General features: G+C 49.6%; 2 protein-coding genes across 5 annotated transcripts in view; both read right to left on the bottom strand.

The window, feature by feature from the left end:
* The window catches only part of SEC11C (SEC11 homolog C, signal peptidase complex subunit), a 12,431-nt gene extending 12,052 nt beyond the window's left edge, over nucleotides 1-379 (bottom strand). For 2 of the 4 annotated variants that reach the window (XM_040985066.1, XM_040985068.1), the window contains exon 1: nucleotides 228-379. In XM_040985066.1, coding sequence (XP_040841000.1) covers nucleotides 228-314 — 87 coding nt within the window. In that variant the 5' untranslated portion in view covers nucleotides 315-379. The remainder of the gene's footprint in view (nucleotides 1-227) is intronic. The other 2 variants (XM_040985069.1, XM_040985070.1) reach the window with 1 other exon arrangement.
* Nucleotides 380-24,211: 23,832 nt separating this feature from the next.
* LOC121159516 (O-acyltransferase like protein-like) lies at nucleotides 24,212-67,642 on the bottom strand. The gene is made up of 15 exons (XM_040984673.1): nucleotides 67,489-67,642; nucleotides 61,023-61,162; nucleotides 59,411-59,489; nucleotides 52,925-53,066; nucleotides 51,186-51,412; nucleotides 46,101-46,280; nucleotides 45,564-45,666; nucleotides 40,427-40,522; nucleotides 36,094-36,259; nucleotides 34,430-34,509; nucleotides 32,653-32,766; nucleotides 29,802-29,934; nucleotides 26,730-26,916; nucleotides 24,620-24,762; nucleotides 24,212-24,313 (listed from the first exon to the last, which is right to left on the bottom strand). The coding sequence occupies exons 1-15, from the start codon at nucleotides 67,640-67,642 to the stop codon at nucleotides 24,212-24,214; spliced, it is 2,046 nt and encodes a 681-aa protein (XP_040840607.1).
* Between the last annotated feature and the right edge of the window lie 3,001 nt (nucleotides 67,643-70,643).

Genomic DNA, 70,643 nt, shown 5'->3' with positions numbered 1-70,643 from the left:
GCTGTCACGCTCGGCTCAGCTCTCCTCCTCCTTGGGCTCTGGTGGATGCAAGCGAGCACAAGCACATGCCCCCACGTGCGTCAGGCAGGACCCGAACCCAGGGCCTGCTGGAGCCCAGCGCGGGGGCCACAGTCACCGGGAACTGCCCTCGCCGGAACCCTACCCGGGAACCACGGCGACTTGCCGGTCCCGCACCCGGGCGCGCCCCCCACTCAGGACCCCGGTACCTGGCGCTTGTTCATCTTCCGCAGGTCCCCGAAGATGTCCAAGCCGGACGTCGGCAGGTGAGCCGCCACGCCGCCCGCGCGGACCATGGCGGGGTCTCTCGGGGCCGAGGCGGCCCGCCGGCTCCAGGAGGCTCTGACAGCTGCGGAGCACCGGCACGGTCCCGCCCACCAGTCCCGCGGCCTTGCGGCCCACGTGATCGGCGGCGCGCTCGGGCGTCTGGGAATCGTAGTCCTGCGAGGGCAGGCCAGCGGCGGGTCTGGGAGGAACTGGGAAGAAGAAAACTACCGCTTCCAGCATGCTGCTGGCTGAGAGACTCGGCCAGTGAAGACCCGGGGCTCCCAGGGAGGGCAGTCATCGGGCTGCGGAGTCCTTTCCGACTCTGGGGAAGGATTTTGGGGCGGCGGGTGAGACTGCGTGTCTCAAAGCTAACTTGGGAAAGTGACTGTTCTTGGGAAACTGAGGCCCTTAGGAGACTGGTCAGGCGTCAGGAGGACAACTAAAGCTCCCTTAGGAATCGCCCAACCGTGTATTTTGGCCATTGGATGACTGCTGCAAGGGGGGCGGGGCTTCTCTGCAAGGGGCGGGGTCTAAAGATGGGCGTGCGTGTGGGCGGGGCTTTGAAGAGGCGAGCGCTATGGGGGAAAAAATGGTAGACTTAAAGGAAGTCTTTTGCACCGTAGTCTTGACCGTAGTTATGTTGCAACTGTTTAATAAGTAGGTGAATAGGTAGCCATTCAGTTTTACACATAAGGAAGCAGAGGCTCCAGAAGGGTTAAGAGGTGGAGTTTGGATTTAAAGCATTAAACGTTGAGTCGTGGATGACCACAGTTCTGACCCTAGAGTAACTGTGTCTTTCGCTCACTTCTTCATGTGACACATATTTAATCCATTTAGCCACACATCTTTATGACGCAGGACTATGTACTTGGCTCCTTCCCGCCCATTTGAAGAACATCAGTAGGACTGTATGGCTCTTTGCCTGCCTGAAGCTTCCAGGCAGACCTCCACCTTCGCTAAAGGGTGGTGGTGCGGAACAAGCAAGAAATACAAATAAGAACACTGGGGAGTTTGGAGGAGGGGAGCAAGTTGCAACTTACAAGGTGCCAGGAACTGATATTACAAGAGTGAGAAGGAAGCAGCTTTCAGATTCTACGCCCGAAGGGTCTGGGGGAATTGGGGCCATGCAATTGTGTGAAACGCTTACATTAGCACTGGTTGTAGTCCTGTCTTCTTGCATCTTAGCTCTCCTTCCCACTTCTCTTCCTGTTGGAGAATCCAGCCAAGGAGCAGTTGAGTGGATGATATATCCAGCTGGAGTATAGTGGACATACTGATGGGCGTCATGGCCATTTCTTGCCTTCTTGGTGTAGGAATGGCTACCAGCAATATTGCTCGCTTTATTGTACTAGAGATATTGTACTAGAGGTAGTAGCTGATGGTCCTGTCGCACCTGACCCGAGTGTCTGTGGACACAGGAAAGGAGAAGCAACCTTCAGCCCGTGCGGATCCAGGAGCCAGGCTGTGGGAGGTTCTAAATGTCAGATGCATAACATATGGTACTTCTCCCTACACAAATCAGTGCAGGGACCCTTTAAGCTAGCACCAATGCTGGCTGGCTCTAAGTGGTGGCATTGCGGGTGTTGAGCTGTGTTCAGATTCGGAATGTGTTTTGAAGATTCTCCAGGATATTTGGAAGGCAAGCACATAGAGCAGGAGAGAGGAAAAGAGGAGGGTGCCCCCAGGGTTTTTATCTGGAGGAACTGGAAGGACTGGCTATAACCTGGTTAGCCAACCCTTTACCACGTGGCTTCTGCGTGCTTTTCTGCTAGTGCTACACGACCAAAGGCCTCATCCTTCTGACAGGAAGACTTTTACTTCTGTGTCACTCCAAATAGCCAGGCATACAGGGCAGCTGGCTTCCCCAGAAAACTCTTGCAAATGCTTGGCATCACAAATGCAGCCTGCTGCAAACAACATCTTAGGTCTGACATGGTGTTGAGAAAGGTAAAACTGCCTGCTGCGACACCAGTACCCACTATGCGTGCTCTTTCGAGACCTGGCTGTGCCACTGCTGATCCAGCGCCCCATCACATGCCTAGAAAGTGTAAGATGATCCAGATGCTTGGGCCCTGCCCCCACCTGGAGACCAGCACCTGATCTAGCCCCAGCCACTGCACCCACTGTAGTGAATAACCAGAATGGAAGCCCTGTCTCTCACTCTCCCTTAAAAATAAATAAAGGAAGTCTTTAAAAATAACAGAATCTTTTCTCCTACTTGATCCATGAGATCTTGCCCAAATGAGCTAAAGCTGCAGCCCCTGGAAAGAAGGTATCCTTTGATTCCATATTTTTCACACACACACACACACACACACACACACACCTGCTCACTTCTCCACGGGGAATAAGACAAGCCTAGCAAAATACACACGCCCCTCTGGCTTGGCTTTTTGACTTTCCCCTGAAATAACAAAACTTACAGCTTAACCTATGCTCTGTGACTTTGTGGGATGTATTCAAGTCTCTTGCATGACAGCCTTAAAAAGAGAGAGAGAGAGAGAGAGAGAGAGAGAGCAGCCCCAGCCTTCTCTCTAATCTTTCCTCTTGGAGCATTTGTATGGAATGCCTCATGGAGCCCCAAATACCTGCTGCTGTCACAGCTCCCTGCCTTTTAATCTGGAGGATTCCCTGTTTATAACAGCCTCCCTCCCCTTGTCCCAGTTATCTGGCTAGAAGACTCCTCCACTTCCTGGAAGAAATGGGCCATACTCTACTTCTGTGGGGAAAAGCCGTTTCCACAGAATGCTGAGCTGCCTCAGTCTTTCAGCGCTTTCTGTTCACGCATCACCCCTTTCTCACACCTTCTCCCAGATGCTCCCTCACCCCCATATAGTTTGCGACCCTCCAGGATGGACACTGAGTCTCCTTAATCCTGCATCTCGAATGCAATGCCTGGCACGTAGTAGGTGCACAGTTTTTAAAATGAGTCCAATACATACATAGTCTTATCAATTTGTTTCCCTTTAGCCCCTGCCATTCTTTTTTTATCCAACTTTGTGATGCTAGAACTATCCCTTTTTCATTGTTTTCAGCTGAGATATATCATGAGCTTTGATGAGCTGTCTCGGGAGAATGGTACTGGGGAGACACTGCAGGAGAAAGCAGTTCTGTTTCCTAATTCCAGTGGCATACTGGACATCCAGTGAGTTTTACAAGTACCGCACAGGGTGGCTCCCTTGCAAATGTAAGTAGCACTCTAGGAGGTGGCTCCCCAGAGAACCTCACCTGTGCCAGTAGGCAATCCCAGTTCAGCTCGCCTCAAAGAAGTCTACAGGCAGGTGTATATATGCCTTGATTCCCTCCCCAAGCTTTCCCAGTGGAACACAAACCCATCTCTAAGAGGGACAGTGCACTGTGAAAAAGGAAAGAGCCAGATCGCTGTTTGCAAATTGACTTTGAGTGCTGGAGATGTGAAGTGTGACTGTGAGCACATGCCAACGTGGGTGCATATGGCACGGATGATAGACCAAGTCTTAGCCAGTATGTGGCTCAGGGTGGGAACAGTTGACCTGTGCGTTCCTAGTAGTTGCTTTCTCACATTGCAGATGATGTGAATTCAGAATAGCTGTAAAGAATCCCTGTATTTTCTCTCTGACCAGGGGGAAAACCCTTATAGTAGAAGGGCTAAATGGAAGCTCATAGAATATCCTCTGCCCACTCAGACTGGTAAGCCAGAGCAATACCCCAACCTCAGGAAAGCACATGGCCCGAGTTTCCCATCATGTAGTGATATGTGCATTGTCCACGTAGTTATTAGGATGTCTGCATACATCAGAGACTTATAACCAAGTGGAAATGGTACAGAATAAACCATGTGCAGACACATGCAGAATGAATTAATAACTTAAAAAGCAACTGGCTCCATCTTCTTCAAAACCTTGCATTGCTTCCTCTCCTTCAAGTCATATCTGCAGTCCCTTCTGGGAATTTCCTTATACAGAGCCAATTAGGAAAGAAAACTATCAAACCTAGTTTATGATTGTGCTGTATGCGGTACCAGTGCCACCCTAAAGTGGACAGCTGTGTGACACACATGACAGTCCTACACAGAGGCAACCCTAAAGGAAATTTTTCTCATGAGGTGGACCTTCAAGTGATGTGCTAGGTTGAGAGATGGCAAGAAGTATGTGTGCTGTGATCTGGAAACGTGAGAATGACTGGCCCATCAGCGTTCAGGAGGGATAGCATTGGAAGGTGGGTGACAAGAATGTGGATGGACCTCCCAGAATGGGTGCTAACTGGGAAGGTATTTGTATCCCAAGAGAGTACCTACCATGTACACTTCTACACAAGAGGTTCCCAGTTACCAGCTGGGAAAAATTATATTTTCTATGGGTATTAACTACTCTTCCCAGTGCTTGCTCAGTATTCCTTTAACTAAAGTGGACATGATGGCAAACAGAGGTTACGTGTGAGCCAACAGCACAGACTTTCCTGCCCCAAGGCTGACCTGAATAAACCTGTAGCTCACTGCCTACTAGGCAAATGGTAGAGACCAATTACGAGTTCTGTAGTCCAATTTCTCCGTTGGAACAGTCAGCCATGTGATCACAGTGACTACCCCCAAGTCTTCCATCATGACGAAGGCAGAGAGGTGTTCATGCTCACTCATCAAACACGGATTCTACAGGTGAATGAGTGTGGTTTTCTTGCCTGCAATGCTTCTTCCAGCTTCACTAACATGGATTCACAGCCTGCCTATCCACACAAGACTGCCCTTGCTTCTATTCAAGGAACTAATGTCATGGCAAAGAACAAGCAAAACTTGGAAACAAACTGCCTTATGCTAAATACTGTATCCAAAGCAACTTTACTTTGGATAAACTAGATGGCTTCCTAAACACCATGGCACCGATTTGCAGGCAACACTCAAAAATGCTTTGAACTTTGTTATAGAATGCAGTGTGCACCTTGAATTAATGACCATTGTATGGTGCCATCTCAATTTTGAGCTCTGCTAGTTTGGAAGCCTTATGCTCCTGCCAAGGGACACAGCAATGGATCCGTCAGGTTGAGAGATGAAATTACTTCCTGGCCCCTTTGGTCTCCTCAGACCACTGAACCAGAAAGCAGAAAATGTGGCAAGAATAATTAATCCTGATTATGAAGGGAAAACATGGTTGTTATTACAAAATGAGGCCAGGGAGAACTATGGGGTCCAGTGGACTCTGTGGGATGCCGTTTAGTTCTTTCATGATCCACAGGAAAGGTTAATGGAAACTACAGCAACCCAAGGGAAATAAAAACGAAAAGGAAGGCAGGGCTGCTAAGAGTTCAGACCCTTCAAAGATGAAATGTGTAGTTACTCCACCAGATCAACAATCTTGATCACTCAATGTTCATACTAACAGGAGGGGCACCACGAAAGGATACTGGAAGAAGGAATTCATGGTAGCTCTCCTGATGACCGATTAAAGAGATGAAAGTTACGGCAGAATTGCACATCTTCTTTTATCCTATTATATGTGCATCTTGATTCTTTTTTTCTTGCTTCTATTAGTTTTCTACACACAAGTTATGGGAAGTTAACTTTGCCATCTAGTCGCAGACACCAGAATATTCAATACGATTATGACAGGATCTGAGAAAGTGAAACCTCTTCATTTCTAGAACGGTGAGTTTTGTTCTTGATTGTTGAGAATATAGAGCTGTGTTATTATTCAGAAGTTTAAGTGCACATAGCAGGAACATGTGGAAGCTCTGTAGCTCAACTCGTGACCAGAGAGGGTTATCAATTTAGGATGGCTCTCCAAATTGACCCTCCTTTGCCCTGCTCTGTGACACTGAGCGGGACCGTGTAAACACCTCTGCTTTGCCAAGAGGGGGCACTAGAGGGACACTGCACTAGAAAAGGGGCTGCTCTGACTGAAGCATGCTTTTTCAGCTTATTCTTAGATGCTAGGCACAAACATGACTCCCACAGGTTTTAGGGACACTGCAGAGTTTGGCTGCCCATTGAATCTCACCAATGCCCCTGGTGGCTTTGGCGGGTCCCACCGGACCTAGCGGGCAATTTCCTGAGCCACAGCAGGGAAGTCTGAATATAAACCTCATTCTTGGCCCTTCGGAGGCAGAAGCCGTCCTGCCTGTGCCTGCTACTCCTGCATCCTGGAGCATTCTCATTGTCCCTTGGCAGTTAATCCATGGTGACCAGTTTACATTTTCCCTGTTTAAATTACTGGTGTCATCTCTGTCCCTTGGTTGGGCCCTGATGGGTAAAACTAATCAGTAAAGGAGTGATTCCAACCGGCAAATGCATAAAACATCTTTCTATTTCAGTCACACAAATAACACACGAGTACTCCTGCTGCAAACCCCACTGACACGTGAATGGAATCTGCCTTCACCCCACTCGGCTCTCAGTGCCGTCCCAGGCACCTCCCGGTGCTGGCAAGTGCTCAGCGTGCCCTTCTAGCCTTATGCTTTTTCCACATTCAAACTGAAGTCATCTCTGTGTTTCAGCCATGGGTGATTTTTCAGCCTGAATCCCACCTACTGCCTGATTGTCCCTTTTAGGATACGTAGCTAATACTTCCCAGGGATTTAAAATCCTTTCTAGGTCAAATCTCTACCCACGGCTCACATCCCCTCTGGAAGAGGGGAGCTGATCTTTCAGCCTCTGCTGAAGTATTTTTGGATAGCTCTTAAGTTCTCAAAAGAAGACAGAGCGGGAGACAACCAATTATTAAAAATTGTGCTCAACACTCTTAAAAAAAAAAAAAAACATTTCTCCAATTGCATCGCCTTAACAACAGGCCCCTAAAAATAGGACAAGAAGGCCCACTGGATGGAAGCAAGGACGAGGAAGCTGTCCCGCTCAGCTGTACATCCTTCCAGACTCACCACTGTGTGCAGGCAACACCCTCAGCAGTGTGGCTCCAGGCAGATGTGGCCCCCAGCAGATGTGGCTCCGGCAGATGTGGCCCCGGCCCCTCTCAGACTAGTTCCCCAGGCTGCTCAGCTCCCAGTTCTGTCTGCTTGACCTATTCTTACACAGGGAGCTGTCAAGTCAAGTGAGTTCTCAAAGGATTATCAAGCACCTGACGGGTCTCTACCATCTCCTCCCTTTGCTGAGCTTCCTCCTCTTGCTGTGTCTCTGTTCTCTGTTCCTGGGTCTTAATTTGCCCATGTCCAGTCACACTGTAGTAGCAAAGTCAGGTTCTTCACTGTTGTTGGCCTCTTGTCTCACAGACCCTTGAAAGAGTAGGGTTGAATCACTATTGGGTCCACTGCCAGCATCTGGGAAGATCTAATTCAACTAGTAATAGAAATCCCATAACTTCCAGGGTTAAGATCCCCCTGGGGATGCCGACATCCAGTATGAGAGTGCCCAAAGTCCCTGCTCCCCTGCTTCTGATCCAGCTTCCCACGAATGTGCGCACTGGTACTCATGACTTCAGTACTCGCATTCCTACTCCCACATGGAGAGATCTCCCTCCTCTTCATTCTCTCTCCTACATCCCTTTTCAAATAATGTGAACCTAAGTTAATAAAATTGAATCAAGCTTCCCTCTCTCTACCCCGATCCACATCATAATAGTTTTCTTTGTTATAGATATTAAACTAATAAATAGAAATAAACCTATAAATTTATAGAGATATACCTATACATTTTATTTGTAAGAAGTTTATTTATTTTCATTTTATTGAAAAGGTTAGGGGGAGGCAGAAGAAAGGGCAGGGGCAGAGGGAGAAAGATCTTGCATTGGCTACCTCACCAACAAAGTGCTGGGGCTGAGCCCGTCTGAAGCCAGGAGCCCGGAACTCAATCCAAGTGTGCAGAGTGGACGGTAGGAATGCACGCATTCGAGCCATCCTCTGTTGCCTCCCGGTGTCTCAGCAGCAGGAAGCTGGAGTCAGAAGAGCCAGGATTCAAACCCAAAAACTCAGGTGTGAGATGCATGGCATGTTTTCTGACCACAGCACCAAATGCCTGCCTCTTCCCCTGCTTTTGGAAGCCCTAGACACCCTCACTTCCTGGGTGAGGTCACCAGAAACAGAGCTTTAAGATCCCTCCCTTAAAACAGTTAGTTCACTCCTTATTTATGAATTACTTGCTCCAGTGGGCACTAGGAGTGTGGAAGTTTTTAGATGAGCTTGAGGCTGTGTATGTGCTGACATGATCACTGTATTATGTAGCAGGTGAACTTGGTAGACAAACATTAAGGGCATGCACTGTGGTTTAGCAAGCTCTTAACACATCACAGTGACCCTCGTGAGTAGCTGAAATAGTTGCTACACAAAGTTTGCCAGCTAACATTGTTTGCATATTGATTTTATGTTAGTTAAATGTGCTATAATATTTGTTATGAATGTATTCTTCCATAGAAGCTATTTTACACAAAACTGGAAATATTTCTCAGTGAGATGATAAGCTTGTCTAAAATCAGAGGGAAGCAATGACCGAGTCAGAACTTGAACCCAGCTCTGCCAAATCCGAGTGTGCTGTCCTCGGCCACTTCCTCAGTTCTTTACTGCCCTTTGATCCTTGGGGACTCACAAGCAGCCTCAGCCATGGGTGGGAGTTTCAACTTGCAGCTTGTAAGTTCAAGCCTCTGCTTACACATGGAGGGGTAGGAGCCATGGTAGTTCCAGGTCACAGACACTCCAGAACGTTGGTGATCCCGCCTGATTGTACTGACACAGGGGGTAGGGCTCATTCTTAAAGGGAGGGCAAGTAGGCAGATATGTGGTGATTGCCTTGACTTTGATCAATGCCAACATAGGCACATTGCACCCCAACTCTGCCCTACACAAGCTTCTTAACAGAGGGTACATTTCCATCTGATAACAGAAGTGCCAGGGTCACATCCAGCATCCAGGGTCAGCCTGCTGGACTGGGGTCCCCGCTGAATCACTCAAAAACTGTGTGATCTTGGGGTGCTCACCGAGGCCCTCTGCACCCCATTGCTTCCCCCAGGAGTGGCTACTTGAAAAAAATCGTTTAAGACCTGTTTCTGAGCGTTGTAGTGAGAAGTAAATGAGCTAATTCCGTCTGGCATGTGGTTAACGCTTAACAGCTCAATCACTCAAGCCGGTTGCTTCAGTCTGGCCCTCTCACTGTCTAGCCCTATGCTTCACTATGTTGAAACACAGGTTTTTGTGGAGCTCCAACAGGCCAGCAGGTGGTTTGTTGCATGAAGGGAAAATTAGTTCCTGATGGTGAGTTAGCACAAAAGCCTATGGATTAGAGGAAAGAAATGCAGAGAAGAGTTCAGAAACTGATGAGGAGCACAGACTAGGGACGGAAGAAGGCCATGTTCCAGAAAAGGAAACCGAGTCACGTCTTGGATGAATCCAAAATGTAGGTCACCTCACGCTTCCAGGAGGTCTTTCATTCTGGTGAGCACCACTGAGCAGCCTCCTTCATGCCTGAGTTCCTGGCAGTATTTTCTGGAAGGTCCTTTGGCTTCTTCCTGCCTTGGCTGCAGCCAGCTGAGAGAGGAACACACACGGGGGCCTTCCTGGCATGTTCTCCCTTGTGGAATGACAGCCAGATAACCTTTCAATAATCTGAAACTGCAATAAAAAGACTCTCGCTCTGCAAAGCACGCACTGTTTGGGAAGGCCTGAGTGTTCAGTAGACCTTAAAGATTTCTCCCCGAGCCCTGCAATTTCTCTGTGTGCTCTGGAGGCATTGAGGAAGAGAATATTAGCAGAATTAAAGGTCAATGCCATGGTTGGTTTTAGCCACATAAAGTTGACATAACAGAGTAGCAAACTCCAGGCAGATGTTAAGTTGCGGATACATCCGCCCAGCAGGTGTAAGTAGCATTTCTCACAAACCCAGGTGGGGCTGGGGCCAGGCCCTTCACTCTGTGCCAATTTGTCCATTGCTGTTCTCTGTTTTCTCGCTCCCGTTTTCTTCTTCTGCCTTTGTCACTGTGGACTTTCTGTTTGAGCACTGCTCTGCGGGTTCCCAGAGTCCAGCGGGTGTGGGAATTCCCCAGAGGGTCTGTGGGAGTGCTGAGCACTGGGTCGCCTCCCAGAGTGCTGTGGGGAAGTGACATCACTGACAAAGTCCTGGTGAGGGGCTGCTGGGCACCACCTAGAGAGACGGACTCGCTTAGACCACCTGCCTTACACCTTCCTCTGCCCAGGTTGCCTCAGCCAGCACCACCAGTGACCCTGGGATTGACACCCTGGGATTCCAAGGAGACCTTCATCATGGATGTCGAGGGATTGCATACAAGACCCCAAAATGCACCACTGACGCTTCTAGAAAGTCTGGCAGAAGTCAGCCTGAGAGCTGGGCAATGGCAGAGGGCAGAGGGCGAGTGACTTGCAGTGTCTTATGCCACAGCTATCCCAGAGGTGCCCTTGGCCACCTTCGGCCCCTGCGGACATGGGCTCTGCCGTGCTAAATGGCAGGACATCGCTGTGCTGTCCCTGACTTGGCTTTGACCGCAGGCCCTGGAGCCGAGCAGTCCTCCCAGTCATCCTTTAGTGGAGTAAGTTATGCCAGCAACTTCCTCCAGCACACGGAGCCAGCACTGCCCTTCCCTGGATGGAGGCCTGAGGTCTGGGGTGAGGAGGGCAGAGGCGGTTCAAACCCCAGGTACTTTGAGATCAGTTTGACAGGCTGGCCTCATCTCAGAAATAAGAAACTAAAGGTTGATTTGATTTCATGTTCCTCGGAAGGAAATCAGTGGAAACCACAGAGATGTTATTATTTTTCACTGGAAATAATGGATTAAAAATAATTATTATAATTACAAAATGATTACATCAAAGCCTTTTGCGAGCGTTCTAAATTCCCCCAGTAGGTTTGCCATTTTCGAAGAAACCATGGGGCTTGTGTGGTGGCATGTAGATGAATCCTGTGCCTGTGGCGCCAGCATCCCATAGGGGCGCCGGTTCGTGTCCAGGCTGCTCCACATCTGATCCAGCTCCCTGCTAATGACCTGGGAAGGCAGCCAAGAATGGCCTTGGGCCTTTGCACGCATGGGGTGACCCAGAAGAGGCTTCTGGCTCCCCATTGCGACCATTTAGAGAGTGAAGCAGCGGATAGAAGATCCCTTTCTCTGCAACCCTGACTTCCACTAAAAATAAATCTTTAAAAAGACAAAGAAAGCATGAATCCTTTCTGAGAGTTCACAGTGTGTGCAACTATTGCATTTTCAGAAAGCAGTGGGCCCTATACTAGTTTCTTGGGTGCTGCCCTCTTGTGGTCACATGGATGTATGCAGATTAAGCTCTGCTGTCCATCAGGCAGCTGACCTGGCTTCTCCTGCAAAGGAGGGAAGTGGGTAGATGTTTGTCACAGCACAGCTAGCCTCGCGTGGCCCTGAACCTGCTGCTGCCTCATCAGCGTTCTGTTGGCCGAGAAGAGAAGTCATTGAGGCCAGTAATGGATTTTTTTCCCAGACTTTAAATAGGAAATTTGGAAAGAAAAGTTAATAGTAAATGTGTGTGCACATAACTACACGGATATATCTATAGCTCTATCTGTTGCCCCACCTACTTTGCAGGTGACTGAACTCGGGCAGGCAGCAGGTTTTCAGGGCCTCTGTTGCCTCACTGTCAAGTGGACAGTGTCACTGGATAATCCAATTTCCAAATTCCGGTTGTAGTTGAAGAAAGCAGAATGGAAGCCAGCCCCTGCTGTGCCCTTGCTTGTGTCACATGTCCCGTTCTGGTTGCTGTGTACCCTCTCACTGCCAGCCTGCTCCCGGGGTCTCTTTGCGCATTTCCTGGTGAAGTACTCCGTCTACCGCCCCTTTGGTTTGCCTCCCTGTTGCATTCTTTATGCAGCCCTCGTGGCTTTTAGTACGAGGTTCCCCTTGACCCTGTAACGATAAGTTCCAATACCCCCCAGTGAAGCCTGAAACTGACTGGTCCTGACCCCTGTGTAGATGACTAGGTAACGGGTAAAGCGTAACGGGTCAGTTGGGCACAGTAAGAGCTTACCAACAATGAGGATGCAGTAGGACGCTCGTAGCAATGTACGCTGATGCCATTTAGCGACCGTGGTCTCTCACTCCCTCTCTTTCATCAGAGTGGCTCCACTCGACACAAAGGCTTCATGTCTAGGTGGGATGATGGGGGAGTGCACAGTTTTGTCATGCTTCTCAGAGCATCTTGCAGTTTAATTCATTGTTTATTTCTGGAATTTTCCATTCGTTTGGCCCATGGTTGGTGGAACTTGATTGGGGCAGACCTACTGCATTAAAGGGTGAGATCGCACGGTGAAAGCTGCGTTTTCACGTCTGGGTCCCAGTCGAGGGCATTCCAGTTCTTGTCTGTGTTTTCCTCCCCTTTTTCTCATGCTCTTGTGAAACTTGCTCGCTTGTCTCACTGTGCGCTTTGTCGTTGTGGGAGATGAGTCCTGACCCTAGAGCTGCTGGCTTCTGTTGTCATCGCACGGTTCTCCTTTCGAGCAGGACACAAGGCAGAAGCATTCGGTGTGTTCGCTTGCACATCAGCCTGAAGCAGTGATGTTCAGTTTAGTACAGGTGCGACCTGGGAGCCTTCCAGGGGATGCGCAGGGCAGCAGTTCTTTCTTTTTTTTATGAATCAAACTTGAACCTTGGACACAGAGGGAGAAGACGGAGACCCTCCGTGCACTGTCGCTCACTCTCCCAAAGCCCCTAGCAGCTGGAGCTGGGTCAGAGTGAAGTCAGGAGCCAGGAAGTCCAGCGGGTCTTCTCCGTGGTTGGCAGGAACCCACATGTTTGAGCCATCGTTTCCTACCTCCCAGAGTGCACGTTAGCAGGGAGCTGGAATCAGAGGCGGAGCCAGGACTCACAACCAGGCATTTCTGTGTGGGACTTGGGAGCCCCCAGGGGGCAGCTTAAATGCTGCACCCAAAAATTTTGCTCCAAAACTATTTTCGTAACAAAGCTAAGATATTAGATCTGTAACTAAGCTGAAACATTTGCCTTTACCACTCTAATTCCATCATAAGTATACATTGGAATTTTCCAGAAACTACAGTAGGTGTGCTAGACATTGCAGCCAAAGGCAACCAAAAGTAGCTGTAAGACCGGACATGTCCCTCGTGAAGCTGCCCACTAGACTTCCAGAGCGATAGCGTCGTGACGTTCATCTCACTTCTGCCTTTTGTAGTGAAAAGAATCAGTCAGCAGACATATACTCATGTTAGTGAGTTACAATTCATTGAATTAATATTTCTAAGTGTTTTTAGCTTTAATTATTTTTTAAGATTTATTTTTACTGCAAGGGCAGATCAGATTTACAGAGAGAAGGAGAGACAGAAAGATCCTCCATCTACTGGGTTTACTCCCCAAGTGGCAGTCACAGCCGGAGCTGAGCCAATCCAAAGCCAGGAGCCAGGAACCTCCTCTGGGATGCGAACTGGCGCCTGTATGGGATCCTGACACTTGCAAGGTGAGGATTGAGCTATCGAGCCAGGCCCTAAACTTTACTTTCTAATGCCTTATTATTACTGGGCCAAGTCCCTATAAACACAGGCTCTGTGAGGGTCCAGATAATGTTGTTGATGTCAGGGATCCCAGAACCACACTGTTGGAGTGTCATGGACATGGAGAATTGTGGCGCTGAAAGTCAGTTTGCACACATGTTTTGGGCTGTGATTCCTTTGAAGAGACTTTGGGCAGTTCCCAGGCTTAGGTCAGCCCTGCTTTGCAGGAGGATGTGCTCAGGTGGCCCTCAAGCTCCCGCTGAGCCCTTGGCACTGCCCTTGGCAGAACCCCTCCGAATGTTCACCACTGTGTGTTTGCGAAGCAGGCTTGTTTATCTAGGTCGGCTGCAGAGCTGTGTGCTCCAGCTCTCTAGGTCAGCTGGGCCGTGCTATCCTAGGACCCAGGGATCGGCATGGACATTTCTCCCATAGCCTAGCGGCTCGCCTGGAGAGTCTAGAAAGCAAAATGTTGTTCTTTAGACCCATTTGCAGCTGAGGGAAGTGTCGCAGACTGGATTGTGTTCCAGAAAAGACATGCATTGAAGTCCTAAAGCCCACCGTGACCATGTTTGGGTGAGGGCCCTTTAGGAGCATACTTCAGGTTAAATGTGGAAAAAGGGTCCCGACTCAATGGACCTGGTGTCCTTAGGGGAAGAGGAAGACGCTTGGGGATGCCAGGATGCAGAGAAAGGCACGTGTGAGGATGTGGTCAGCAGGTGGCTGTCTTCCAGCCAAGGTAAGGCCCCTGGAGAAACAACCCTAACAGCCCCTTGACCTTGCCTTGCAGCATCTAGACTGTGCAAAGATACATTGTTGAAGTCAGCCAGTTTATGAGATTCTGGAATGGCAGCTGGCCACAAACCTGGGGCCCGCCTGTGGCTCCAGGCCAGCTCACGCTGCTTTGGAAGGTGGGTGTGGCTTAGACCCGAGCCCTCCGCTGCTTCTGCAGTTTCTGTTGGAAAGCACCTTGCCTGTGTCTGTTTCCCTGTGGCGGTTTCCTGATTGTAGTTATTTCTGGTTACATTGGCTGCCTCATCCTGTAGCATCTAGATTATTCTGTCTCCTAAAACACCACAGTGGAAGTGTGGTTCTGGGATTTGCAGATCGACAGCTCGCTCCTGGTCACGGAGAGCTGTGGCTTCCGTGGCGCTGAGTGGTGACTTGAAAATTGTTTCCCAGAGTTCTGCTCAAGAGGAGGCTCTCTAGGCAGTCTAGCTGTGCCGTTTGCCACCTGCAGTTGATTCAAGTCCCTGTGGCCCTTCAGGATGCTCTCTATAGGGTCTGCAGAAACTGTGACAAATCCTAAAAGATTCTTGGGGACATACGTCAAAGTTTAGTATTCTTTTGAGAATGGCTTCTAATTTGCTAAGAACCAGTGTAAAGATGCTTGACCAGAGCACATGAGTGCCTATGTGACCCAAGCTGTTCACAATGAACTGACTTATCTAACCCGGTGAGTCCTTGCATGTATGCAGTGGCTTCCTATGGCAGGCCCTGAAGGTCCCGGAAACCGTGGAAGCAGGTTATAAAACCAGAGCATCACATACTGCCCCTATGACCTTGACCATGACTTGTGGGTGCTCCCTAGGCCCAGATGCTAGGAGAACACTGAGCCTGGTTTCCAGAAAGCTGCACACCATAATCTGAAATAAAATAGGAGAAGATTGACAGAGTAGTACAGCCCTGCCCTGGTCAAGTTCCACAGGACATGGACATCCCCGCCATGGGCACAACCTGGAGCTGCTGGCAGAGCTGGCCAGAGATTGAGATCTTCACTGGTTCCTGGGCCACAGCGAGGGACTGAGCTGGACAGTGCGAGACACGGGCGGGGAGAGACGACAGGAATGCCTGCCAAGGCACAGAGAAGAGCCTGTCAGCAGGACTCCGAGTGTCACAGTCGTTACATGCCATGGGACTGTCCCAAAGCAGCAGCACAGCACCGGAGACGGAGTACACAGGTGGCCAGGTTGGTGCAGCCTCTGCCTGTGAGCCAGGCCCTGCCAGTGCAGCCTGCCCTGTGGACGCCGCATGAAGCCTCCGGCCCTGAAGCATCTGACTGTGCCAGTCTCCGCAGCCTTGCCACCTTCCCTCCTGTGACGTGTGCTGGGTGCTTTTTAAATACACCTCTAGGAAGACAGCAAAAGTTCACAGACACATGAAACTAAAAGATAAGTTTACTTTGCTGCTAAAATTCTAAAATCCACATATCATTGGCAGGCAGGAGACAGAGCCTGGTCAAAATCACCAAGGAAGTCCCACCTTCAGTAAATCTGGGACGACCTCATGACAAACAGAAAAACAGGGCGTGAAGCATCCTGCAGCCACCTTCCAGCCCTCCCTCCCTCCCTCTGTCTGTCTGTAGACTGCCACAGTTCAACTTTCTAATCCTGGGGCCTGTCCTACCCCAGGGACTGGCCACAGTGGTCGTGGGGCACAGGGGATTGCCACAATGAAATTCCCAGGCTATGATGACAGGGTAGCGTGGCAGCTGCCAAAGATTGGGGGAAACCCATTCATGGGGCACACAGGCTCTGTTGCTCAGGCTGCACACTGATATCCTGTGTGATGTGAAGCCCATTGGTCTCAGGTTCAAAGTGTACGAGCCAGAGCACTGCTGAGGGTTCCGTGTGTCAGTGCGCTGCGGGAGGACGCAAGCCTCACTGGGTCCCGGGGGAGACGGTGCTGGTTGGGCATTGCCAAGTCTGTCCTTTCCCATCATGGGTGCTGAAGCTCAGGGTCCTTTGTGATTTGAAGCCCCTATGCATGGTGGCAGCACCTACAGGAAGCCAGGGCGCCTGCTGGGAGATTGAGCAATGCCCTTGGGAGATGCCTTGGGACCCCCCCCCCCGAGTCTGCTGGGAGGCCCTCCTTAGGCCATCTAGTTCTCATTTGCTCAGATGTTGAGGGAACGCAAAATTCCTCTCAAAACCCTCAAGGAAGGCAGAGTTCCTGTGGCAAGTTCACTGCCAGCTGACTCTACCCCTTCCTAGCCTCCCGGAGCTCCCCAGGTGAGCCCACAGGGCCTGCCTTCCGGCAAAAAAGCTCTTTAAGCCTACTCATCAGTCCATTGTGCTTGTCCTGAAGAAGTTACTGTGTCTACACGAATGTTATAAATCCCAACTCTGGGATGTAGGACCGACCCCATCACTCATTGAGTCCAGAGTTACTCATTAGAATTCTGGGGGGAGTTGTGTAAGGGGGAAGGACTCCCAAGCCCCACCTCAACCTGCACTCTCCAGGAGGCCACCCTGGGAAGCTGGGTTTGCTGGAAGTTGATCTGGGCTGGTGCTGTTGCCAGCCTGTGTAGACCAGGAGCTTCTCATCCTGGCAGTCTGCTGGTAGAGGAATCAGGGGCGTGGTCTCTCCACATCAGTCCAGACGTCATGAATTTGTCAGTGAGTGTGAATGTTGAATGATGGTTTGCTCAGCATCAAAATGGACATTGTGCCTTTTGAAATAGTATATATTACAGATAAAATGTGGGGGGTCATGAGCAAGGCAAAGGGGTGTGACTCAAGACACTCAGGCACCTCCATGCCCCTTTTGTGATCACAGTGAATATAGCAGTTAGACTCCATTAAGTTACCTGCAGTAGACTTATGCAGGGCAAAATTGTCAAGTTCAATACAGAATATTCTAAAGTTATTTATTGGATGCCAATAGTCCTAGACACAATGCCGAGTCCTTTTCCTCTGATGGCTTGGCACTCGTCTGTTCTTACCGTGTGAATACCACAGTCATTACCACACTCCCTAGCTGCAGTTTCTCAGCCTGTCACTAATGTAATTCTTAAAGGAGGTTACCATCCTGTGTACCCTAGGATGCTGAGTGGTCTCTGGGTCCTCTAACTGCTTTAAAAAATGGAAGGGGGTCTCCAGACATTCACTTCTTTCTCCTGGAGAGGAAAAATACCTCTTTGTCTACAGAGAACTGATCTGCCTTAGCAAACTTAAAGAACTGTAACGTGAGGTCAGAAATGTTCATTAGAGCCTTTTTATCCATGGGGAAAATACAAAGAATATGTCTGAGTTTCATGAACAAGACCCAGTGAAAGACAAACAAACAAAAGGAATAATTAGCAAGTTTGCTTACATTCAGGTGGAAAGTCTTCATATGAAAAGCATCATTTCTAGGCCTGGGGCGGTAGCCTAGTGGCTGAAATCCTCGCCTCACACATGCCAGCATCCCATATGGGTGCCGGTTCATGTCCTGACTGCTCCACTTCCCTTCTAGCACTCTGTTTGTGGCCTGGGAAAGCAGTGGAGGGTGGCCCAAAGCCTTGGGTTCTGCACCTGCCTGGGAGACCCAGAAGAGGCTCCTGGCTTCAGATCAGCAAGGCTCTGACTGTTACGGCCCCTTGAGGAGTGAGCCAGCAGATGGAAGATCTTTCTCTCTGTGTCTCCTCTCTGTGTATCTGCCTTTCCAATATAAATAAATAAATCTTTTTAAAAAAGAAAGAAAAAAACATCCTTTCTGAAGTTGCCACAGATCAGAAGATAGGTCCAGCACAAATAATCAACAAGAAGTCAGTGTTTGGAGCATGGAAGGGATGTGTCAGAATCAGTGCTGGAGGACGAAGCCCCCGTGGGTAAAAGGACAGTCGGCGGTCTGTGACGAGGAACATGGAACGGCCAGTACACACAAGGCCAACGGTCTGCCCTGTTGGCAGTCGGGGTGGGGTGCTTGTAGACCTCCCGGCAGACGGTGTCGGGGGCGGTTAGGCAGCAGGTTGGTAGTTCCAAGTGTTAGGATGGCTACAATAAAATCACTAGAGAAAGCTGTTCAGTATTGTCAGGTTAGGTCGGCTACTGTGCACGTGGCCGGGGAAACTAACAGATCTGTGATAGTGGAAACCTGGAAGCAAACCAATGTCTGCCTACCGACAGGTGAATGAGTATTTAAGATGTACACGCACATGATAGCATCCATTGCATCAAAGGTTAATGCACTGGCCTGAAGAACTACGCTTAGTGGGACCATAATATTGTGAAAGGACAGAGTGGACCCAATTACATGGAGCTTGCAGACAGAGTTGTGCATGCCAGTTATAGCTACATGCATGCTGGGAAAATGATTTTAAAAAATATATGAGTAAACTTGAATAAAAAGAAAGAAGGAAATGAGAGGCTGAGGTGTCTGCAATTGTGTTTGCCATGTTTTATTTTTAAATTCTTAGTTGTGAAGTTTAAAATGACAGTTGTGTGTATTTGTGAGGCACTAAGTGAAAATAGCTATCAGCTCCAATATCTTTTCGTGTGTGATGAGAATGCTTGAAGTTCATTTGCTCGGTGTGTGGTGTGTTATCATTTATACTTTCACAGCCCGGCCAGCTCAGCCGGTACAACATGAGACTCAATGTTGTTTATACTTTCACCTTGCTGTGCGGTGGTACGTCTCAAAGATAGAACACTTCTCCCTGTCGTGAAGTTGGGGGGCTGCGGTTCTTTGTTCCCTCTTCCATCCTCCTCACCCCTAAGCCTCTGGGAACCATGTGCTGGTCTGCCCGAGTTCAGCTGTTTTCTGTGTGCGTGTTAGGACGCGTGGCGTTCGTCTCTCTGTGTCTGACTCATTTCACTTAGCATAATGCTCTCCAACTTCACCCAGATTGTCACAAATGACATCATTCCTTTCTTGTAAAAAGCGGAATGGCCCTCTGTGGTGTCACATTCCACCTTTTCTTTACCCATGCATCCTTTGATGGTTGAGTACAATGTGCCTGCTGTGAGCGGTGTCATGAAGAACACAGGAGCGCGGGCATCCCTTTGATGTACTGACTTCACAGCTTTTGGGTAAATACCAGAAGTGGGCTTGCAGGCTCAGACACTAATTCTATTTTTAGTCTTTGGAAAAACCTCCAGACAGTAAAGTCAATGAGCACTCCCACAACAGCATACAACCATCGCTAAAAGCCCGAGAGGCACTTAGAAAGGAAGATTTACTTTGGCCTTTGGGTTCGAGTTTCACACTCCAAGCTTGGTGACCACAACCAGTTCATGCATCTAACGAAATGAGAAGACGCAGAGAAGGCAGGTGCCCATCAGCTTCAGGAAGCAGCCCTCTGCTTAGCAGTCCTTCCTGCGGGCACCCTCCGCTGGGCCTGCCCCCTAGACGGTATGGCCAGATCAAGTCCGCACCTCCAGGTCATCAACTGTTGATGTGTGGACGTAAATGTCTGCTTGAGTTTGGAAGCCCAAATCCTTTGAAACCATAACATGGGGTTCCCTTATCTCCATATTAGTTTTAATTGTTAGACTTGAAAAAAAAAAACACTCATCTAAAGGCAAAACAGGGAAATATTTATTTAGTTGGGATGGTGAATTGTAAGTACCAGTTATTACATTCTTTACAATTATTTGAATACTACAAATATTTGAAAAATACTACGTGTGGAAAAGTTGGAACTGTCAAGGATTGAAGCGAACAGGTGACTGCCTGCCAGGCTGGGGCTGGGTGCAGGTTCCCCACTTACTGAAACAGTTCATTTGTTGCACTAGTTACAGGCTTATTGAGTTTTCAAAATATGTGCACTTTTTGAAAGGTGGAAGTTATTACATGTAAGCCATACTTTAGAAAAAAATCTAATAATGGTAGGAACAAGAAATACAGAAGTACAAGTGATCTTGTTCCTTATTGAACAAACACTATATAAAGTTGGATTGTTACTGGGAAACATATATTATTTCATTCCTAGCTGCAATCAGTACAATTTCGAACTCCAACCCACATTTGAAATAATAACGGCACCTGTGTATATATTGTAAAGTCCACTGAGACACCCAGCACTCTGTCCTTGTGTCCAGAGCAAGGGCAAGGTCCAGCCACGCTTGCCCGCTCTGGCTGCCAGAGGAGAAGGAACACCCCCTCCAAATGGGTGTCCAACACCGCTGCTTTTACTGCTGCCGTCCATTTCCACAGGTGACTGCCAAGAATGCTTGCTTACCAGTTACATGAAAGAACCTCTTCTATGCTGTGGCATCCTGTTTCTATTTTATGTATTTATTTAATGTTTACTTGAGAGGCAGAGAGGCACAAACACACTGACAGAGTCCCCATCTGCTGGCTGGCTCTACAAGCGCCCACCATGGCTGGGACTGGGCCGGCGGCCAGGAATTTGCTCCAGGCCTTCCATGCGGGCGCCAGGGACCCGAGTGCTCAAGCCACCACCCGCTGCCTCCCAGGGTGTGCATTAGCAGGAAGCAGGATCCAGAGCCACGCTGAGACTCACAGCCAATGCCTCCCACCTGTCACCTTACCTGCTGTGCCAAACACCTCCCCCAGTCTGTGTTTGGTTTGGGACAATGTCCCCTCTGATTTCACCTGGAATTGTGCTAGTTTGGTTAAATTTTTCTTTTTCCTGCATCATCTCCTCTAAGTCCCTTTGTTTTGACGATCCTCGTAGTCTTATCCTTTGGGGGATAAAAGGCTTTCCTCAGATTCCTGGTAACCTGTGGTGGGTTGGTTAGCTCCTGAGGGAGGGACGAGACACTGCTTGTCCCTCCCAGTGCCCAGGGACCCGCCGGCTTGGGCTTCCCTGGGAGGGGGACTGCACGGCTACTTCAGAGAACCAAGCACATCCGTGACATGGCTGAGCAGGGCTGCTCTCTGCAGGAGATGCCCCCAGGAAAAGAGTCCGTCTCAGGGGCCGTTGGCATCACAGTGTCCACTAGCGGTTATTTAGCACCTGCTGTGTGCCAGACACGATGCAGTGGCACTGTGGTGCAGAGGAAAGAGGCAGACGGACAGCAGGGGCCACTCAAGTCACCTGGCATCCCACAGCCGATATAGTCGTACTCCATCCAAAGCAGACAGACATCAGAGCAAGCACAAACTGCACACAGTTCCAACAGGAAACCCACAGCACTGCCTCCAAGCCTGAATCAGAGGGCACAGAAGGCCTATGAGGGGACAGAGGGGGGCTCAGCTGCTTGTGGAGACCGTGTGTATGCACACAGAGGTCTGAGCCCAGCCCACCCCTCATCTGCCCTGTGTGCAGCCCACTGGCCGGCCGGCAATGATTTCTCTGAAGCTTTAAGTTAGAGAGGGTCAGGTGCCCAAGTAGCCACAAGGGGGCGCCCAAGGAACTCGATGAATTTCAGTAGCCTGTTAAGCTACTTAGTAACACTTGATGATTTTTGGAGTTGAACAAGCCCAGACAGGTTTAACAGCTCTGCCGTCCTCAGGGTGAATTCCGCCAGCAGAAGAGCCTAGACCTCAGCGAGTTGTGGCTCGGTCCCTGCGCTGACCGGAAAAGCCAAGGGTAGCTGCCTGTTGCCCACGATGTCAAGGATTTGAAATGTTCCGTGCCTCCCTCCCCTGTCTCCTGTCCCCAGACCCAGTTCCCCGTGTGCTTCCTTTCAGACCTTCTTGACAGCAGCAAGCACACAGTTGGTCCTGCATAGCCACGGATCCTATAGCCTGCGATGCAACTAACCATTGAACAGCAACTGTGGCTAGTCTATAAACTGGATCTATCCTGAACACCTACACTCTTTACCATGATTCACTGAGCAGTAAGTTCGGTGTTGTGTTAGGTATTCTCAGTCACATAGCGATGAGCTGACACACTCAGAGGCTTCAGGTCATGTGCGGATATTATATCATTATAGAAGTAATTTGCGCAGCCAGGGATTTTTCTATCAGCAGGGCATCCTGAAGCCAGTCTCCCGTGGGCCCCAGGGGACGATGGTCATGATGTGGCACAGTCCGTGCTGATCCTCACCTGGTGGCCCCATGATTGGTGCTGGATACTTCCGTGGTTGGATAAACCAAGAGAGCTAAGTTACAAGCAATGCTAGCCAGTCATCAGTGTGTGACGGTGGTCCACATGGAGTGCTGGATCTCAGGAGACAAGCCCAGCAGCTGGGCCCCCCATTTCTATCCATCTGGCCTTGCCTCTGTGTCTGTAGGCTTCACTGCTGGAAAGTGTTGGGATGAAAGCCGGTCACCAAGGGCCCTTCGCTTCATTTGGCCTAGCAGTTAGTACCGGTTAAGATGCCCACACACCCCTGTCGTTGTGTCGGGGTGTGATGCTCCTCTGAGGCCCCTGTCGCCAGCCTCTTGCTAAAGCAGAGCCTGAGGAGCAGCAGTAATGGTCCATGTGGTTGGGTTCCTACCACCCATGTGAGAGACCTGGGCGGCATTCCCAGCTCTGGCCTGGCCCAGCCCTGGTCATCGCAGACATTTGAAGTATTAACCAGAAGGCAGCTCACTCGCTCTCTGCCTCTGAAAAGATCGAGTCGTTTTTTTTTAAAGATATGAAAACATCAAAAAGCTTTCGGCTCACAACTTTGGAGGCCAGAGCCTGAAATGGAGGTGCTGGCAGTGCTGCCCTCCGGTGGCCCTGAGGAAGACTGGCTCTGCCCCTGGATCAGGCCCCAGGGTTGCCAGGCTCACAGGTGGCATCTTCTAGCCTGTCCCCCTGAGCATGAGCCCCAGTGTACAAAGCCCCTCCCTTTATGAGGACACTGCTCATGGTTCATTAAGGTATTGCCCCAGTGACATTCTTGATCAGCCCTGTAAGGACCCCATCTCCTTATTTGAATCCAGTTTGGAGTAACTAGAGTCCGGCCTTCACCATGGTGGGGGAAGGGAGAGACAACGTAACTCAGGACAGAAGCCATCCTGCAGACAAGACACCACGGGGAGCCTTGCAGTGGTCAGTCAGGGCTTGTGCAGGTGGCAGACCGCGCTGCTTGGCGGACCAGGAACAAGTGATAGGTCTGCAAAGACTTTGCTAATAAGTCATGAATCATTACAGTGTGAACACTGTGCTGTGACTTTTACTGCAACAAGGCAGGCAGTAGAACCCGGGGGAGCTTCGTACCCCAAGTTATACTGCGTTTGCCACATTTGATCATTCCCTGTTGTTAAAAAGTAACCTGAAGCAGGATAAGATTTTAGGCGTTGATTTGAACATTCAGTGACGCGGGAGCCTGGCACCTGCAGGTGAGAGGTGATTCAGGATGGGCCCGGGGGAGGCTGCCACAGAACAGACGCAGAGAGCCAGCGAAGCAAGTCCCAGTGTGGTTACCTGGCTGCCTCTTGTTGCAAAGTCCCTACTTACGTAACTGCACTCTGTCGGTGGCTTTTGATTGGTTGCACTTCCACTCTGCTTTTCTTGAACAAGGGCATTTTAAGAACTAGCTCAGCTTAAGTTACGCTTCTGTCTGCAAGCTAAACAAGGTTGAGGCCACCTGTGAGACCTGCCTGGCTCTGGCTGCTCAGGAATTCTTCAGGCCTGGTCTCCAATTTGATCTAACACTTTGTGGATCACCGATAAAGCAAATCAACCTGCAAGCCATGTTGAAAAAGCAATCCCAGCTCTTTTTACTGAAAGCTACAGCCGAAGGTGCTGGTTGTGCTGCAGAAAGCTATTCCGGAATCCTTTCATGTGTCTTACCATTATATAGACTCAGACTTGGGGTTGTTCCCAGGGACACACGAAGCTGCCTCAGCCCATGCGCGTCCCCGCGAGCCGAGGGGCCTCCGGTCTCTGGCGTTCCTTCTGACCCAACACTCACGGTCCCGCAGGTGCTGACGTCACAGACACCGCATCAGCCGCTGAAATGGCTTCTCAATGGACAGCGTTAGGACGAGCCCCGCGAGGAGGGTCAGCACACAGTGTCCCCAGAAAAGGTACAACTAGAGAGGAAGAGGAGCAGAGCGGGGAGCCTTACTCTGTGAGCCCAGTGCCGCTCGGCGCTGGAAGCACGCCCCCATTGCAGGACCGAGGGTCCTGGCCTTGAACACCGAGAACCGAAACAGCATCCCAGGCAGAAACCCTTCCTCTCCCGCCTCCAAATAAAACAAAGAACAGCAAGTCTCTTGAAAATGAAACAAAAACACACAGAGCGGCCTTCGAACAGCCAACAGATGGCTTTGCTGCTCTCAAACAGAACACCACTAGGGTGCGGTGGCCGTGCGGAGGCCGTGCGGGTGTAAACTCACCATGTTGGTGTCGGTGTAATGAAGGAGTGTTTCCTGGAGGCCGTTGTAGAGCAGGATTACAATCGGATGCACCAGGTAGCAGGCATAGCTGATGCTGGCCAGGAAACTCCAGGCGCTCCAGGAAAGCAGCAGGTTCACCAGACCTGGGGCAGAGGGGTGGGGATGAACCACAGCACTCTCCAGGCTGGCTGCAAACCCAGTCACCATCAGGCCCTGTGGATTCTGGGCCCATCTGCAAACTTTTTGTAAGGTCTTAGTGTACTTTTGAGGACAAGTAGGAGAATATTCTTCCCATTGCAGGAATGTGAGACGAGAGGGAGAGGCTGATACCCAGGTAACGGTCAGGCCGACTTCCTTGGCAGAGTTCTAACTCCTGACACAAACAGTCCCCGTGGCAAACAAGGAGCTGAGTGCTTGTAGCAACCCAGATTCTGGTTCAAGATGCAGCCACATGAGCCCTTGGCCTTGGGATGAGGCACTCAGCACTGCCAGGCCTCGAGCTCTTGATTGGTGCATCAAAAAGGTTTGCTACTGCTTTCCTGTTAAGTCCCTTAGAAGCACATGTTCTGGAACTCGGTGTATCTCTTAGAACCGGGTGTCTCAAGCAGGGCCACTGATCACTCTCGGCTGGTTATGTTCATTGAAACCGGCGGTCCTTCTCCAAGCAGGACTGCCACAGGTTGACTAGGAAACCTCCCAAAGCTACATCCGTCTGCAGCCTGAGTGAGACCTTGTTAGGAATGAAGGTCTTCGCAGGCAAGGTCAACCTGGATCAGGACGTGCCCCTGCCCCAGGGCCGAGCTGCCTGCTAAGGGACAGCAGAGCAAGCCCGGAAGTGGAGGAGCCACATGGGAAAGCCTGGCCGACAGCCCCCGGAAGCCAAGGGCTTTGTTGGCATTCTGCCTCTGCCCTCACCACTTACACACGCCAGGCTCTCTTGCTGACAGACCAAGACACTGCATGGCGGCCTGGGCCTGGTCAGGGGTTTACAGGATGGTCTGTGTTCTGATGCTCGGGGCCACTGGCTCACGTAGGGTAGAACATTAGGAATGAGGTCCCAGGATCCACAGCAGCTTCCCATGCTTGCAGCTCATTGGTCAGAAGGAATACAGTCCATTTCCTCTCTATCGTCACTTTCCCCAGTAAGGGAAGGCTTTTAAAAATGAAAATGTTAAAAACAAGACACTCAGCATTATACTCAAGTACGAGACTCGAGCTGAATTTTAATCAACTTCTGAGAGAGAGAAAGGAGTGCTCCGAAATGAAGATTGTTGACTTTGCACTTGGGCAAGCTCCCGGGTCATGTGCCAGCTGCGGGACCTTCCCAGGGTTGTATCACCCCTGTTTCCAGCCATCTCGGCTGGGGATAGTGGGGTCACAGGCTAAGTCTGAACTCATCCAAATTATCGTCCCAGAATGTGACCTCATCATGGCCCTCCTGGATATATATGGCTTCACAGCTCCAGGTCCTCTGGGGAGTCTGAAACCAGAAGCGCTTTTGTTGGGTTTTTTTTTCTGGAAGTTTCCTACCAGCCTCAGTCTTGCCATCTGCTGACATGTATCCCTGTACCCAGGTGTACCTAACTGAAGCGTAGGGACATGGCACATGGCTTGAAGACACGAGTCTTATCTGGAGAGGATTCTCTTCTTTCCACATAGATTCTTTATCTGCTTGACTACTGCACGCTGAAGGGCAGCTCAAAAGAACTTTCCCATTTCTCAGAAGGGACGCGGGGGAGAGTGTCTGGTCTAGTGAATACCCTTGGTTAAGGACGCCAGGACCCACCGTGAACGTGACCGGAGGTCCTGGCTGCTCCTGGCATTTCTTTCCCTGTACAACTCTGTCTCGTTCTCTTCCGGCTTCTGAATGAGCCTCACTAGAGAAGAAGTAGGTTTTTCTTTCAGACCTGCATTTGTTCCTGCACCAGTGCAAGTCTAATACAGCACCTCGGTGTGTCCCCAGGGACTGGCTGCTGTTGAGGTCACACCAGGCATTCCCCAGCCACACCAGCCACAGAAGCCCAACCGCGCACACTTGGTGTTCTGAGTTTGTCACCTTGACAGGAATGGATCACGCCCGAGAACAAAGCTCTGTTCTAGCCCCTTCTACCTCCATAGCCTTCTTGGCAGGCAAAAATGACCCAGGCCACGGCTGCCGCCCACAGGGTCCGGTGGAAGGCCTGGTAGAGAGCAGTGGCCACCGAAGGGACAGCGGGGGTGTCATCCAGTGCATACGCCAGGGCGACCACGACAAACAGAGTCAGCAGAGAGCAAGTCCAGCCCAGCAGGGCCTGCGCCTGCAGGGAGAGGAGAGGCAGGTCACCGCCGGGGACTCCTTTCACACAGCCTTCCTTCTTCACTGTTAGTGATGTCACTGCAGGTGGCTGTTTGGGAACCCCAGTCACTGCACACACTGCACTGAATTAAAGACTCATTTTAGCAGCAACCAGGGATTGGGGTGCTGGGGAAGGGTGAGGTGTGTGTCACCATGGAGGGAGTTTGGGGGAGGGGACAGAATTCAATGCTTTCTCTGGGTGCACGTGTGACAGAATTACTGAGAACTCGTGCACCCACATGCACAGTCACACGTCAACGAGTACCCATAAAGCTGGGGTGTCTTGGGTCTGCTGTTGTGCCAAGGTCAGCGAGTTCCCTGCTGACAATGTGCTGTGGTTATGCCACAGGTTGCCAGTAGGGGGGGCTGAGTCAGAAACACCCAAGATTCTCTATAATGTTTGCAACTTCCAGTAAATCTTTCCAAATGAGCATGAAATGATTGTTTTCAAATGAGCATGAAAATAATTTTTTTTAAGCTGAAGGGAAGTAAGACAGTGCTCCTCACCCACTTGCATCACTCCTAACCTCCTGCTTCTCCCCTTTTCCCTTGGTTCTGCTCCTAGCCTGAGTGTGAGTGCCTGCATAGCCCCCCTTCCTGGGCTCTACCCAAGGAACCAGGCACATTCAGGGACACAAGGAGTGGGAGAACGAAGATGCTTTCAGAATATCCCCAAGAGTTAAATCTGAGTACTTGGCGCAGTTTAAGATCTTGCATCTTGCACCACCTCACTTGATAGACCCATCTTTGTCCTCCAAGACTGTCTGACATCCTGTTTCTCGGGCAGCTGTCTGCAGCTGGTGTCTGCTGGTGCAGCTGCTGGTGCAGCTGGTGTCTGCAGCGACCTGACCCAGCTGGACCATCGCCTTGTCTAAGAGCCATGCTGGGGCTTGGGGGCCCTGCCCTGGTTTCTGGCTGCAGGAAGAGGGGGGAGTATCTCTGGGACCCTCCACTTTGTCAGGCTGGGATTCCTTCGTGCTTTGTTAATTCTGCAACCTGGACAGCCTGTAGTCTCTACGCCCCAGGCACCGTGTTCTTTTCTGTCCCAGCCTGCCTCTCTTGGCCAAGATGTATTCTTTCTTATCCGGCCGTCTTCCTCCAGCTTGGGCTCTGTCCTGATGTTTTTAGTTCCTACAGAATTGAGTTTGACCTACTCAACCCTTCCATGGTCCATTTGGCTTGAGCTCCAGCTCTGTGCTACTCTATGCTTGAGAAGGTTCTCAAATGCTCGCTCTTCTCCTTAGCTCTATCTGTGTAATCACACCCACTGCCTCCTTGGATCTCTGTGTAACCTGAGCATCTTTTTCACAGCACTCCATAATAATTCACTTACGTGAATTGTGCATTTCCAGAGAAGTAACGCAACTCCAACTTACGGAAAAAGTCACGTAGCCCCTGCATGTCTGTTTCTACCAGCTAAATCCTATGTTCTATCCCTGCCACTCTCATTATAAGATTTTCCAAAGATGAGGGACTTTTCTCCAAAGTATCTGCAATGCCGAGACAGGCAAAGCTAGAAAATGGTGGTGGTGGGCAGGGGGTGTCTGTATTCTAATACTGCAAGGGGACTCTTCCTCCATTAAGAAGGAAATTATCTTTCATTCATTCATGTCTTGAGAGTCTTCAGTGTGTCAGAGTCTCAGAAGCCTGGGACAGAGAGGTGACTAAGACATGTTCTGTCCTTGAGGAGGTCACAGTTTGTGAAGCAGAGAAGCGCACTGGCATGTTACAAGGATCTAGGAATGGACAATGCACAGAGGAGGGACAGAGCCCACCCTGAGGAGTCAGGGAAGACTTCCTGGGGGTCTGAATACGCAGGAAAGTCAGATAAAAGCATAAGATGAATGGCAAAGTGGAGAGGCATGACCCAGGCACAGGAGGGAGTGTGCGAAGTCACACAGATGCCAGGCCAGCACAGGCACCGAGGCACCATAAGCAGATCGTCACCACTGCCATGCCAAGTGCCAAGCAGGAAGTGGCAAGGCAGATGCAGAAACGGGTGGAGCTATGGCTCAGAGACCTCGAGGAGCTTGCTGTCCGGATCAGGATTTATCTGGGGGCTCAGAGGATGCTACCAAAGCTTTTGCATAGTCAGGATCCTGGCCAAGGCAGTATTTGCAGTGGATTAAGATCCACAAGCCTGGAGGCAAGAAAATGAGCCAAGAAACCCAGGCAAGAGATGGGCAGAAATTCAACAGTAGTTTAGAGAGGACAGCTGGAACAGGAAACAACAGGGCTCAATGGAGGGGGAGGAGGAGGGGTCAGCGAGAAGGAGGCTTCCTGGTGACCCCAGCTTTCCAGCTTGAGGGCTCAGGTTGCCTGGGGAACCTCAGAACCTCCAGAACCGATTGTCCGAAAGGAGCCAGAGGAAGCAACATGTGCTCACGGCCCAACTGGAAGGCAAAACAGCCTCTTGGCCCCTCTACCTCACGGAGTATACTCTATCTTGATTCCCAGATGGAAATTTGACCAAAACGTCCTGTCTGTTAGAACCATGGAGCCTGTGCGTTACCAATGCAACCCAACTCAATTTCCTTTTCCAGAAGAGGGTCCTGCCATTGCAAGCTCATTGATTTTCCAAACCCGAAGTTTCTCTGGATCTGTAGCAAGGCTCTGATGGTAGGACCTCTCTGGGCTCCAAATCTGGGCCTTACATGGTGCTAAGAAAGCAAAGAATTGGGCTCTGGACCCCCGCTCCCGGGTCACGGAGAGACACTCCTAGCCATGCAGCCCAAGACAGCTCCCAGCAGCCCACCTCCTCCTGCCCGTGGCTTGGAAACATCCAGCCAGATGGTCCCCCTGTCCCAGCCAACCTGTGCTTTTCCAAGGAAGCCTGGGAAACCATACCTTGGTCTGGAGAAGGTTTGAACCATGATTTTGGTGCATGAAAATGCCCAGAAAGAGACCCACGAGGAATGGCCCCATGCGGCAGTAGGGCTTGGTGTAATACTCTGAGAAGTACAGCGCCGATACAGTGTCACTGAAAAACACAAGAAGAAAACTTGGAGGTTCCCTTTGTTCTGGGCACGGGGACTAGAAACCCGGTGTCTGTTGGAGCAATGGCTAATCCAGATGTGGCTTTAGGGCACATCTGTTCTTTCCCTCTGTAATGACGTACAGTGACCTCATGCTTCTATCTTGGCTACAGCTGGCTTGTTCAAATTCTAGATGCCACTGTCCCTTTCCCATCTAAAAAAAATATAATGCCTATATTCATTTTCAATACAATCAAATGTCACATACTGGCATCTGGTCAACAACAGACTGCACAGGAAGGCTCTTCAAACACTTCATGTTAAAATGCATGCTTTCAAAAAATGAATGCATGGATTTCAAATTTAAAAATAAGAATTTCTTTTTACTTTCTCTTGAAGTGCCCTCACTGTAATGGTAAGCCATAAAACGATGTTGCATGGAGGTTGTATCCGTCTTACTTTGCATAAATACTCTGTAATGTCTGCACTGGGAAATAGCCTGATGACGTACTTCTCAAAACATCATCCCTTTGCTCACCATCACACACACACCTGCGGCTCTTGCTGCTGGCTGATACATCCAGAAAGCTCTAAACTTCCGGTCCCCAAGGTTGAACCCAAGGCTCTCAGGCCAGAGACTGTCTTGAAAGAGAACTTCTGAGCAGGCTAGGCCCTGATGAGGATGCCAGAGGGCACTGTGGAATGCCACCCGTGACATCACCTTGGAACCTGTGCTGTCCTTTGAACCAGGCTCAAAGTCTGTGCTGTCCATCCCACTCTGCTGCCTAGGAACCTGTAGCATACACCCAGCGATGGGCGCCTAATAGGCCCCCAGATGTCCTCCACAGAAGGTAGCCAGCTGTGCCCAGGCCCCAGAAATGGAATCTCTGCTGGTTGGGGCCTGCGGCTAGCATTCAGAACGCTGTCCTAGGTTTCCGACACGGAACTTAGATTGAAACCCTGCTCTCAATGTTTCTCGGTTCTCCACTCAAGCTAGAACATTCTCCAAAGCCCCCACTGCCCACACGAGGGCTGCCACAATGGGGAAAGCTCTGCAAGACAGTGGGTGGTGAGACCTTGGGGTCTGGGTGGGAGAACTTCCAGGCCAGGTTGGACTCCATGCTTGAGTCCCTGGCTCCAGCCATCGCCAGCATGCAGTCAGTGCGCCATTTGGCGCCAGGCTCCACCTGCTGGCCGCCCAGTGGCGAGCTCCGGGGTCTCAGGGGTATGGAACTGCTGTCTAGGCACCTCCATGTTGAGTGCACTGTGCTTGTGGGTTGTGAATCAATCCTGAAGGACTCCCAATGACAGAGTAACTTTTCCCTGAATGTAAGTGAGGGTATTGAGACCTGGTGGTTTGGAGGAGAGAGATCAGATGATTTTTATGGGTCAGACTGATATTCCAGCCTACTTTAGATTCCTGTGTGGAACTTGTGATTACCGAACAGTGCTGAGCACCACACACCGTCCATACGATAGCTAAAGCAGGGGGCTAGTCGAGCAGGGCCAGACCCTAGAACCTGACAGAATGTTTGATCAGGGGGCAGGTCACATTAGGCAGGGCCAAGACACCACCCAGCACACGAGAGAACCATTTCTGGGGGTAGATTCTGTGGGGGATGTGTGGGCCAAACCCTGTGGAAATAGTAGGCCCACTGGTTAGCTCAAGAGTTGGGGTGTTGATGGGCTGAGCTAGGTGTGACCATGGAACCTTTTATGCCCTAATCAACTATGTAAAGATAGTCAAGGGCCCGGCGCCATGGCCTAGCGGCTAAGGTCCTGGCCAAGAATGCACCAGGATCCCATATGAGCGCCAGTTCTAATCCTGGCGGCTCCACTTCCCGTCCAGCTCCCTGCTTGTGGCCTGGGAAAGCAGTCGAGGACAGCTCAATGCTTTGGGACCCTGCACCCGTGTGGGAGACCTGGAGGAGATTCCTAGCTCCTGGCTCCAGATCAGCACAGCACTGGCAGTTGCGCTCACTTGGGGAGTGAATCATCGGACGGAGGATCTTCCTCTCTCTCTCTCCTCCTCTCTGTATATATGACTTTGTAATAAAAATAAGTTTTTTCTTTAAAAAAAAAAAAAGATTGTCAGAAAGAAAGAAAGACAGTGGGTGGTTCTTCACACTGCACATTATTGTGCTCCAATAGCACTTGTTGAAGTTGGATGGATGCATTTGTGGATAGGGCGCTCCCAGGGTACTCTGGCGTGCACCCAGCCTTACGAGCCACCGGGCCTGCCAGAAGTCCACCTGCTCTGCACAGAAGTAGATGGGAAGGGATCCGTGTTCTCCTGTATTTATTCAAGCATTCTCTTGGTTATACGTCCATCCACTCACAAATACATACTGAGCACTTAGGGGTCAAATTTTCCTTGTAAAATAAGGAAGGGTCACCCATGCATCGACAGGGAGGCAGAGCAGCCTAGTGGGCGAGACCGTAGCTTCAAGTCACACTCCCCCGAGCTGCAGAACGCAGGTCAGCCACGCGAGGGCGCGCCTTTCCTCGAGAAACGTTTCCCTGGGCAGTGTTTGACTTCCCTGGAACCCCTGCAAGTGCAGTGTGACAGTCAGAAGCCAACAAGGACCGTGTCCTAACCGGTCCCAGCACAACACACACTGCGGACCCTCCTTGGAGGGCTTGGCCCCCAAGAGATTGAGAGGCCTGGGGGAGAGAAAGAGAGAGAGAGAGAGACAGAGAGATGGATGGGGGAATTGCAGTACCTGGCGGCCGATGGCGACGCCACTGGGAGTTTATGAGCCAAGGTGAGCAGGCCACTGGCTGCGAAAGATGCTAAGAACAGCACGGTGCCGAGGAGGACGAGGGCACGTCTACTCCTGCGAAGAAGAGAGAACGCGGGCAGCAACTCGATGCAGGAGTCCTCTTGCCTACACGTGTGACCTGTGGCCGTGGAGGAGCTTCTTGCTGGCTCTGCTTCCGCAGGCGGTGTCCCTGAGGCTGGGCTAGCTGCCCATTTACTAGCTGTGCGACCCCAACAGCATCCCTGGTGCTACCTCCCAAAGTTGACTGTGCAGCTCCAAAGCAGACTCAGCACTTCCGAAATGGCAGCTTAGGACATGTCTGAGAGAGGGTGGGACACAGGGCAGACACAGGCACAGGAGGAAAAGGTGCTGGCTCAGAGGGCGAGGCCAGGGGTCTGCCATGCACACACGCCTGGAAGCCGAGCCTGGGTCAGCGGTACCATGCAGGTGACTCCCATGGGAAGAGGCACGAGGGCAATGGAACAGGGAAGGAGGGAAAGGCAGCATGAGGATAATGGCTGCCTTCTTCTGGAATGTTCTGCAGAGCCTTGTGGAATGCATCTCCCAGATGTCCTAAGTAATCAAAGGAGGAATCCTTTTCCCACTGACTCCTATCTAATTTCTCCACACATGAGTGTTGTACACGTGTAAGACCAGGAAGGTCCCTAAAATACAGGAGAGATTAGCAGGCTCAGGCCCAGGCCAGGCACTGCTCAGTGTTGGGAAGGTTGGGGCCAAGGAGCCTCCAGTGATACAGAGAAACCACTCCAATCCCAAAACCCCAAAGACATTCATGCCCTCTGACCCAGTAATCCTCCTAAGGATGCGCATGCTACAGTTACCGGAGGTCCATGGTTCCCCCGTGAAAATGGTGACCAAACCAGAATGATTTATAGAAGCTTAAAATCAGAAATGGCCCAAGTATTCAACAGTGGGAGAAGGGGCATGCAACTTGTAGCTTGTCCTGGAAGTAGAAGTTCATTCCGACTTAGTGCTGCGCGTTCTTCTTGTAGTGAAGTGGGTTACCACAGACTGTCCAAAGGAGGCCATGGGTCTGTGGGCAGCTGTGCTTAAAAAGCTGGAGGAGGTGGGTGCCCAAAGGACAGATTGTGAAAACCTATTTTTTTTTAACAACAAAAAGAATCCTAAGTCTTTAAAAATAGACAATATATGATCCACAAATTTCAAGTGTCCCCTGCATTATGGAGGCCTTAAACTGGCTTCTCTGTCACCAACAGAAATGCAGGTGACGTAGAGGCAGTGTGGGCAAGCGGCCTCATGGACACACTGCTAAGGTGCCGCTATGGCCCGCAGGCGTGGTGGTCCAGGGCAGCGCCACAGAGGCCTCCCCGCCCGTCTACTAGCTGTCCCCGAGGAAATAACCAAGACAAGAGGTAGTGTGCTTAATCCTGAGAAGTTGACATAGACACAAGATGGCGTGTGAATCCTGAAATGGACAGGTCTCCCGGTCACGCGGTACGTGGAAATGTGCGTAGGAATTGTTGGAAAATGCAGCACAGCACATGTCACCAGCACACTGATGACCGTGCTGCAGAATCACCAGCTGGTGTAGGCCCGAGGGGAAGAGGACGCGGAAGAAGGGGTCCAGTCTACTTTTTTGGAAAAAAAAAAATGGATTCCTAAAGCTTAGAAAGCCAACATTCATGGGGTTGGAGCAGCTTCTCTGAGTTTCCCAAAAGGCCTCCCAGGGAGAAAGCCATGTGGCCCCAATACTCACTTTCCATGGAGGAAGATGATGGCTGGCGTCACGAGGTGAAACTGGAAGTCCGTGGCCAGGTACCATGTCCAGCCACCGCACTGCAGGGGGAGGAGCGAAGGTGCCTTCTTAGCCTTCTGCACCTGTCTCCTGCCCAGGGACACCGCCTGGTCTGGGAGGGAAGCTGGTGTAGGGGGAAGGGAGGGGGAAGGGAGGGGGAAGGGAGGGGGAAGGGAGGGGGAAGGGAGGGGTACTCCCTCGGAGAGAGACATTCACACCCCTGGACTCCTCAGTGATGGACCCAGCCTGGCAGGCAGGCAGTATTATTATTGCCATTTACAGAATGGAAATCCCACTGCACAGTAGCAGCCTGTCACCTGGGACACTCATGGGCACTGAGCCCGTTCATGCCACAGGAATGTCAGCCGTGGCTACTGTCCTGGGAGGTGGGCACTGGGGTCTCTGTTGTCTTCTTGCTTGTTCCCACTGCCAAGTGCAAGTGAAGGGAAGGATCTGTTCGAAGCCAAGGCCTTTGCTGGGAGCCCTTTCTCTGCCAAGGGCATCTGGGTGTGTGTGACATTGTTAGCAAACCCTGCACAGCTCTCAGAACTTGATCTGCTGTTGATTGAGTTTCCAAGCCCTGTCTCGGTAGGGCCTAGCAAAATGATTTCCAAGGCCATGGCCAGGCATCCCCCACCCCTGCTGAAGATGATTGACATGCGCTTGTCAGGTAGAACCACATGGTCCCTCAGCTTGTCCATGCTTGTGTGAAATAAGGCAGTTGACCTGGTTTTTTAACGTCAAAGTGAGGGAATTCCCAGGGGTCCCGGGAAGACTGACACAATAGAAGGGACAGCTTTGTCGGCAATTCAAGAGTAGCTCTCACGGGGGGTGGAGCTCGGGAGAGTCCCCAAGGCTCGGGACCCTGGCCCCACTGACACAAGGATCTAAGATGGGGTTTATTCAGAGAGACTGCGGGCTTACATCCTTGCCAACAGTCCCCTCAAGTGGCCCCACATAGTCTGCACCTAGAAAACAGCCCCATCTCTTCCCTGGGGTCCCTCTCTCAGGCATGCCCTCACAAGCAGGTAGTGGGTGATGCACGCCCTGGGCAAGCTGCTGGCCGTTGGTGAACGGAAGCCGGCCCCTGGTCATTAAACCGTTATGTGCAAGAATTGGGACCCTGCTACTCCTTAGCATTCTCTTTCCAGCCTCATTTTCAGGACCCATGAAGAATCATGCCATGCTTTCATCGTAGCAATTTGTCTGACTTCTGTGACAGGTTCACTAGAAAGAAATTGTAGTACTGAACCAACTCTGTCAGATCTAACTTGACATTGAGTGGAATCCTTAACAATGAGTTTGTGAGGCAGTGTTCCATCCTGAATCAACTCCCTAAGTGCAGGTAAACAGGGTGTCCTTTCGCACGGAGTGACGAGGACTGACACAGGGACTGCCTGGGGACCTGCCCATCGATGGTCAGCCCCTCACTGTCCCTGCTCTGCTCCTCTGCATGACTTGGGGCCACCCACCCGCAACCACCTTCCTTCCATATCACTGTTCCCCCTGAGAATATGCCAGAAGAAAGGGGATCACACTCAGCTTGGACCTTGGAAAGTTCACCCAGAGGGAGACACCCTATTTGTACCCACCTGCCTCTCCAAAGGCAACAGCGTAGGACTCACCGCGGTCTGCACCGACAGGAAGTTGTTTAGCAACAGCAGGTTTGTCCACCAAGCTTGCCGGCAGTTATCCCAGTGGAATTTGGGCACTTCCCAGACAGGTCCCCAGGGTACAAGAGCGAACAGTGCAACCAACAGGCACACGGAGTAGATATGAAGAGGCTGCAGCCTGGCAGGAGAGAACCCGAGAGGGGAACCTGTCTGCCATGGGGCCCACTGGCCCATCGGTGGACGCAGGCTGGGAGGTGCCAAGATGCTCTGAGAGGGTTGGCATGGGGCAGCACTTCCCCGCCCACTCTGCCAGCTGGTGTGCATTTGTGTGGTCAAGGTCATTTACTACCCTCATCCTCGGATGCTGCTGATACAAAAATGCTGCGGTCTGTTGAGCATGTCATGTCCAACTGTGCCCCCATTGGACAGCAAGGATATTTAATAATGCATCATGAGGCAATTTCACCTTTGTCTGGATGTCACAGAGTCCTGACGCAAACCTACAGGGTATGACCTGCTGTTGCTATGCTACAAATCCATACTGTATGTTGCTGTATCCAAAATTCCATGTAAGCAGTCACATGTATTTGTGTAACTGAATGTATCTGCACAGGTTGTTTATGCCAAAAGCCTCATGGTCACGGCGAGGCTGCATTGTGCCGCAGCATCTCTGGGTGATGGCATTTTCACCTCCTCCACCTTCATGTGGGAGCACCATCGAAGTGCTCCCCTGCTGCCTGGAGCACGGTGGGGCAGCTGGTGTTAGAAGCCTTCGAGATAGTTGCAAACCCTGAAGCCAGCCTCTCTGGGAGCTGGCGAGGCAGCTCCCATTCCCATGCTCCTGGAGGAGAGATTTTATTTATTTTTATTGGAAACACAGCTATACGGAGAGGAGGAGAGACAATGAGGAAGATCTTCCATCTGCTTAGTTACTCCGAAGCGGCCACAATGGTTAAGGCTGAGCTGATCCAAAGCCGGGAGCCCAGAGACTCTTCTGGGTCTCCCACATGGGTGCAGGGTCCCAAAGCAGGGACCATCCTCAACTGCTTTCCCAGGCCACAAGCAGGGAGCTGACTGGGAAGCAGGGCTGCCGGGATTAGAACTGGCACCCAGTGGGATCCTGACGCATTCAAGGTGAGGACTTTAGCTGCTAGGCTATCGTGCGGGGCCCCAAATAATTATACTTTAAGCATCCTCCCTAGACAGTGCTGGTGGGTATCTGAAGAGCAGGAATAGCACTGCTGTCCAGTGTCAGATACAAAGGAGGTGGCTGTGTCAAGATGCGAGGGAGCTCGCCTGCCTGTCTGCTCAGGCCTCAGCCACATGGGGGCCTGCCATGCTGGCATGAGGCCTTGAAGGCTGGCAGCTGCTCCCGCAGCTCTCTGGCTCAGCGTTCCCTCCACCATCTGTCACCTCTCCTTCCCTTGGTCCTTGCCCCAACAAGCAGCAGCACCCACTCCCCAGGGTGCTTGTTAAAATACAAGCTTTGAGCCAGGGGGCCCTGGTGGCGCCAGGCCAACACTGCTGTGAAGTCATGCCCAGAGGAGTAAGGCTATAGGGCGATGAACAAGAAACACAGATTCTAGATTGGCCTCTGTTTTTCACAGCCGGCAGATCGCAGCATTTCCCCCTCTTGCCTCTTTTGTCACAGGAGTTCATGATTCCTGCCAAAGAGACCAATGGGAGCACAGCTCAGAACAGCCCAAGTCGCCTGGAAATGTACATGCTACATCCTGTCCGAATGGGCTGTTCAAGAGCAAGAAGTGGGATTGTAGCCCTGAGCTGGGGAGGTGTGAAAGCTGGCACTCGCATCCGAATCTGGGAAAAGTCCACCCAAACTAGATGCTCAGATCACGGCATCACTTTCAAGAATCTACGCCATAAATACACAGAAATGCGTGTGCTGGGCCCTTCAAGAGGGCCGTGGTTAATCACATGGTGGAATAACCACACATAGACTCCAAAAAGTGTACAACTGGGCCTGGTGCAATGGCTCAGTTGGCCTTTCCTCCCCTTTCAAGTGCTAGGATCCCCTAGGATGCTGGTTCTAATCCCGGCTGCTCCACTTCCCATCCAGCTCCCTGCTTGTGGCCTGAGAAAGCAGTCGAAGACGGCCCAAAGCCTTGGGACCCTGCACCCATGTGGGAGACCTAGAGGAGGCTCCTGGCTCCTGGCTTTGGATCGGCTCAGTTCTGGCCATTGTGGCTACTTAGAGAAAGAACCAGCAGATGGAAGCTCTTTCTCTCTGTCTCTTCTCTCTGTATATATGTGTTTCCAATAAAAATAAGTATTTTTAAAAAATTTACACAGACCTTTTTCAATTTCATTTTCCCACCTACAGATAGTATATTGTCTTAATGTTTAAGAGAGCCACAAAACCTGCAAAATCCTTCTATGCCTACTAACGGTGACGTTTCAGGTACGGGGGGGCCCCATGCAGTGCTGTGTCAGCTTCGAGTATCTGTAAGGTAGGTCGTTCTCTGCTAATAGAGAAGAGGCCCAGTTGAATCATTCAGTGTAAAAGCCAGGTGCGAATAGTTCGACTGATGGTACCACCTGTCCAGGGCAGGGTAAATGCTTATCAATCCAGGGGACATTTCTGCCTGAACCCAGATGCTGTCCTTAGGAGAGAGCCCGGAAGGGATTCTTGTCATGTGAGTTCTGTAGGCCACTGTGACACCTGCTATTATTCTGCTTAGACCCCTCTCTCTATTTACCCCTGCAAGTTGGCCTTTGGGATTTTCCTAGAACTTGCAGCAGCTCCCAGCGGCCTCCCGACTTCACTCCCCACACACTCAGTGTCTTTTCTTTCCTGAGCCACAGTGACTATGTAAAGGTGAACCTGCCCACAGCCTAGGCGGCCTCACTGCCTCTCACTCCACGCACACCATCGCACACTTGTGGTCTTTGGGGGGGGGGGGATCTTCAAACATAGCCATGTTCCCCATCAGGACCTTGAGTTCTGGTCCCCACCCCCAATTGGGTCATTTTTTCCCTCACAGTGTTGGCTTTTCATGGAATATTCTTTTCCTTCCTTCAGTGTCCTAACTGCCCTTCCAGGGGGAAGTCCCACCTCGCTTTTCTCTCCAAGCTATCACCTTAAGGTGCTTAGCATCACTGACCCATTAGGTATGTATCAGACGCAGCATCCAAGAGCCCCGTATTTACTATTCATTGTCTGCCTCTGTTCATGAGCCTTTAACTACATGCTGGTTTGTTAAAATGCTGACACTTTTCTACTTTTAAAAGCAGAGGGGCAAGCATTGGGCGGAGGGGCAGTCTCTCTCTGAGCACATCCCACCTCCGAGCGTCGGCTTGCAGTCATTCCACCCTGGCAAGCAGCAGATGGCGACTGAGTGCTGAGTCATTGCCACCCACATGGGGACCTGGGTGGGGTTCCCCAGCTGCCGGTTTCAGCCTGGCCCAGCCCTGGCTGATAGCAATATCTGGGGACTGTTTGTCTTTCAGTTCCTCTGCCTTTCAGACTTCACTGAGAGCCAAAGTCATGCATTCTTCTAAGTCCCCTACACAGCCGCAGTCCTACAAGGAAAGCACACTCTATCCTTTGTTACAGAGATGAGGGGGCTCAAGCCCAGAATGTGGGGACACCAGGAGTCCCCCAGCTGATTAGTGAAAGACCCAGTGCGCAAGCTCAACAGAGGCCCAAGAGAATCCACTCTCCCCTGGTCCATTTTCTTTAACCCCAAAGGTTGTTTCCACACTTCTCCTTCCCACTTTGTGACCACGTGGGGTAACGAGGAGTGCTGAGCGCCATTTACCAGCGGAGCTACATGGGTGCAAGTTTCCTTTCCTCCTGACCACTGACTGTCGTGTTGTCACCGCTGCTCTGCCTGCGTGGTACGGTACTCTGCTCAGACACTGCCTTTATTTCTGCTTCACCCAGCCTCGCGTTCCGGAAGGAGACCGCCCTCCCCACTCCTGACAGCTTCAACCAGTTCCTCTGGTTGAATGAGAGATCTTATTGTTGCTGCTTTCCTAGCAGAGAAAATGGACTTACAGGAGCCTGTTGCCACTCATTTTCTAGCACAGAACTCCTGTCAAATATACAAGCCATGGAAATCTGACACTGTATTTAATATGATCTATGACTCATTAGCTGAGTAATAAAGATATTCCTGCCAGTGGAAGACAGCAGTTTTCATGCTGTCTGTCATAAAAGAAATGTAATCATCTTAAAGCAGCAAAAGTTTACTGAATTTAAGGAAAAACTATTTTTATCAATTTTTTTCTCTTAAAGTTCTTTCAAAATAGGGCTAAACACTGAACAAGTGAATTATTACATTGCGATCATGAATTGAGGGGTTATATATTTAAATAAACCTACCTTAGAAGGCGATTGAGCAGGTATCTGCATATAACCTTGGGTGTTATTCCTTCATTCTCATGCATCTTTTGAAATGACCTTGCGCTTAACCAACCACTAAGAAAAAGAAAGAGCACAGGAATGGCTCATCAATTTGGTTGTCTCGATCAAGACAGAATAAGTTACCAGCAAAGCACCTGCAAGTCTTAAGGCAGTAGTTTGTTCCTGCTTGTGCTGTGTGCCCCCACCGGCCAGCCGGGCTCAGCATCTTCCTCACCGAGACCGGCCGATGGAGGAACCATGGTCTGAGAGTTCACCAGTGATCGTGACAGACAAGAGAGTTCTGCAGGGGCCTGTTGAAAGCTTTCCGCTTGAGAGTTTTAAAAGCCTTGTCATAATGGCACTACCAGGCACCTCAGGTTGGTTAGCACCAGGAATGTCAACCACCCAGCCACAGGGGGCCAGGAGAGTGGAATGTCGCCAAGTGCCTGGAGGACAGAGAGCCAGAAATAGCTGACCAACAATGCTAATGAACCCCATGTGGTCTTCCCCAATTATGTTAAAGCCTTCCATTTCTCTAGCACCTATTTTTTAAAGTACTTACCTTTCTTCATCTATGATAAACTACTTAGCAACAAATGTTTGTTGAATGAATGAGAGATCTTATTGTTGCTGCTTTCCTAGCAGAGAAAGTGGTACCCAGAGGTTGTTGAGGAGGTTTCCTGGGCCTGGCACGATGGTTCAGTGGCTAAATCCTTGCCTTGCAAACGCTGGGATCCCATATGGATGCTGGTTCATGTCTTGGCTGCTCCACTTTCCATCCACTCCCTTGCTTGTGGCCTGGGAAAGCAGTAGAGGATTGCCCAAAGTCTTGAAAGAAGCTCCTGGCTTCAGATTGGACCAACTCAGCTGCAGCCATACAGCCACTTGGGGAGTGAACCAGTGGATGGAAGATCCTTCTCACTGTCTCTCCTTTCTGTAAATTTGACTTTCCAATAAAAACAAATAAATTTAAAAGAAAAAAAAAGGAAGGGGGAGGGGGTTCTCACAGTCACAGATGGAATTCTTCACCAGCATATCCCGTTGATATTCATTAGCCAGATGTTGAACTTCGACACTGAGGTCATGCCTTTGAGTTAGAGCTTGACAGCAAGCAGGTCTATAAGTTTCCCAACCTTTTGACATTTGTATCAGTGATGCTGTGGGTGTTTCCCCAAGGAGCATATGCATTTCCTATTGTAAAAAAGTGTTTGCTGTGTCACATAATGCAACGTAATAAAAAAAAAAAGTGTTTGTTAGAAGAGAGTTGGAAGAGATCCCAGAATATTGGTGAATACCTTTATTCTCTGCCTGTTAGATTTTATTTAAAAAAAAAAAGATTTTATTTAGAGCTGGTGCAGTGGCATCTTCCACACGCAGCACCAGCATCCCATATGGGCACCAGTTCGAGACCCAGCTACTCTACTTCACATACAGCTCTCTGCTAATGTGCCTGGAACACAGCAGAGGATGGCTCAAGTCTTAGGGCTCCTGCACCCACATGGAAGACCCAAAAGAAGTTCCTGACTCCTGGCTTAGGATCAGTCCAAATGTTGTAACTAGCCATTACGGGGAGTAAACTAGCTGTTGAAAGATCTTGCTCTCTTTAAACATGCCTTTCAAATAATAAATCTTTAAAAAAATTTTTAAATTTGTTTGAAAGGTAGAGTTATAGGGGGTAAGGGAGGGCATAGAGAGGTAGATAATCCATCTACTGGTTCACTCCCCAAATGGCTCTAATGGTTAGAGCGGGGAAGGGGTGGGTCCGAAGCCAGAATCCAGGAACTTCTTCAGGTCTCCCATGAGGGTGCATGGGCCAGGCACCTAGGCTGTCCTCGGTTGCCCCCCCACCCCACCCCCACACCCAGGGAGCTGGACTGGAAGTGGAGCAGCCAAGACTCAAACTGGATACTGACACTGTGGCTTTACCTGAACAATATTTATGCAGACATCTCAACGATGCTCCAAAAAGTGGAAGAAAGTTGCCAGTTCTGATTTCATCCTCCTCTTAATTGCAGGAAAGGATGGATTGGGGTGAGCTTTTCTTTGCAATGAGACTGGAAGCCCCTGTCCCAGCACAGTTACTAAAGCAGCCGGGGTCTCTGTGTGCACTTCCCAACCTTCAAGTTCATGAAGACAAAGCACCCAGAAAAACTGACAGGAAGATGGACTATGAATAAGAATGGATACCAAGGGCTGCCACCCAGAGGCCTTGAACACACACACAGAGGACATTATGCAATAGGAAAGGGTGATGTCAAATGAGAAGTAGAAATGGGTTCCAGGCAGTTACTAGTCCTTAAAGAGAATCAGAGAACCTTGGCTTTAGTGCATGAAGACCAGTGATTCAGTGATAAAAAGTGTGGTTTTCACCCATGGGGCAGACTCCTTCACCCTCCAGAGGCCACCGCAGGTCCCTGCTTCTTTGTTCCACCTGCCTGACTAGATACCCAGTGGTGCCAGGAGCACTGCTGGTCTGTCTGCCAACTGTGCACTCTGTCCCCCACCTGTCTAAGCTGCTCTGTTGTCACCTGGTTCACCCCCTGCTGTTCTCATGGGCAGATCTCTGCACCGCCCCCCACCTCAACCCCTGCTCTTTTGTGGCAATGCTCAAGACACTCTCACAGCACAGCCTTGAGATGAAACAAACCTCTCCCATCAACAGCCAGCACGGCTCTAGGGCCTGGTGACAGAAAGCATCCCTGCCTCACATTCCATCATTGACAGACACACTAGCAACCAGGTCATTGAAGGTGGTTTTACAGTATGTTTGTCAAGGAGAAAAGAACCAGGTCAGGACAGATGAAGTAGAGACTGCTGCCTAGGTCCATCTTAAACAAGGGAACAGAGAAGGCCTAGCTGTGAGGACTGGAGGAGGAGAGGGACACTGGGTTTCAGGGAGGGGAGATCCGCAGGATACCAAGGGGGATTAGTAAATCCCTGCTTCCTGCCTGCCTGCCTGGGACCAGTTCTTTCCTAAGCTCAGGGCTGTGAATGGCATGACCTCATAGACTGCTGAATGGGAGCCTTTGTGCAAACGTGGCTCAGTTGCCGCTGCTGGCACTGTTGGCCATCAACAACATCCATCAGCTTACCCCTTGCTCCTCCACCATTCCCAACAGGCCACAGCTGTGCCTTGGCTGTCTTCCCTTTCACCGACTGCTGTGCCCTATAGGCTGTGCAGCTCTGCTCTCCTTCTCTTACACACAGGTCAGTGTCTGCATCTCCCATTGTCCCCCCTCCTTCACCAGAGGCCTCCAGCTGAGAAATCTATGGACTGCTTCTGTGGGTGTTCAGCTCCCCAGCATCGGGCCCATGGGCCACACCCATCCCATGCCCCCAGCGGCTTGCTTCTCTCGGCTTCCTGGTTCACATGGGGTCTTCCTTGTGCCCACCAATGGATGGTGACTCAATTTCAGACTCCTCCAGCTCCTCCCTTCCTCCCCAGTTTCTAAACGTTGGAAGAGCAGAAATCCTAGTGTTCACCCTGAATCCGCCATCCCTGCTGGAGTAATCAGATCAAACACTGCTTCCCGTCTGCCAAGGACTTCAACATTCACCTTCCAACCTTGACTTGCCCTGTGATCTTTAAGCTTCGGTAGCTGCCTGGTCACCTGACAGCTTGATGTCAACATCTTAATGTCCGAAACGAAAGCTGGACTTTCCCTCTAACTCTGCTTCTCTTTGACTCTTTCCCATCACAATAAATGCTTTCACCATCTGCTTTGATAACTGGAACCACAACCTAGCAATGTTCCCAGTTCTTCTCTTTTTGTTCATATTTCACATCCCAACCACTCATTTCTGTCCTTCTTAGTCTGTTAGTCACCCAGGGGCCAGAGCAAAAGTTTTGAAAGTAAGTAACATCATACTACTTTCCAAGCTACCACCCATGCCTCCAGGACGCCACTGCTCCTGCCCTGTCTTTCTGTTCCCCTCCCTCCCTCGCTGTCACCAGCACTCAGCGTCCCTTCTCAGCCTCACACGAGGTTCCCTGACTTGACTTGGCAGTGGTTGCTCTAGTTGATTCCTCTGCCTGAAATCTTTCTTCTCCCAGATTCCCCATGGCTGGCTTCTTCATGCTGTCCTGTTTCCTTCCCAATATTTTATCTGACTGTTCTTGTTTAGTAGCCTGACCTCAGCATGTGTGTTCACACTGAAGGAAGCACCCCAGGAGTTCCTCCTTTGATCTCCCCATTGGTTAGAGTGACGCCTAGCACACAAGCAAAAGTGTTCAGGTAGGGGCAGCTGGACAGCTGAGTGTGTCCCATCTGCATGCTCTCTCTCTCTCTCTCTCTCTCTTACTCTCTCTGAAGGAAGGGGGATTTTGCCCCACAGAGGTGAACAGGACAGTACAGTGGCTGACACTGTGGGGGCTAGCCCACACTGCCTGGATGTGGCTGCATGTCATACATTTCCACCATCAAAGAGGCCAGAAGGAAGCTGTGGCTTCCAGGAACCCTGAGGGGAGGGGACAGGGCTGGGGGAGGATGCTTGGTGGGCATTGAGCTTCATTTGGGGGCGATGAAGGTGTTCAGGAACGAGTCAGACATGATTGTGCGTCACCGTGAATGTACTAAATGCCACTGGGTCATGTACACTTCTGGGGGCACTTTTATGCTATGTGAATTTCAGCCAAAAAGAAAAGAAGGGAACTTCAACATGGCGCCTTCTGATACAGGGGTATTGCAGGGATTAAATGAAAAGTACCTCCTAGACAGACTGACATCTAACGAATAATTAATAAATGTTAGCTCTTAGTAGCTAATTAAACAAACAGAGCATTGTGAAATGTCACATTGTTTTCTTAAATTCTCACTTTCACTGTAGTGAGAATTGGAACTTTCTTTCCAGGTCTACCCTTGTCTGTGAAGTAGAATTTGAGAAACAAGACTGACTAGTGAAAGCTCCGTTGTGTGAGCCAGTCTAACTCATTTATTAAATGGAGACACAGATAAGAGTGGCCTGTGAAAATCATACTGTGTGAAAAGGGACAGAAGCCAAGGCCCCCGGTGGGTGGATGTGGGCTCTTGGGCTTTGCTCGCAGACAAGGGCAGCACAGACAAGCACACAGATCCCAGAGCAGACAGCAGCAGGTGCCCAACTCTGACCTCATTACCTGATCAGGAAAAATGTGTCAACCCCGAGATAGAAGGGGCCACTTCGAGAGCACAGGTACAGCGGGTTTTTAAGCACCTTGGTTTTCCATTCAAGCACATTATCTGTAAGAGAAAAAATCATGACTGTTTGTGTAACAGCAGCCAGCTCCACTGTTTACAGGGAGCCTTTGGCCCAAGCACCAGGGAGAAAGCCGGGAGACAGGGAGTCCATATCAGCACACCGGGTTTATTCACGCTTGCCTGTTCCTGCTAGCTTATGGCTTCACTGAGCAGCTCATCGGGTGGTGAAAATACGGCACTCAAGGCTCCCTTGTTCCCCTGACAGCAGCTGCCTGATTCATCCTAGGAGGAGCTGAAGTCGCCCCTTGCACACTGGCATGGGAAACCCACTCATGGGAGGTCCTGGCTGCCTTGAGAGCAGAAAGGAGGCTGCAGGCAGGGAGGACACCAGCCTCCCACCCCAGACCCTCACATGGCTGTTCCACCCCAGGGATTCCGAGTTCCCCGTGTGCTTCCAAACTGCAGGCTTTTCGCACCCAGAGACAGCCACGCCGTCATCTGGCTGGTGTGTCCCGAAATGATCCAGAGCAGACTGAAGACGCGGAGGCCATTCAGGACCGGGCAGGTGCCTCCTGGCATTTTTGCAGCCCAGATGGCTGGCGCATTCTTCTGCCAAGAGAAGCACTGCAGAGCATGGCTCACCACTCCTAGAAACCCTGGGTGAGAACAAAGGTGTTAGTGTCCTCCGGAGCCAGACCTCTGCCCCTCCTTACCCCCGCCGCCCGGCCACGCTGCCCTGAACAGGAGCCGAAAGAGCACCCTCGTGACCTTGGTCCTGTGTCAGGGCTCTTGCTCCAGCCCTGGACAGCTCAGCTCCGGATCAATCCGTGATTTTTGTTTTTTCAATCCTGGTTTCCTTCCTCTTCTAAGCCTTGACTTTCCTTATAGGTATGACCCGAGGCTGGTGCCCCACAGTGCCTGGTACAGAATACACTTCCCAGGCTCAGGCCCAGAAATGCCAACAACTGACCATCATCCTTTTATGCAAAGAGTTAGAGAAAGGAACATGTAGACACCAGTAAGAAACCACTGGATCTGTTAAGCCGCATGTCCCCTGCAACACCGCCTGGGGCTTTTGGCCACTTACAAAGCCCCACAGCAACGAGTGGCCCCGTGAGCCGGGATATGGAGCCTGTTGTCAGATGCTCCTGGCTTCTTTCTGGTTGGCACAGATTAACCCTGTGACCCGGGACAAGTGGATTAGCCTCTCTATGTCCCATGTCCACATCTACACAAAGAGGATCAAAGTAGATCTGCTTTTGCTCACAGCAGTCTCATGAAGAACCAACGAGATAATGTCAGTCAATCACTCTAAGGAAGGACCCGCCGAGATTCAATACTCAGAAGATCACAGCTCCACCACCAGTCAAGACAGAGCGGTTCACCTCCGCCACTGGATGACTTCCCTTTAATGTTTAATGGAACTAGACCTAGCCCAAGTGTCAGGAATGGTCAAACAGCAGCTGGTTCCAAGAGACATAATTTTCCCCTGGACAGAGCTTAGCACCTGAAACATTGCGGGTGCCCACAAATCCTTACAGAATCAAAACTTTGTCATCCAAGAGAGTTGGCTTAGCACCAAGCCCTGGAGATCTAAATCAGCTTAAGTTGAAGAATGCAATTGCTTAGTATTTGAAGGTCCACCTATAAAGAGGAGTTTTCCGAATTGAGTCACCTGTTGTGACTGCAGCTGCCTGAAGCCACCACACTCATTTAGAAGGGTTCCACACTCACTGGAAACTGGCATTGAACATGATAAAATCAGCAGTTTCCCCCACCTGACGGCACCTGGCTGCTCTCCAGTTTCCTATGAAGTCACATGGGGCCACTGAGGGACACAGGCCCTACATTCTGCTGTGTTCCAGAGAATTCTGTAGCATCCCACCATCCCACCCCCCCACTCATTTCTAATAGGCAAAAATTTTTGAAGGATTATTGTTACGATTCTAGAATAATGTCAAGTAGCTGACTTGGTACCTCCTAGGCAAATAAGTAGCAAGGCTTTTTTTTTATTTCAAATATATATAAGCAATGTTTAGTTTTAAGATTAAAAGTCTCACATTTCAAGTTCTTAAATGCCTTTCTAATGTGTACATTTTCTTAAAGGCCAAGAAGCCTGCATATTCTTGTAGCACAGGTGTATCCTTTAAATACTTCCATTTCTTTTTGGGGTCTTTTTGTTTTGTTTTGTCTTTAATTGGAAAGGAAGGTTTACAGAGAAAAGCAGAAAGAAAAATCTTTCATCCACCGCTTCCCTTCCCAAATGGCTGCAATGGCCAGCACTGAGCTGCTCTGGAGGCAGAAGTCAGGAGCATCTTCCAGGTTTCCCACGTGGATGCAGGATCCCAAGGCTTTGGACCATCCTGCACTGCCTTCCCCCGCCATTAGCAGGGAGCTGGATGGGAAGTGGAGCAGCCGGGACACAAACTGGCACCCATAGGTGAGCTCCTGGCACTCTGCTTGCAGGTGGAAGATTAGTCTTTTGAGCCACCATGCCAATGCCAAAGAGTTTCATTTCAAAAGCTGTTTTGAAATGATTGGAAGAACTGACAAAAATTAAGTTACAAATGACAATGCTTAACCACCTTATCTTTGGAAGAGCACTCTAAAGTGACAAGCACTTGACAGATTAATCAAATATGTCAGTTTTCCCAACATACAAAATGACCAAGCTGTCCCTGTTATGGTCCCCGCATCCCTTGTCAGAGCTCCTGGGTTCCCTTTGTGTCTCCACTCCCCACCCTGGCTTCCTGCTAACACACGTTCTCAGGGGCGCAAGGTGATGCTGCAGTTGAGTGCTTGTTACTCATGTAGGAGACCCAGAGTTTCCAGCTCCCAGCTTTGCCTTGGTCCAGCCCAGCGTTTGCTAGCCTTTGCGAAATGAAACATAAAAGCTTTCTGTGCTATTCCCTCCCGTTTGCTTCTCTTCTGTCTGCTTTTGAAGGAATATAAGTTTTTTTTTTTTCAAAAAAAAAAAACAGTTTTTAAAGGGAAAAATATTCTTCACCACATTCTCCCACAGTTTCCCACCTAACTGCAAGGCAGGCTCATGAAGAACCACACTAAGCAAGCATAGCAGTTAGCTGCATGCTGCAGAACCAGAAATGGAAAATGCTCCACTTGGCTGTGAACTTCTAGAAAGCACAGGCACCCTGTGTCCATCTGACTTGCTGGTGACTGTAAAACAGCAAGGAATAAAATGCCAAGCCTTGCTGTCCCTCCATTTCCATATCCAGACCTACAGGAATGTGACATTTTACCTCTGTTGGCATTAACTACTCCAGAAATCGCTATGGTAACACATCAAGAACACTCCCATTTTGAGACCACAGTTAAATATAGCTGCTGAAAAGAGCTAATGTAATGCTAGGGTTTCCATCCTAGGCAAGTGGGGAGTGTGTGTTTGTCTCATTTTGGACCAGGGACCTAACATTTCAGTGATTGGCTTCTGGCACCATACCAGGTATATCTACCTTCAATCCTGTGACCTGATCTTAAAATACAGCTCGTGTGGGGGTGAAGGCTGGGGCTAGTGAGCTCCTGGCCGCTGAACTGAAGCATGTGGCATGAGCCTGGGACCCAGCAAGCCTGCTGCCTGCTCAGCAAGTTCCACGGGCCCCAGGCCAGAGGCCTCTGCTCTTTGCTTCCCCAAGGACAATAAGGACAAGAAGAATGAATCTATAAACCCCATTTTACACAGAGAGAAGCTAAGGCTCACACAGATGAATCTTCACTAAAGATGGAGTTAGCAATCAAGGGCGAGCTGAGGGGGCTTCTAGGTGTGTGCTCCGTTCGCCTTGCCACCGTGACTGAGGCCGGTCAGAGGCAAAGCGAGGTCTAGAACCACATCAACATGAGAAGTGTTGGAGGGGTTCTGAGATGCAGGCAAAGCTACCAGAACTGTCTTCAATTTCTGACATGGCTGTAATTTACTCACAGAATATATTTATTCTTCAGCCCCTCCATGGCAGTGCAAAGGCCATGGGTGCAAATGTCGTAGTAGCAGGGACTGACCCTTGCTCAGCAGCCTGGCAATTAAACTTTTCCCTTCACAGATGGGTTCAAGGGCAGGTGCCCTCTGCTCATGGTGCCTCTGGCTTTGGGGAAGAACTTTCCCTGTTCTGAGCCTTCTTAAAGCATGTCTGGCATCACCTAGAAGTAGTCTATGTTTTTCTTGTTGGGACTATTTGCTTGGTGTTGCCCCTGGTTTGATCTGTGCCCTAAAATCTGAGTTAGACCTGAGAAACTCTGCTGTGTGTGCACGCCAGATGACCACCCCAATGCCACTTCAGCACATTTGTCTGGTCCATGCTCTCAATTTCTGTGAGAGCTTTTGTCCCTTCAGCTGGCACCTGGAGGGATAATTATGTAGATGTGCAAGCATCATTTCACACATCCTAAGGTTCAGTGCCTGATCTGACGCTCCTTGTGTGAGATGCATACACAAGGCACTTCAGAAATTTCTGGGAAAGATTTAAAGAGCAAGCACTGACCTGGTGGTGGGAAGCCATGTGGGACACTCGCATCCCATGTCAATAATGACCAGATTCAAGTCTTCCTTCTGCTCCCTGTTGCGGCTTCCTGCTAATGCAACACTGGGAGGCAGCAGGTGCTGCTCAAATAGTTGGCCCTGCCACCCACATGGGAGACCTGGGCTGAATTTCCAGCTCCTGGCTTCAACCTGGGTCAGCCTAGCTACTGTTAGGCATTTGGGAAGTAAATCAGTAGACAGAAGATTTCTGTTTGTATCTGTCCATCCATACCCCTACTTCTCAAATAAACATGTAATTTTAAATGTTATTTTAATTTTTAATTCATTTTAATAGATTCAATATGGATGTAGATAGAACTTGAAGGATGTAATGAGATTCCCTTCCTCTTTCTCTCTCCTGAATGCGTAATTTTTAAAAGATATGTTTAATTTGGTGCAAAAGTGTTGAGATGCGTGTGTGGTTTTCTCACTGTGTGAATACTGGGAAGACCCCTGTACCCTGCGTGCCTCGCAGGCAGGCAGATGGATGAAGGCCGTGGGCTTAGCTCCTCCCTGGGACCCAGCATGGTGTGGCTCCCTGCAAGCCAGCCTGTCGCTGGGGGATGCTGGGCTGCTTCTGGCTTGGGTAGACTAAGGAGTTGGTGAGGCATCCTTGCTTCCTCCCCAACCCACCACCCCTTGGCTCCATTTTGCAATGTAAGCCCATTTATCTTGCTGGTGGCAAGACATGTCTCTGAACTATGTGTGTTGCTGCAACAGTGAAAACACAGTGGCATTGTGGGATCGTTCCTAGACTGGTTAATTGCCATGACGCCCAGAGCTGTGTTCTACCCTCAGCTGCACTGCAACACTGGGTATTCTACTGAGGACAGAAAGCAGCTTTGAGCGGCCTCGCATTGCCCCAACATGGAGACAGGAAACAAAGGTGGGACTGTGAAACCCTCCACCAGGACCATTAGAAGCAGTTGTACAGCAGTTGCACATTCCTGAGACTCCAGCCCTGCAAGAAGTGTTTTCCAGCTGCATGCTCATTTATGTCACCTCCGAAGTGTCTTAGTTTGATGCCTACTTTTTCCTCTGCTTGGGGCTCCTGGCGATGAGAGAGGGGACAGCCCGTCTGTTGGTCCAATTTCATTTCTTTGCTCATCGCTGTCTGTCTCTCTCCAAGGCAGACTCCCGTAGGTGGTAGAAAGGGCTGCACACCTTGCCAATGTCCCAGGGACTGATCCCCATGCCCTGGCTGCCACATAGATGGTCCCAGCCAAAGGGAGGGTGAGGCCCAACAACACAATGAACCTGCAGACAGAAGACAGCATGACAGTGAAGCCTTACCTCCATGACACCAAAGTGAGACGCAGAGAAAACAGCCCTGTGAGAAACAAGACCACTGAATGTTGACATGAGTGGGAATTTAGAGGTGGGCATTTGGAGCAGTGCTTGAGACAACTGCATGGGACTCCAGCTTTCTGTATCAGAATGCCCAGGGCTGAGTCCTGGCTCCTGTCCTGATTTCACCTTCCCAGGAGGCAGCAGGTTATGGCCCCAATACTTGAGTGTCTGCCTTCCACAGGGGATACCTGGATTGAGCCTCTGGCTCCTGGCTGTGACCTGGCCCAGCCCTGGCTCTTGCGTGCATTTGGAGAGTGAACCAATGAATGGGAGATCTCTCTTCTTCTCTGCCTGCCTATCACACAAGAACAGATTTTTAGTGAGTTTCTTAGCTGGGAATGATGTTCTAGAATAAACGCCATGAAAAAAATGCAAAGGACAAAAAAAAATGAATGGATTTTACTTGACTCCATATTATAACCATAAAAAAATGTGAACAAAGAGCTACCAAAACAGTGAGGGAAAAATTTTCAGCTGATTTGACTAAGAATTCTCATCTTACCCTATTAGTCACATGCCACTGGCAATAGGGAAATGTTGCTGCTGGTGTCTTAGGCAGTTCTGTCCTTGCGCTAACACTGAGTGTGCTTATGTAAACCCAGAGGGTATGGAGGTCAGGTGACTGGACATGGCCTCTGGGCACAATCAAGAGCCATGACCATGAGGTGGACGGAGGCTGCTGCTGGCATTCACAATACTGTGTCAGATGATTCAAGGGTTGTGACCCAGCAATTCTCCTTGTATTTACTTTTTCCCAAGCAGCAATCCAAGATACAAAAAAGAGGTAATGAACCAAATTGCTGCAACCTGAGGGAGAGGCAGGGTCTCAAGTCCTAGCCATTCATCTTGGGTGGTCCCACAACAAGGGAACAGGCATGTTTGGGGACAGAGTGCATTTCCACAAGGTTCTGAAGCCCAGTCACATGGGAAGTAGTGAGTGGTTGGCCTTCTCCATGAAACCTTCCATAGTCTCTTGTTGACAGTCAGTGCGATCTCTTTGTGTCTTGCTCTGCCCTGACTTCTTTAACTACCTACCATAGTCTGGGCAGCGAATCAACCACAAAAACAGCTTCCTCCCATTCTGGAGAATGGCAAAGGCCAAGGCACTGGCAGACTCACTGGCTTCACTTGCTGGCTCCTGGGTGGTGCCTTGGGACAGTCTCCTCATAAGGTATGGAAGGAGCTAGAGAATGTTCTGGAGTCCCATCTTTATCAGTCTCTCCCAAGTCTCCCCTCTCCTAGTGTCAGCCCCTTGAGGGTTCAGTATCAACACACGATGTGTTACTTAGAGCCCAGGATGGAACTGGCCAGCACCTGTTAGTGGATGGAAAGAACTGGCCAAGTTCTAGGGAAAGAAGCTTGCAGAAGAAGCCTCAACAGCCAACAGTCCATCAGGGTCCCTGGGGTGCCTGGACTTACAGACATATGGCAGCAAATGCATCCATGGAGAACTTTCCAGCAGCACATCTGGCCACTCCCCAGCCAGGAAAGGAGGAAGAATTCATTGCAAACAGAGAGAGGGAAGGAGCCAGAAATGAAGTGTTTCTGAATCTCAAAATACCTACCGAGAGAGGAGAAAAAAATTGCATCAGTTACTTGAGTTTGCAATGATGCTCCATATGCCTCCAAGCACATTCATTTCTTTCATTTCAAAATAAAACCTGGGGCTGGTGCCGTGGAAGAGTGGGTTGAGCTCCTGCTTGCAGCACCAGCATCCCATATGGGTGCTAGTTCTTATTCCAGCTGCTCTACTTCCCATTCAGCTCCCTGCTTATGAGCAGAGGATGGCTCAAGTCCTTGGGCCCCTGCACCCTCTTGGGAAGATCAGAAGCAGCTCCTGGTTCCTGGCTTCAAACGAGTCCAGCTCTGGCCATTGTGGCCATTTGGGGAGTGAACCAGCAGATGGAAGAGCTCTCTGTCTCACCTTCTCTCTGTAACTCTGCCTTTTTAATAAAAATAAAATCTTGATGTTACACAGGTCAGGGAGCACTTTTACTACATAGTCTGCTTCTGTGTCTGGGGCTTGTATGGACACAGATTCAACCAAAGACAGGTCAAAGTTATTTGGGCAAAAATTGCCCCTGTATTGAATGCTTATTGATTTTTTCTGCTCATCATTATTCCCCAAACAATGCAGTAGCAATTACATTCCCAGGTGCAAGCAAGCTGAAGATGCTTTAAAGGGCTCAGACAGTGCAGAGATTAGAGGAAAAGACTGGCATTTTGCACAAGAGACACGAGCACCCAGGGATTTGCAGCTCCACGGGAGTCCCAGCACCCAGCCTCTGAGGGTCCAGAGTGAGTACTGTGTCTGATTCACAGATGAGATGCAGAACACACAGATGCTGAGCTGGGAACTCAGCTCGTGGGAAATGGGCCACACTCTCCTGGATCCTCAGCCTGCCAGGACTCTCACATCCTTGCCAGCTCCTGGCTCTGGGAGCAACCAGACTAAAGAATGCACCAGGGCCGGCTCTCATCTGCTTGTGTACAGATCTTGCCCACACTGGTGATAAACGGAAGATGGAAGGACTCAAAGAGTGCCCTCCATCCTGCCAAGGATGCCATCTGAGTTAATACCAGAGAGCATCCATTTAGGACGTGGGCCAGGAGTTGCTGGAAGCAACGCTTTGTGGGGCTCTTGCTGGTGACACAGGGCAGCTGTGGTGAGCTCTGGGAAGCCTGCGGTATACCTGAGTAAGGGATAAGTCCATCTCAGCTTCCTAAGGCAGCAGCGCCAGCTGTGGGCAAGCCGTTTTTGCTTACCTGGAGAGTAGATTAGTGGATGAAAGATCTCTTCTCTCCTCTTAGCCACATAACTCTGCCTTCCAAAGACGTAAACAAAATAAAACTTTAAAAAAAAAAAAAAAGCTCATTTTGGTGCATAAGCACTTTGGAATACTCATGTGGGTTAGAAAGCATCAGAGCCCTGGCTACACTTCTGGCATTACCAGCTTTGGCCTCCAGTTACTTAGCCTTGACCATTACGCCTACAAGATCTGGAGAAAGAGTACAGGGGATGGTTCAACAAGACACTCCTGCATCAGTTCCTGGCCCTCACCCCACTTCTTCCCACTTGCTCCTGCACTCTCGGGTGCTGTACACAAAGGTCTGTGTCCAGCCTCAGCTCCACTGTTGCCTCTGATGGTCACTCCTGAGAAATGGGCTTAGGGCAACCTAGATAAGGAGCGCTGGGTCCTAGAGACTAAGATTCAAAATGAAGGGAGCAGAAGCCAAGTGGCTGCATCTTCCTGATCATTTATCTCCCTTGGAAGAGACATAGAAACAGCCTATAAACAGGGAGCTGGATCTGAAGACAGCCCTGTAGACAGCCCACTCTCTTCCTCCAGAAAATCCACCCAGTCTCCTGCCGACCCTAAGACTCTATACAAAAAAAAAAGCTGGATAGAGTGGACCCTGCCCCAGCCCTTCCAAAAGCAGCTTCGAAGGACCTTTCGTAGAGACCCCTGTGCCCACACTCCACAGAGGAGTGTCACAAGCATGGGGCCAGGCCAAGGCTGCAAGCATAGGCTGCCACGGACAGTGTGGGCTTCCTGGGCCTGTCCAGCCGCACATCATGGTATGAATCATCTGTGTCAGAGTCCCAGAGACAGATGACCACAGCAGCCCCAGGACAAAGTGGCCCACCCTGGCCCTAAGTTCACCAAAGCCAACAAAACCACTGGTGCCTTGTACCTTCAATCGACCTCAAGGATCTATGTTCAGAGAGGCGGCTGCAATAGAGGCACTTGTCTTCACGCAAGAGAGAATTCGGGGTGGGACAGAGCATGGTGGCAAACAAGGTAGCAAGGCTTAATCCTTCAGGATGAATGGGAACTTCTGCAAACACAATCTAAAGAGTTTAACCCAGCGTCCGTTCATGCTGGACAAACAAGGCTACACAGTTTAATGGAGAGCGTACACCTGACATGCCAGGCAGGCATCTCAGGAAAGACTAAAGGGCAGTCTGTATGCAGACAGGGGCACGTAAGGGCGTGGGCTCCAGTTCTGCCTGCCCTTTCTCCTTCCTCACACACTCTTCTCCTGGGCAGAAGGGTTTTCCCTGGGGGAGATAGGCTGGGACCACCTGTCAGGCTATTGGGGAAGGGGCAGGATTTTGTAGTTTAAATACTGGGCTGCTTCCAAGGCTGCTACCTCCCTTTCCAAGGGTGCTTTGTTTACCTCCAGCCCCTCTCACCACACAGGCTAATATCCTGTCTAATATCTACACCAGGCCAAATCCCAGGTCTGCACAGGACTGTAGGAAACTTTTGATCTGATTCCCACCTCTGCACTGATGTGGCACCCGCTTGAGCCCTCTTTATCAAAACCCTTTCTCCTCTCTCCTCTGGTCCACAGGCTCATTCCTGGCACACAACCAGAAATCGGGTCCTCAGTTCCCAACAGCGTTTCCTGATGACCCAGGCACTCTTGCTAACTAACTGTTTGGTTTCCTGAAATGAGTTACTCCCACATGCTTTGATGTGGACACGAAAGTGTGATGCTTCATACAAAGACCAGATAGATTATTGCTCAGTACTTTCTGAATTCAATTGAGAACAGGAAACAATATCCTGTGGAATGCTTTGGATTCCTTTCACCTCTTTGTACTGTGAAAATGGCGCTATTTCTCCCTGGGTGCTTGGTGAATCTATAAGAGTTGGGGGAGGGGGAGGCGGTATCATCCTTTGCACCTGCGGCACCATTCTTCTACGGGGTGGGCCTAGTTATTCCAACAGGTAAAGATGAAAAGAGAGCAATTCAGGGTTTACTATCAACAGCCCTCCCAAAGTATTATAAAATTTCCAGCAGTGGACCCAGAGTGGTAGCCTAGTGGGTAAAAGTCCCTACCTTGCACGTGCTGGGATCCCATATAGGGACCGGTTCTAACCCCAGCAGCCCCGCTTCCCATCCAGCTCCCTGCTTGTGGCCTGGGAAAGCAGTTGAGGACGGTCCAAATCCTTGGGACCCTGCATTTGTGTGGGAGACCAGGAAGATGCTCCTAGCTTCAGATTGGCGCAGCTCCGGCCGTTGCAGCTGCTTTGAGAGTGAATCAACAGACAGAAGATATTCCTCTATATCTCCTTCTCTCTGTAAATATGTCTTTCCAATAAAAAAAAATATAGAATAAATCTTTAAAGAAAAAATTCTAGCAGCACCATTGTTGAGCACATCTGTAAGGTTGGACTACGTAGCCGGGCAGTGTGAGTCTGCACCAGCTTTGCCAACCCAGCGTCAAAGGGATCCCTCAGACAGGCCCCTGCCTTTTCAGTTCTTGTGCCATTCTGTCTAGACAAGGGTCCCTGGCCTCACAGTGAACCAGGGAGGAAATGACTAGCATCTGCAGCATCTGTTGAGTAGGCGCTAAATGCAGGGCACGGCTGAGTGGCCCGGAGGCAGCTTCTTCCCGGCTTCCTGGACCAGGAAGCAGATCTGGTAATGCTCTAGGCTGAAATGAGTCATCTCAGAAAGGCTCAGGTCCTAATCTCTGGAACATGTGACTGTGGCAGAAACAGAATCGCTATGGAGGCCATCGACTCAACAGGAACGGGGTCAAGGTCAGAGTGGCCCTGGTAGCCATCATAAATGGAGTCCTTGTAACAGGGAAGTCTGGATACAAAGGCAAAGACAAGCACCATGCAAAAGGGAGGCAGAGACCAGAGTGATCCACCCACCAGCAGCAAGCAGCAAGCGGTACAAGCCCCCGCTAAGGAGTAGCACAGACGCACAGAACCAGTGGATCCTAGCGGATCTGACCTCCTCAGCACCTGGGCTCCAGACAGCCAGTCTCCAGAACTGGGAAATTTCTCTTGTTTCAAGCCATCCAGTTGTGGTCTCAGAAAATGGGCACAGGTAATGGTGCTCATTGGCACGGATCTGCGTTTTCAGGGAGACGGGCTCTCCTTGGGCTTCATAACCTCCACATCCAAGTTGGCCGGCAACTCTGCACTCTGGTGTTCCAAGCTTTTGTTCTCGGAACTCACGTAACACCCTTTGGGTGACATTTTATAGCATCCCAGGATAAGGGCTTTGCAGTGTTTTCCCCTAGGCGTGGGCCACAAGCCACGCATTCTCTGCCTTCTTCCGCAGTGCAGACATGACCCCTCCCCGGCCCACCCCCTCCCGACTCTTCTGCCCGGCTGAGTCAAGAACAGGCCCACAGTTGCTGGTGGGGCTGCTGAGCTGGCTGTTCCCACATCCGCAGAGGGAATCTGGGCAACTACATCAAAGCACTTTGAGGACTAGCTGAAAAATCCCTTCCAGATGAGCACTGTGCCCCTGAGCAAAGATGCCTGCCTTTCCCTGCCTCCGTGCCAAGGTTCGAGAAGCTGCGTTGGCCATGAAGACTAAATGCTGCTAACATCCCCCAGGTGAGCTGAATTCACCCAGACCGTGCCTTTCCTTCGTCCTCTTCCCCAGAGAAAACCTTCCCTTTGTTTTTCTCCAAATTCTGCTTTCTCCAAATGCCTAATTTTCTATAACACTTTTTTGGGGTTTTTTTTTTTTTAATTTTTTGCTTATTGGAAAGGCTGAGTGAGAAAGGCAAAGAGCTTCTGCTCACTGGTTGCCTCTGCAGATGTCCATGGCAGCTGGGCTGGGCCAGGGTAAAACTAGGAGCCCAGAACTCCACCCAGATCTGCCGCATGGGGGCAGTATGCAAAGATTTAAATGGTTATCACCTGCTGCCTCCCCCAGGGAGCACTTCACTGGGAAGCTAGATGGAAAGCAGAGCTGGGACTTGTACCGAGGGACTCCGAGGTGGGAATGTGGTGTCCCAAATGGTAACTGATCAGGTGTACCAGATGCACACCCACAGCAGCTGTTTCTAGCGTTCTCTTTCATTCTGATATCAACTCTGACCGATAAACTTGGCATTAGCCAGAAAAATTAGGCAAATTAATAAAATCTACTCAACAATAAAGACCATTAGCAGAAAACTTAGGGAGTCCCTTGTTCATTTGAAATGCTAATTTAATAAAAATTTCGCAAATTAATCTTTGTTTCTAGGATATTCATGACTTAATCTAACAAGCATGAAAATCTGAATTTGATTGTGAATGATTTGACTTTTTCAAGCAGCACATGAAATATTTGTAGACGCCATAAGGGACATCGTAAATTCAGAGGACAACTGAAGATCGTTGAGAACCAGCTGCACTAAGAACTTAGTAAAGGAGGACTCCGCAACAAGCCACTTGGTTCTTATTTGGATGATTTCAGAATAAATAAATAAGCCCTAGAGGCAAAAACTTAAGATTTTAAAGTTCTTGCTTTGAAAAGTTTGCAAGAGTTGAAGGAAATCAAGTCAGTCTCCACATGAACTTAAATGTATTCCTTCTGCCCAGCAATGGTGGACCGTGGCGATCAGGCCACATGGAGATGGAGCCAAGGTGAACGTCAGAGTCCACCCTCGCTGCACAGGGGACGGGACGGGCTAAGGGAAATCTGGTGACTGCACAGAATCACACAGCCAGCAGGTGGTGACCAGGGCCGGACGTCGGGCTCCTAGATTGAGTCCATTCCTGCATGTGGGTCTCACACAAGCCTGGGCAGAGTAGCCTGGATTTGGCAGGTGACAGATGGCCACACACGGGCCAGCCAGGGAACACACGATTATGGGAGCTACCCCCACCGAGCCCTTTTTCTAGGCCAATCTGGCAGGTAACTTCTGTGATTATGTAGGACTCGACTCTTGGTTCTCTTTCTCTCCCTTCCCACGCACTCTGTTTCTATTCTATCACCTCCTCTCCCACTCCTCCCCAAACTCCATGTTTCTCAATCTGTTGGGATGTTCAGAACGAAGGGTTGGTTCAGCCCAGAGGCGTTGCCTTGGTTGACTCTGCAGAACAGGAGCTTTTCCCACCTCAGGCTGAGGCACGTGCTCACGTGGTGATCTCTACCTACCCAGCCGTGACATCATCGTTACATCCGCTTCAGCACAGGAGTCAGGGACACACAGGCCCACGCTGTACTCGGCTCCATCCTGGGAAACAAAGCCATCCGATGCTCTTTACCTTGCGTGTTCACAGCACACACGCAGGGCCAGACATGCTGAGCAATGCTGCTGCTGCACTGTCCATAAATTAAGCAGATCAGTAGAGGTGAGAAGGGTGGTAAGCAAAGGAAAAGCTTCTCACCACTTAAGGCGTGGTCTTTCTATTACGGGGAGGATCCAGTGACTTCCCAGAACATCCAGTGCATCCCCATTGAAATAAAAGTATAGCCCCAAGCTTTCTGTGGCTTATTATTTTTAAGGCAGCCACCAGTTTGGGATAATCATGCCTCATTGCATGTCTCTTCCCTGTTGGAGGTCATTCGGTACAGACTGACAGTTTTGAGTACTAACTGCCAATTTACCGTGTCTTGGTAGCAGGACACATGTATCAAGTAAAGAATGTATAACAAATGAAGCCAATAATTAGAATGTCTGTCCTAATCAGCAACAATCACATTGTAGGTGAACATTTCTGAAATGCTTCTTTAAATCCCTGCCCGGCATGATTGTGTCAGCCAGTCCTTTTGCTCAGATATCAAAAGCATTCAACTGCTTTGAACAGGACATTTGTCCACAGGGCTGAAATCCTCACGCAGTCATTACCCTGACCCTTGACCCTCGGCAGGAGGAATGATCATTTCTCCCACTTGTTACTGACTTTGTGCAATTGTGGTTAGCCAGCCAGCAGTGTCATGTTCTTTCACTGTTGAGTGACACACATAAAATCTGAGTTTGTATTTAACAAGCAGCTGTGCCCTTCATGGTATATTTTCTAAGCAGTAAAAGGATTACCCTGTTTTCAAGGTTGTGAGCCCTGCAACCTTGGCCCATGGATCTAGCAAGGTAGTCATAAAAACGATAGCCCAGCTGCTGTGATAACCTGCATGTGGGGCCCCGCATCTGATAAAAGATCACAAATGAAGGAAGCGCTCCCTCCCTCTGCTATCCCAAGGATTGATGCTGAGCATGGAGCAGGTGCTCAGGGTGTGTTCCTGGGTTCTCAGTGTCACCCCCAGCCCAAGCATGGAGTGGCACCTTTGGCAGTAAGGGACCAGCCTAGACATTGGTGAAGAGAAGGCAGAAAGACGTCAAAACCCCACGTAGCACGGAGCCCCCACTCTACCGCAGTCTCAGGTAAGCTCCCAAGGGAGGAAGTTAGCCGTGGACAATCCCACAGAGCATGCGCAGAATCTCGCCAGCAGAGTTGCTACCTGGCCTCTGATCTTGGATGCCCCATAGAGGTCCTCCAGGGGTCTTAGTCCACAGCAGAAATATCTCAGGCCTAGGAGGTTTGGGAACAAATGTCTCTTGTGTCTCATGCTCACACATTGAGCATGTTTCTGCTAATTCTTTAAAATTTCATTTTGGCTTTTGAAAAACATAATGGACTATTGTTTTGTTTGGTTATTTCCAGCTATGTAGTTAAGAAAAGCCATCAGCGCCATGGCCTTGTGGAGCACTGCGTGATGGCCACGGTCCTCTGAGAGCGAGCACCTAGCCCCCTGACCCTGCCCCACTCACCTGCAGGATGTGGAGCTTGCAGTACTGGCCTTGGAAGTTGCCCGCAGAGGCATGGGTGGAGAGGCACTCACTGTAGGACCCCAGCCTGTCCACGTTTCCATTAAGAACGTTGCTCCCAATCTTCCCCACTGAGTCGTACACTGAAGTTCAAAGCAGAAGAAGTTGGCAAAATGAGCTTTCTTGTGGCACTTTCAAATGAATCTACAGGTACTTAGCTCCATGTATCAAACTTATAGATCTATCGAGTTTATGCAATCACAAAAAGAGAGGATGAAAGCTTAGCCCTGGAGGTTACAGCGCCATAAGATGCCCATCATGTATATAGGAGTCTCTGGGTTCAATGCCAACTCTGATGCCAGCTTTCTGCTAATACAGGCCCTGAGGGGCCCCAAGGATGGCTCAAGTGACTGGGGTCCTGCCACCACATGGAAAACCTGCTTCCTGGCTGTGTCCCAGCCCAGTCCCAGACACGGTGGGCATTTAGGAAGTGAACCATCTGACGGAAGCCTTCTCTGCCTCCCAAGTAGATCAACAGAGAGATGATAGATAGGTATTTTTAAGGAAAGAGAATCTGCTGCGATTCCATTCCACATGCCTACATTTTGCACAACCCCATTCTCCCTCACCACTAAGGCAAAAACAGCAGTGAACATCCTCTTGCTAGTCCATGGCTGTTAGGAGCTACTGCAAAAGAAAAAGATGGATTTCTTTTTTGAAGTGTTACTTGAGGGTAGCAATGTGGTGGCACAGGAGGTAAAGCTACCATCTGTGACTCCAGCACCCTACATGGATGCCAGAACATGCCTGGGCCGCTCCACTTCCAGGCCAGCTCCCTGCTAATGGCCAGGGGAAAGTAGCGTACGATGGCTTGCTTGGGCATTTGGGCTCCTGCCATCCATGTGGGGCACTTGAATAAAGCTCCTGGCTGCAGCCTGGTACAGATCTGGCTGTTATAGCCATCTGGGGAGTGAATCAGAGGATGGAAGATCTCTCTCTCTCTCTCTCTTTGACTTTAAAATAAATAAATAAATCCTCTAAAAAATTCTGGGGAGTGAAAAGATAGCTTAAACTTTTCTCTACACATAACCAGGAAAAGGTTACTCTTATTTACAACAGTTTGTATTTGGTTTGGTAGGACTTTGTAGAAAGTCAATTATTTTTATTTGTTTAATTTGTTTATTTTTGAACCACAATAAAAAAAAAGTGATGAGGCTGGAGCTATGGTATGGTGAGCAAAGCTGCCATCTGCAGTGCCGGTATATGCTGTGGGCACTACTTCAAGTCTCGGCTATTCCACTTCTGATCCAGCTCTCTGCTAATACCCTAGGTAAAAGCTAAAGCCTCTGGGGATTTGCTGGACCTCTGCATGCGCAAGGGAGACCCGGAAGAAGCTCCTTGGCTCCTGGCTTCAGCCGGCCCCACTCAGCCATTGCAGCCATTTGGGGCGTGAATTAGCCCTGCTTGACACAATTGTCTTGGCTGATGCTGGAATATCTTCTTCAGGGACAAGGGTGGCCTGTGGTTGTCCACAGTTGGCTCATGCCGGTGTCACCTGCAGGGTTTGCTGGAGCCAAACCCGGAGTGTCGCCCCCACAGTTGCTATATATCACCTCTGATATTCATGCTTGCACCTGTGACTCTGCCTCAGAGGGCCTTGGCATCACCTGAGGATTTTTGCGCTAAGTGCTCCATCCCAGGCTCCACCCTCACAGAAGATGGCTTCATTGGTCAGGGCTGGGAGGTGTAGGTAGTGCTAGCTTTTGAGACTTTTCAGGTGATTCTAAAGCGTAGCCAGATTAATTCCAGGCTCCTGAGAGTGCTTACAAGGCCCTTCGTGCCCAGACTCGCCCCACCAGTCTCATGGAATATGCCAGACTGTGGCCTGGGGCCCTTGCCTCCTGGAAATTCCCGCCGTCCCATCTGCCTGGCACAGGCTGAGGCAGCCCTTGGATCCAGCCAGAAGATGCGCTCCTCCAGGAAAAGTTGCAGACAGACTCAGGATGTCATGTTGAAAGGTAACATGACTATCAGTGTGTAACTTCCTCTGTCTCGCGGGGGTAGGGGGCAGGAGTGGTCTGAACTAATGTCATGGCATTTGCTGAACTGAAACTTTGAAAAAAAAAAAAAAAAAAGAAAGAAAACCTCCTACACCCAAGATCTAGTTCCCCAAAGGAGTTGAGTTCTTCCCTGTTAGAAAAACAACACAAATGGACATACTTAATGTAAACAGAATAGACAATTCTGTTTCCCTCTCTGTCCTTGACTGGATGTCCCAAACACCAGAGCCTAGAATTTAGGAATGTGCAGCAACCCGGGCTGGGTGAGACAAACAGCCTGGCTTCCCCCTTAGGCAAGACCTGAGGGCACAAAAATAGGGCAACCTGATTCTTCCTTTGAGAAAGTTCAGTTCGGATTTTGTTTTCAACTGCTGTTTGACTTCATTGGCTTGTTGTTTGTGGGTATTTGTTGTGTGGTTGTGTGCACGTAAATTGCATTTGCTTGCTGAATATGAGCTCAAGTGGACAGGTGGCCCTTCTCCAGCCTGGTCTTTAATTGGTTTCTGCCAAATTACCTGAGAGATGCCATCCAAATCCGAGTGCCTGGCGATGGTCACAGGAGGAAGGAATACAATCAACCGGTGATGAATTGCACCTGCCACTTCAAATCACACAGCAGCTGCTCGGAGATTTCATTTTCAAAAAATTAAAAACTTGTTTTAATTCTGCCGGGATAATTGGCAAATTGTCTTTGTCAAGTGGTGTCGATGATGAATGAATATTAAAATGCCTAGATGATTAATTGCTGGGCTTCAACTGAAGAACTGGTTGCAAGACCAGGGGTAGAGTTAGCAGGCCACACCAGGGGTGTTCCCCGCAAGGCCTAGGCCATAGACAGGCACACACGGGTAGGGCTGGACTTGAGAAACTGCCGGAGCAGGTTGGGCCTGCTACAACTCGGGGAGAGGCTGCCCAGCACCTACCCCACGCTGAGCGGCTTTTTCTCCTTCCATTGCTGATGATATATGTTCATGTGGCGTGAGGGCAGAGCCAATCTGTGCTCATTTCCCAGGGTTGGCCTAACAAAGTTGCCCAGGGGTGTTGGAGGCTAGATGTCTGGACCCGAGGGCTCTGCAGGCTGTTTTCGTCTCTGCCTCTGCCTGCTCCTTGTGGTTGCCAGGAAACCTGGGCCCACAGGTGCAGTGCTCCACGCTCAGCCTGCAAGGTCAGGCAGTTTGTGTGTGTCTGCATACAAGTCTCCCTGGCAGAGGACACTGACCATTGGATTAGGACCTGCCTTAATCAGTATCCCAGTACCCTAATTTAACTATATGCAAAGACTATTTCCAAGTCAGGTCAAATACCCAGGATCTGGGGGTTCTGGTTTCAATATATCTTTTTTGGCGGGGGAGGGATAGGGGAGAGAACAGCGAGGGAGACAAAATTCAACCTATGCTACCATCCCAGTAGGCGGTACCTTACATTATACTGAGAAGAAAATGTGTCATGCTATGTTGATCTCTTAGAGCTTCTCTAACAAACTACTGCCGCCCGAAACGCCAGGGGTTGGTTTTGCCCTAGTTCTGGCAGCCTTCCCTCCACGCTCGAGCTGTCAGCAGGCTTGGGGTGTTTTGCGCCCTCTCCTTGGCTGCGAAATGGCTGCTGTGTCGTTGTCATGTTATATGGTCTCCCCCTTGCCTGTCTGTTCTCCAAGAGCATCAGTCACTGGGCTTGGCTCCCCCACCCAAACTTATCTCATTTTACCTGAATTTACCTGAATTACAGTTTTATAGGGCATAGGTTAGTGCATCATTTCAATACATGCACACAGAGTATCCTGATCAAACAAGGCAATCTGCCTATCCATTTTCTTATCTCTGTCCTTGGAGCATCTTCATTCTCCTCTTCCAGTCTTTCATATAAGACATAATACAGTACTGTGAACTGGAATTGCCCCACTGTCTGGAACACTAGAACCCACAATTTCTGTGTTGCCCCAAACCCTGCCTGCATCTAGTAATCTTTATTCTAAGTTCAGATCTGGGGCTCATCTGGCCTGGAATGAATCCTCAAGGCCACAGGCAGCCAAGTGTGGTGACAGCTCAGAACGCTGTGGCACAGCGCCTTACTCTGCTGCTCGGAATGCCTGCTTCCCATAGCAGAGCAACGGAGTCCTGGCTCTGCCATTTCTGGTCCAGCTTCTTGCCACTGTGTCTGGGATGGCAACAAGTGATGGCCCAAGTGCTTGGGCTCCTGTACCCAAGTAGGAGACCAGGCTACTGGCTTTGGATTGGCCCAGACCTAGTTGTTGAAGTCATTTGACAGACAGAAGATCTTGTTCTTTCTCTCTCACCTCTCTCTCTCTTAAGTAAATCATTTAAGAAAAAAAGGTTATTGGCATTTATTATTTTACTTCCACCACTGAGAGACAACATTGACTTCTCGTTTTGTGTTTGGTTCTTTTCACTTAACATAGTGACATCTGCTTCTACCCATTTTGGCGATGGATGTCAGAATTTTCTTTTTGTACCTAAATAGTATTTGTGTGTGTGTATGTGTGTGTGCACACAACATTTTCTTTATCCATTCATCTGGCAGTGGACACACAGTTTGACTCTGTGCCTTAATTCTTGTGGATACTGCTGCAACTTACATGGAAGTGCAGGTGTGTCTGTAAAATGCTGACTTCTCTGTCTGAATACACACCCACGAGCGGGATATCGAGGTCATATAATGTATTTTTAACTTTTTGCAGAACGCCTGTATTGTTCTGCACGGCAGTTACAGCAATTTGCATGCCCACCACTATTTGCTTCCTCTGTACCCTTCCAGCTCTTTGCTTTGGTTTTTGATAATAACCATCATAATTGGAGTGGGATAATCTCATAGCCTTGATGGTCAATGACACCTGAGATTTCTTCATGTGTTTATTGGCCACTTGTATCTCTTTTGTGGAATATCTATCCAGAGATTTCCTGCCATCTTTTCCCTGAGGTTTTTGTTCACTCCTTGCACATTCTACATGCTCCACCTTTTTCTGATGAACTACTGACAGGCATTTCTGTCCTTCTGTCAATGGTCTCTTCCCTCTTGGTTTGTTTGCTGAGCAGAAGCTTTGTGGTTTGATAGCAATCCATTTATCCATTTTACACTGTAGAGGTACCTCATAACTTTGCTTAAGTTTATTCCAAGGTATTTATTTTTATAGATACCAGGGCATTCTAAAAAATGGTATGGGGCCCAGTATGGTAGCCTAGTGGCTAATGTCCTTACCTTGCATGTGCTGGGATCCCATATGGGCACCAGTTCTAATCCTGGTGGCTTCACTTCTCATCCAGCTCCCTGTTTGTGGCCTAGAAAAGTGGTTGAGGATAGCCCAGAGCCTTGGGATCCTTCACCCATGTGGGAGACCCAGAGGAGCCTCCTGGCTCCTGGCTCAGAATGGGCACAGCTCTGGCCATTGCAGCCACTTGGGGAGTGAATCAGCAGACAGATCTTCCTCTCTGCCTCTCCTCCTCTCTGTATATCTAACTTTCCAATCAAATAAGTCTTTAAACAAAAATAAAGAAGATAAGCTATTGAATTAATTAGACTTATATTTAACCCCCATTTTATTAAACACCAAGATAATTCAGTGTAAAATAACTACTTCAACTCAGGTGCTATTGTAAATGACTCAATATGGTAGCAACACTTCAGCTTAGCTTTATGGTGTATATCACACTGCGAGGTGTTTTTCAATGAGAACTGAACTAGTGAAGCATTCCAAGTGGAGATCATTGTTGGCTGATTGTGCTTTGAAAGAGTGACCGTTGACGCATCCCCTGGCCAGCGGCTCCTGTCAGCATCCGCTCTGACTCATTCTGAATCAGAAGTTGCCCCATGAAACAAGCCTGACTTTCTGCACGCAAGAGCATGTGTGTGCACCCTTGGTTGTGACAACATTAGCAAAACAGCAGAAAACACATTAGAGTCACCCCTTCCCCCCTCACTCCCAGAGACCACCACCTCCCACACAGAAGGTGGGCTGCAGTTGGTTCCTCCAGCTCAAGCCAGTGCACTCAGCAACACGTGCCTTCCAAGTTGCCATCTAGCACATATGACAAAAGTTTTCCATGATGATGGAGCAACTCCTCACCAAAGACAGAGTAAATGTTTAGAAACAGAAGTAAACCAAGCAATCTCATGCAATGATACTACATTGCCAATGTCAATAATACCGTCAGTAACACCACACAGCATCACGCAATTGATAAACAATCCTCATCTTTGGAAGAGGTTGGTCCCTGTGAGATTCCTTCCAGCTGGACGGACAGACCCATCTATAATAATCCTTCCCCCACCTGGCATTCCTAGTGCAGTTCGTGCACTAAGACACGTCTCAACTTTGTTCCGTGTCTAACAAGTCTAGTATGAACCTCAGACTGCCTTCTGTCCCTCTACTCAACGGGCCAGGAAAACCAACTTACTTCTCAGCGCGTATTCCTCCGGCTTTGCTGAATTCAGATCAGCGAGGAATTGGGCAGTGTCCCGCATGCACTTGAGAGAAATGTTTCTGGCAGGGAAACCAAAAGGCGATTGAAATTGGAAAGAGAGCAGGCAAACTAGTAAAGCCAACTCCATCTCGGCCTCCAGGGCCTGCAGGGTAACCTCCCTCCACAAAGCGCCTTATATTGACAAAGCCCTAGCCTGTAACATGCTGGGGGCAAACGTGTGACCTTGCTCACCTCTTAATAAGCAGAGGCAAGTTGCGTCTCCTGTGCCACCTGCAAAGCGGTGATGATGAGCAAGCCTTGGAAATGGGATTTATCGACAACTTGTTAGTGAGGGAAACAGTGTTGTGCAACTGGGTGCCGCCGACCACCTGGCTTCCTTTAGTTATGCAGATTAACATCCCCAGCTACCATGGTTACAGCTCATTTCCCCCTTGCTAGACCGTCTGGGGTATATCTCAGGGTTTAAAAAACTATAGCAATGATGTCACATGGCAGTGTTTGCTTGTGTTTGCGAATAACTGAGTCCTATCCATAAATGATGCAGCATCTTCAGAGCGTTCATGGAAAATGTGTACAAGAAAAATGGATTGTAAAACATTTTTGCCTCAAATTTACCTTTTACTTCCATTTTTCTATAAACCTCTTGTTAGGAAAGGCAAATGTATTCTTATACACTATTTATAGGAAGTAGAACACATCTGGATTACTTCAGATATAATTAATCTTAGAAAACTTGGTTTTGAATCACTTAAAAGGAAACTTGAAAATGTCAGCTGTGTAGTGAACACTTCACTGTTACCCTAGTTGTGTATAAGTCATAAGATAGAAAACTTAGGTAAATCTTTAAAAAGCAAATTTCACTTTTTTATTTAAAGTCAGTAACAGAAAGATCTTCTATCCACTGGTCCTCTCCTGAAATGGTTGCAACTGGTGCTCCTGTGCCAGGCAGAAGCCAGGCCTAGGAGCTTCATTCAGCAATCCCATATTGGTGACAGGGACCCAAACACTTGGGTCTTTTTCTGATGCTTTTTTCCAGGTCATTAGCAGGGAGCAGGATTGAACATAAAGTATCCAGGACCTGAACTGGCACCCATATAGGACACTGTTATCAAAGGCAGTTAAATGAAGTTCTTTAGAAAAGAATCAAAAGCTACTTTTGGTAGCTTGGAAATTAATTTTCCTGAGTATTAGCTGGAGTTCAGTATGAAATTTGTCATTATCAGTGTCACATTACATAGTACATGAATGTGGTGTTGTATTCTCATTCTCAGTATGACCACTCTTAATATATGAATGTGCATTCTAGAATTTCCTAAACAACTGCAAAGGTTTAAAGGTGGACGTGTGGACAGGCCCATGGTTTTTTGGTTGCTTTTTCTTCTTTTAAAGATTTACTTATTTGAAAACTAGACTTATACAAGAGCGGGAGAGGGAGAGCTCTCGTGTCTTAGTTCACTCCCCAGACGGTTGAAACTGAGCCGGGCTGAAGGTGGAGCCTGCTCCAGATCTCCCACATGAACACAGGGCCCAAACACGAGTTCTCTTTCACTGCTGTCCCCAGGCCATTCGCGGGGAGCTGGGTAGGAAACGCAGCAGTCAGGACACTAACCAGCGCCCAGAAGGGAGGCAACTTCTTAGCAGCTGGCAAGGCAACTTGCTACACCACAGCGCCTGCCCCTAGGGCTACTTCTTAATATAAAGAACAGACTTTATGAATTTCATGCCTGCACTTCTCTCCCGTCTCCCCTCCTTCATTCCTTTTTAAAAATTATGTGTATCATCATACTTTCAACTTCTAATTCTAGAATCAGACTCATATTTTCAGTTTATGTTGTATTTTTATAATCACAAGCACATTGCTTCTTTAAACAAAGAATTCTGCAAATAAAAGGTAGACCATTGCAGAGTCTACAAACCTTTTCAAAATGCCTCTCATATCTGCATTATATCATTTTCATCTTGATGTGGATTACTCTTTGCCAAAAATTAGGAAAGGAGATTTTGCTTCCTTCAATAGTTTGAAACTTAATGGATTTTGCTCTGTGTTGGACCAGTGCTGAGTAGAAGGGATGATAAAATGGGTAAGCAAGTGCCAGTTCTTCAGTCTTCATCTATCCCTGTTTCAGTCTAGGCCTGGTCACAAGAAGAAAAGCTGCCCAGAAAGTAGGGTGGAGAGAGTCCAGTGTAGTGAGCTGGTGTCTAGTATGTGATACAAGACCTATGAAAGGCCAGGCATGATGGGTCAATTGGCTGACCCTCCACCTCCAAGCACCTGTATCCCATATATCGTCAGCTCATATTCCAGATGTCCACTTCCCATTCAGCTCCCTGCTTGTGGCCTGGGAAAGCAGTAAAAGATGGCCAAAGCCTTGGGACCTAGAGCCTGCATGGGAGATCTGGAAGAAGCTCCTGGCTCCTGGCTTCAGATTGGTGCAGCTCCATCCACTGTGGCCACTTGGGGAGTGAACCAGCAGATGGAAGATATTTTTTTCTATCTCTCCTCTCTGTAAATCTGCCTTTCCAATAAATATAAATGAATCTTTTTTTAAAGATCACTTTTTGAAAAAGGGTCATGAACCGGCACCCATATGGGATCCCAGTGGTTGCAAGGTGAGGATTTAGCCACTAGGCTACTGTGCCAGGCACTAATATAAATCAATCTTTAAAAAAAAAAAAAAAGCCGTGGAGGCCCACAGGGACTGGGAGATGACCTTGACACTGGGATCCTAAAGAAAGCTGCCCCCATCCCTAGGGCCATGAGGACCAAGAGAAGGGACAACCCTCCAGTTCCCAGGAGAGAGGCAGAGCCTGCAGGCACTGGGGATGCAGAGGGAGGAACTGCTTAATGGAGAAGCAGACATTGTGCAAATGTCTGCCCAGAACAGAAACGCTGGTAGGAAACACCCTGGCGTCTCTTCCCCCAGTACCTGCCATCCCTGGCGCTGTCGGTACCTCCCTCTGCCAGGTGAAACAGGTGCAGGTGGCACAGAAACCTGGCAACTACCGCTTACACACCGGCTCCCTGCACCTGGACTCTCAGCCACTGCAGAATAGACAGAATAATCTTCAAACACCTGTTACTGTCTCCATCCCTGCCACCTTCTTTCCCTGTTCAAATCATGACAAGG

Source organism: Ochotona curzoniae, unplaced genomic scaffold, assembly GCF_017591425.1.
Source record: "Ochotona curzoniae isolate NIBS_2020 unplaced genomic scaffold, NIBS_Ocur_1.0 contig_43, whole genome shotgun sequence".
NCBI lineage: Eukaryota > Metazoa > Chordata > Mammalia > Lagomorpha > Ochotonidae > Ochotona > Ochotona curzoniae.
The sequence above is the reverse complement of the archived record's forward strand: the minus strand, read 5'-3'. Positions and strand labels throughout refer to the sequence as shown.

Excerpts from the sequence above, each read along its gene's own strand:
- LOC121159516 (XM_040984673.1), bottom strand. The coding sequence starts at position 67,642 with ATGGAGTTGGCTTTACTAGTTTGCCTGCTCTCTTTCCAATTTCAATCG. Across the intron at positions 46,281-51,185 it reads AGCCCCAAGCAGAGGAAAAA|GGTTTCTAGGAGTGGTGAGC; the intron begins GTAGGCATCAAA and ends GTTCTCACCCAG. Across the intron at positions 40,523-45,563 it reads GACACATTTTTCCTGATCAG|TGGTTGGTTAAGCGCAAGGT; the intron begins GTAATGAGGTCA and ends TCTTTTTCTTAG.